Here is a 72089-nt window from a genome sequence, read left to right on the forward strand (position 1 = left end):
TTCACTGGCACAAGGCAACAAGATCCGGCAGGGGAGTGCAGGGGCAGTGAGCAGATATAGTCTGGGAGCAGGTGGGAGCCAATTAAGCTAATTGGGCCAGGCACCAATCATTGGTGCACTGGCCCTTTAAGTCTCAGAGAGCTGGCGCGCGCGCGCGCGCCCTAGAGAGCGGAGCCGCGCGCGCCAGCACATGACAGCAGGGAACCGGGACGGGTAAGTGACCTGGGATGCGATTCGCGAGCGGGCGCGTCCCGCTGTGCGAATCGCATCCCCGACGGCCATGACAGTGCAGCGCTCCCGGTCAGCGGGACCGACCGGGGCGCTGCGGGGAGAGAGACGCCGTGAGCGCTCCGGGGAGGAGCGGGGACCCGGAGCGCTAGGCGTAACAGTACCCCCCCCCCTTAGGTCTCCCCTTTTCTTTGTCCGGTAACTGCCTCCCCTGGGATGAGGACACCGGGAAAGAATGGAGGGTTTCCTCAACGGCAGGCAGTACAGCAGGAGTGGGAATGGGGAGGGAGGGCAGAGGGCGAAGCCTGGCACGGGGCAGTGTGACACCAGGACGGGGGCCATGAGGAGGCACTGAGGCTTGCCTGACGGGACTGGGAGGGGGGGAGAGGCACTTCCTATGGCAGGCAGAGTCCCAGTTCTTGATCTCCCCGGTGGTCCAATCAAGGGTGGGAGAATGAAGCCGGAGCCATGGCAGACCGAGGAGGACCTCAGAGGTACAGTTGGGAAGGACGAATAACTCAATCCTTTCGTGGTGGGGTCCAATAGACATCAGGAGGGGTTCTGTGCGGTAACGCACGGTGCAATCCAGTCTGACTCCATTGACCGCGGAAATGTAGAGCGGCTTGACGAGACGGGTCACCGGGATGCTGAATTTATTCACAAACGACTCCAAAATAAAATTCCCAGAGGCACCAGAGTCCAAGCAGGCCACGGCTGAGAGGGAGGAGTTGGCTGAAGGAGAAATCCGCACGGGCACAGTGAGACGTGGAGAAGCAGACTTAGAACCAAGAGACGCCACACCCACGTGAGCTGGGTGCGTGCGTTTCCCAGACGTGGAGGACGGATAGGGCAATCCACCAAGAAATGCTCGGTACTGGCACAGTAAAGACAGAGATTTTCTTCCCTACGGCGATTCCTCTCTTCCTGGGTCAGGCGAGACCGATCCACTTGCATGGCCTCCTCGGCGGGAGGCCCAGGCGTAGATTGCAACGGATACTGTGGGAGAGGTGCCCAGAGATCTAAGTCTTTTTCCTGGCGGAGCTCTTGGTGTCGCTCAGAAAAACGCATGTCAATGCGGGTAGCCAAATGGATGAGTTCTTGCAGGTTGGCAGGAATCTCTCGTGCGGCCAGCACATCCTTGATGCGACTGGATAGGCCTTTTTTAAAGGTCGCGCAGAGAGCCTCGTTATTCCATGATAACTCGGAAGCAAGAGTACGAAATTGGATGGCGTACTCGCCCACTGAAGAATTACCCTGGACCAGGTTCAACAGGGCAGTCTCGGCAGAAGAAGCTCGGGCTGGCTCCTCGAAGACACTCCGGACTTCAGCGAAGAAGGACTGGACTGTGGCTGTGGCAGGATCATTGCGGTCCCAGAGCGGTGTGGCCCAAGACAAGGCCTTTCCTGAAAGAAGGCTCACTACGAACGCCACCTTAGACCGTTCTGTAGGAAACAAGTCCGACAACATCTCCATATGCAGGGAACACTGAGACAAAAATTCACGGCAGAGTTTAGAGTCCCCATCAAATTTGTCCGGCAGGGACAAGCGGAGGCTAGGAGCGGCCACTCGCTGCGGAGGAGGTGCAGGAGCTGGCGGAGGAGATGGTTGCTGCTGTAGCAGAGGCAGAAGTTGCTGTAACGTGGCGGTCAACTGCGACAGCTGCTGTCCTTGTTGGGCAATTTGCTGCGATTGCTGAGCGACCACCGTGGTAAGGTCAGCGAGACTTGGCAGCGGCACCTCAGCGGGATCCATGGCCGGATCTACTGTCACGATTCGGCTTCCAGGTAGTGGATCCTCTGTGTCAGCGAGGGATTGGCGTGGACCGTGCTAGTGGACCGGTTCTAAGAGGCTACTGGTGTTCACCAGAGCCCGCCGCAAAGCGGGATGGTCTTGCTGCGGCAGTAGCAACCAGGTCGTATCCACTAGCAACGGCTCAACCTCGCTGACTGCTGAGAAGGCGTGGGACAGAAGGACTAAGCAGAGGCAAGGTCAGACGTAGCAGAAGGTCGGGGGCAGGCGGCAAGGTTCGTAGTCAAGATGGATAGCAAGGGTTCAGGTAACACAGGCTTTGGACACACTAAACGCTTTCACTGGCACAAGGCAACAAGATCCGGCAGGGGAGTGCAGGGGCAGTGATCAGATATAGTCTGGGAGCAGGTGGGAGCCAATTAAGCTAATTGGGCCAGGCACCAATCATTGGTGCACTGGCCCTTTAAGTCTCAGAGAGCTGGCGCGCGCGCCCTAGAGAGCGGAGCCGCGCGCGCCAGCACATGACAGCAGGGAACCGGGACGGGTAAGTGACCTGGGATGCGATTCGCGAGCGGGCGCGTCCCGCTGTGCGAATCGCATCCACGACGGCCATGACAGTGCAGCGCTCCCGGTCAGCGGGACCGACCGGGGCGCTGCGGGGAGAGAGACGCCGTGAGCGCTCCGGGGAGGAGCGGGGACCCGGAGCGCTAGGCGTAACAACAAGAATATAACTACTATAATACTGCTCCTATATACAAGAATATAACTACTATAATACTGCTCCTATATACAAGAATATAACTACTATAATACTGCTCCTATATACAAGAATATAACTACTATAATACTGCTCCTATATACAAGAATATATCTACTATAATACTGCTCCTATATACAAGAATATTACTACTATAATACTGCTCCTATATACAAGAATATATCTACTATAATACTGCTCCTATATACAAGAATATAACTACTATAATACTGCTCCTATATACAAGAATATAACTACTATAATACTGCTCCTATATACAAGAATATAACTAATATAATACTGCTCCTATATACAAGAATATAACTACTATAATACTGCTCCTATATACAAGAATATAACTACTATAATACTGTTCCTATATACAAGAATATAACTACTATAATACTGCCTCCTATATACAAGAATATAACTACTATAATACTGCTCCTATATACAAGAATATAACTACTATAATACTGCACCCTATATACAAGAATATAACTACTATAATACTGCACCCTATATACAAGAAGATAACTACTATAATACTGCTCCTATATACAAGAATATAACTACTATAATACTGCTCCTATATACAAGAATATATCTACTATAATACTGCTTCTATATACAAGAATATAACTACTATAATACTGCTCCTATATACAAGAATATAACTACTATAATACTGCTCCTATATACAAGAATATAACTACTATAATACTGCTCCTATATACAAGAATATAACTACTATAATACTGCTCCTATATACAAGAATATAACTACTATAATACTGCTCCTATATACAAGAATATAACTACTATAATACTGCTCCTATATACAAGAATATAACTACTATAATACTGCTCCTATATACAAGAATATAACTACTATAATACTGCTCCTATATACATGAATATAAGTACTATAATAGTTGATGCCCTTATCACTATGCTGCCATCATGCTGTATACATATATATATATATATGGATGTAGTGTGAGGAGGTGGAGCAGGGGTAGCAGAGCTCATCATGTCGCCGGCTCCTCACAGCCCCGGTGGTGTACGGCTCAGGAGGAGGGGACGGTGACTCTGGAGAGGAGGAGGAGGGAGCCGGGGAGGAGGGAGCCCGGAGTCATGAATTATTGATAATAATGCTGATGTCTCTTTAACTGGAGCAGTGTGTGACACCCTGTGTGTGAGTGTGCACTCAGGAGGGGAGGGCGGCATCCTGGGCTTTTCATGGCAGCTTTCTGCCCGTCTCCCCGCTGACAATAGGAGGATTTGCTGTAGGATTGGGGTTTTTCCCTTCTTCCCTCTTGTGTCTCTGCACCTGCAGGTGTCTTCTTCCCCGGCCGTCCCCCCCCCCCCCGATCCTCCAGGGTGAATGGCGCCCCCGGACTGAGGAGGATCCCTGTGGATTTGGCTGTTCCGGCTGTCATCCTGCTGGATACAAGATGCTGAGTGACCTATATTGGATGATGCTTTAGTGTGGACCCTGGATTGTGGAGAAGACATTGGAGACCCCCGGCCCCCTCCTCCCCGGGCTCGGGGCAGCTGTCACCTGTCTGGACCATAATAATCGTGGAGGCAGTGATGCCATGAGCAGCGGAGGCAGCGCCGACGGTAAGACACTATACACAGGGCACTGTATACTACATGATGGAGGCTGCTGAGCATCCGCACCACACAGGGAGGGGGACATGGTCCTAATATACAGGGAGCAGGCCAGAGACTAACTGTATCCTTATACACAGCACACCTACCTGTTCTTCATATAGAGGCCTCATACTGTATCCTTATACACAGCACACCTACCTGTTCTTCATATAGAGGCCTCATACTGTATCCTTATACACAGCACACCTACCTGTTCTCCATATAGAGGCCTCATACTGTATCCTTATACACAACACACCTACCTGTTCTTCATATAGAGGCCTCATACTGTATCCTTATACACAGCACACCTACCTGTTCTCCATATAGAGACCTCATACTGTATCTTTATACACAACACACCTACCTGTTCTCCATATAGAGGCCTCATACTGTATCCTTATACACAGCACACCTACCTGTTCTCCATATAGAGACCTCATACTGTATCTTTATACACAACACACCTACCTGTTCTTCATAGAGACGCCTAATACTGTATCCTTATACACAGCACACCTACCTGTTCTCCATATAGAGACCTCATACTGTATCTTTATACACAACACACCTACCTGTTCTCCATATAGAGGCCTCATACTGTATCCTTATACACAGCACACCTACCTGTTCTCCATATAGAGACCTCATACTGTATCTTTATACACAACACACCTACCTGTTCTTCATAGAGACGCCTAATACTGTATCCTTATACACAGCACACCTACCTGTTCTCCATATAGAGGCCTCATACTGTATCCTTATACACAGCACACCTACCTGTTCTTCATATAGAGGCCTCATACTGTATCCTTATACACAGCACACCTACCTGTTCTTCCTATAGAGACCTCATTCTGTATCCTTATACACAGCACACCTACCTGTTCTCCATATAGAGGCCTCATACTGTATCCTTATACACAGCACACCTACCTGTTCTCCATATAGAGGCCTCATACAGTATCCTTATACACAGCACACCTACCTGTTCTTCATATAGAGGCCTCATACTGTATCCTTATACACAGCACACTTACCTGTTCTTCATATAGAGGCCTCATACTGTATCCTTATACACAGCACACCTACCTGTTCTCCATATAGAGGCCTCATACTGTATCCTTATACACAGCACACCTACCTGTTCTCCATAAAGAGGCCTCATACTGTATCCTTATACACAGCACACCTACCTGTTCTTCATATAGAGGCCTCATACTGTATCCTTATACACAACACACCTACCTGTTCTTCCTATAGAGGCCTCATACTGTATCCTTATACACAGCACACCTACCTGTTCTCCATATAGAGGCCTTGCACTGAATCCTTATACACAGCACACCTACCTGTTCTTCATATAGAGGCTTCATACTGTATCCTTATACACAGCACACCTACCTGTTCTCCATATAGAGGCCTCGTTCTGTATCCTTATACACAGCACACCTACATGTTCTCCATATAGAGGCCTCATTCTGTATCCTTATACACAGCACATCTACCTGTTCTTCATATAAAGGCCTCATACTGTATCCTTATACACAGCACACCTACCTGTTCTCCATATAGAGGCCTCATACTGTATCCTTATACACAGCACACCTACCTGTTCTCCATATAGAGGCCTCATACTGTATCCTTATACACAGCACACCTACCTGTTCTTCATATTGAGGCCTCATACTGTATCCTTATACACAGCACACCTACCTGTTCTTCATATAGAGGCCTCATACTGTATCCTTATACACAGCACACCTACCTGTTCTCCATATAGAGGCCTCGTTCTGTATCCTTATACACAGCACACCTACCTGTTCTCCATATAGAGGCCTCATACTTTGTCCTTATACACAGCAAACCTACCTGTTCTTCATACTGAGGCCTCATACTGTATCCTTATACACAGCACACCTACCTGTTCTTCATATAGAGGCCTCATACTGTATCCTTATACACAGCACACCTACCTGTTCTTCATATAGAGACCTCATACTGTATCCTTATACACAGCACACCTACCTGTTCTTCATATAGAGGCCTCATACTGTATCCTTATACACAGCACACCTACCTGTTCTCCATATAGAGGCCTCGTACTGTATCGTTATACACAGCACACCTACCTGTTCTTCATATAGAGGCCTCATACTGTATCCTTATACATAGCACACCTACCTGTTCTCCATATAGAGGCCTCATACTGTATAGTTTAACACAGCACACCTACCTGTTCTTCCTATAGAGGCCTCATACTGTATCCTTATACACAACACACCTACCTGTTCTTCCTATAGAGGCCTCATACTGTATCCTTATACACAAGACACCTACCTGTTCCTCACATAGAGGCCTCATACTGTATCCTTATACACAGCACACCTACCTGTTCTCCATATAGAGGCCTCATACTGTATCCTTATACACAACACACCTACCTGTTCTCCATATAGAGGCCTCATACTGTATCCTTATACACAGCACACCTACCTGTTCTCCATATAGAGGCCTCATACTGTATCCTTATACACAGCACACCTACCTGTTCTCCATATAGAGGCCTCATACTGTATCCTTATACACAGCACACCTACCTGTTCTCCATATAGAGGCCTCATACTGTATCCTTATACACAGCACACCTACCTGTTCTCCATATAGAGGCCTTATACTGTATCCTTATACACAACACACCTACCTGTTCTCCATATAGAGGCCTTAAACTGTATCCTTATACACAGCACACCTACCTGTTCTATATATAGAGGCTTCATACTGTATCCTTATACACAGCACACCTACCTGTTCTCCATATAGAGGCCTCGTTCTGTATCCTTATACACAACACACCTACCTGTTCTTCATATAGAGGCCTCATACTTTGTCCTTATACACAGCAAACCTACCTGTTCTCCATATAGAGGCCTCATACTGTATCCTTATACACAGCACACCTACCTGTTCTCCATATAGAGACCTCATTCTGTATCCTTATACACAACACACCTACCTGTTCTTCATATAGAGGCCTCATACTTTGTCCTTATACACAGCAAACCTACCTGTTCTCCATATAGAGGCCTCATACTGTATCCTTATACACAGCACACCTACCTGTTCTCCATATAGAGGCCTCGTTCTGTATCCTTATACACAACACACCTACCTGTTCTCCATATAGAGGCCTCATACTTTGTCCTTATACACAGCAAACCTACCTGTTCTTCATACTGAGGCCTCATACTGTATCCTTATACACAGCACACCTACCTGTTCTCCATATAGAGGCCTCATACTGTATCCTTATACACAGCACACCTACCTGTTCTCCATATAGAGGCCTCATACTGTATCCTTATACACAGCACACCTACCTGTTCTTCATATAGAGGCCTCATACTGTATCCTTATACACAGCACACCTACCTGTTCTTCATATAGAGACCTCATACTGTATCCTTATACACAGCACACCTACCTGTTCTTCATATAGAGGCCTCATACTGTATCCTTATACACAACACACCTACCTGTTCTCCATATAGAGGCCTCATACTGTATCCTTAAACACAGCACACCTACCTGTTCTCCATATAGAGGCCTCATACTGTATCCTTATACACAGCACACCTACCTGTTCTCCATATAGAGGCCTCATACTGTATCCTTATACACAGCACACCTACCTGTTCTCCATATAGAGGCCTCATACTGTATCCTTATACACAACACACCTACCTGTTCTCCATATAGAGGCCTTAAACTGTATCCTTATACACAGCACACCTACCTGTTCTTCATATAGAGGCTTCATACTGTATCCTTATACACAGCACACCTACGTGTTCTCCATATAGAGGCCTCGTTCTGTATCCTTATACACAACACACCTACCTGTTCTTCATATAGAGGCCTCATACTTTGTCCTTATACACAGCAAACCTACCTGTTCTCCATATAGAGGCCTCATACTGTATCCTTATACACAGCACACCTACCTGTTCTTCACATAGAGGCCTCATACTGTATCCTTATATACAGCACACCTACCTGTTCTTCATATAGAGGCCTCATACTGTATCCTTATACACAGCACACCTACCTGTTCTCCATATAGAGGCCTCGTACTGTATCTTTATACACAGCACACCTAACTGTTCTCCATATAGAGGCCTCATACTGTATCCTTATACACAGCACACCTACCTGTTCTTCCTATAGAGGCCTCATACTGTATCCTTATACACAGCACACCTACCTGTTCTCCATATAGAGGCCTCGTTCTGTATCCTTATACACAGCACACCTACCTGTTCTCCATATAGAGGCCTCATACTTTGTCCTTATACACAGCAAACCTACCTGTTCTTCATACTGAGGCCTCATACTGTATCCTTATACACAGCACACCTACCTGTTCTCCATATAGAGGCCTCATACTGTATCCTTATACACAGCACACCTACCTGTTCTCCATATAGAGGCCTCATACTGTATCCTTATACACAGCACACCTACCTGTTCTTCATATAGAGGCCTCATACTGTATCCTTATACACAGCACACCTACCTGTTCTTCATATAGAGACCTCATACTGTATCCTTATACACAGCACACCTACCTGTTCTTCATATAGAGGCCTCATACTGTATCCTTATACACAACACACCTACCTGTTCTCCATATAGAGGCCTCATACTGTATCCTTAAACACAGCACACCTACCTGTTCTCCATATAGAGGCCTCATACTGTATCCTTATACACAGCACACCTACCTGTTCTCCATATAGAGGCCTCATACTGTATCCTTATACACAGCACACCTACCTGTTCTCCATATAGAGGCCTCATACTGTATCCTTATACACAACACACCTACCTGTTCTCCATATAGAGGCCTTAAACTGTATCCTTATACACAGCACACCTACCTGTTCTTCATATAGAGGCTTCATACTGTATCCTTATACACAGCACACCTACCTGTTCTCCATATAGAGGCCTCGTTCTGTATCCTTATACACAACACACCTACCTGTTCTTCATATAGAGGCCTCATACTTTGTCCTTATACACAGCAAACCTACCTGTTCTCCATATAGAGGCCTCATACTGTATCCTTATACACAGCACACCTACCTGTTCTTCACATAGAGGCCTCATACTGTATCCTTATATACAGCACACCTACCTGTTCTTCATATAGAGGCCTCATACTGTATCCTTATACACAGCACACCTACCTATTCTTTACATAGAGGCCTCATACTGTATCCTTATACACAGCACACCTACCTGTTCTCATATAGAGGCCTCATACTGTATCCTTATACACAACACACCTACCTGTTCTTCATATAGAGGCCTCATACTGTATCCTTATACACAGCACACCTACCTGTTCTTCCTATAGAGGCCTCATACTGTATCCTTATACACAGCACACCTACCTGTTCTTCATATAGAGACCTCATACTGTATCTTTATACACAGCACACCTACCTGTTCTCCAGAGGCCTTATACTGTATCCTTATACACAACACACCTACCTGTTCTCATATAGAGGCCTCATACTGTATCCTTATACACAACACACCTACCTGTTCTCATATAGAGACCTCATACTGTATCCTTATACACAACACACCTACCTATTCTTTACATAGAGGCCTCATACTGTATCCTTATACACAGCACACCTACCTGTTCTCATATAGAGGCCTCATACTGTATCCTTATACACAACACACCTACCTGTTCTTCATATAGAGGCCTCATACTGTATCCTTATACACAGCACACCTACCTGTTCTTCCTATAGAGGCCTCATACTGTATCCTTATACACAGCACACCTACCTGTTCTTCATACAGAGGCCTCATACTGTATCCTTATACACAGCACACCTACCTGTTCTCCATATAGAGGCCTCATACTGTATCCTTATACACAGCACACCTACCTGTTCTCCATATAGAGGCCTCATACTGTATCCTTATACACAGCACACCTACCTGTTCTCCATATAGAGGCCTCGTACTGTATCCTTATACACAGCACACCTACCTGTTCTCCATATAGAGGCCTCGTACTGTATCCTTATACACAGCACACCTACCTGTTCTTCATATAGAGGCCTCATACTTTGTCCTTATACACAGCAAACCTACCTGTTCTTCATATAGAGGCCTCATACTGTATCCTTATATACAACACACCTACCTGTTCTTCATATAGAGGCCTAATACTGTATCCTTATACACAACACACCTACCTGTTCTTCATACTGAGGCCTCATACTGTATCCTTATACACAGCACACCTATCAGTTCTTCATATAGAGGCCTCATACTGTATCCTTATACACAGCACACCTACCTGTTCTCCATATAGAGGCCTCATACTGTATCCTTATACACAGCACACCTACCTGTTCTCCATATAGAGGCCTCGTACTGTATCCTCATACACAGCACACCTACCTGTTCTCCATATAGAGGCCTCGTACTGTATCCTTATACACAGCACACCTACCTGTTCTTCATATAGAGGCCTCATACTGTATCCTTATATACAACACACCTACCTGTTCTTCATATAGAGGCCTAATACTGTATCCTTATACACAACACACCTACCTGTTCTTCATACTGAGGCCTCATACTGTATCCTTATACACAACACACCTACCTGTTCTCCATATAGAGGCTTCGAACTGTATCCTTATACACAGCACACCTACCTGTTCTTCATATAGAGGCCTCATACTTTGTCCTTATACACAGCACACCTACCTGTTCTTCCTATAGAGGCCTCATACTGTATCCTTATACACAGCACACCTACCTGTTCTTCATATAGAGGCCTAATACTGTATCCTTATACACAACACACCTACCTGTTCTTCATACTGAGGCCTCATACTGTATCCTTATACACAGCACACCTACCTGTTCTCCATATAGAGGCTTCGTACTGTATCCTTATACACAGCACACCTACCTGTTCTCCATATAGAGGCCTCATACTGTATCCTTATACACAGCACACCTACCTGTTCTCCATATAGAGGCTTCATACTGTATCCTTATACACAGCACACCTACCTGTTCTCCATATAGAGGCCTCATACTGTATCCTTATATACAGCACACCTACCTGTTCTTCATAGAGACGCCTAATACTGTATCCTTATACACAGCACACCTACCTGTTCTCCATATAGAGGCCTCGTTCTGTATCCTTATATACAGCACACCTACCTGTTCTTCATAGAGACGCCTAATACTGTATCCTTATACACAGCACACCTACCTGTTCTGCATATAGAGGCCTCATACTGTATCCTTATACACAGCACACCTACCTGTTCTTCATATAGAGGCCTCATACTGTATCCTTATATACAGCACACCTACCTGTTCTCCATATAAAGGCCTCGTACTGTATCCTTATACACAGCACACCTACCTGTTCTTCCTATACAGACCTCATTCTGTATCCTTATACACAGCACACCTACCTGTTCTCCATATAGAGGCCTCGTTCTGTATCCTTATACACAGCACACCTACCTGTTCTCCATATAGAGACCTCATTCTGTATCCTTATACACAACACACCTACCTGTTCTTCACATAGAGGCCTCATACTGTATCCTTATACACAGCACACCTACCTGTTCTCATATAGAGGCCTCATACTGTATCCTTATACACAGCACACCTACCTGTTCTCATATAGAGGCTTCATACTGTATCCTTATACACAGCACACCTACCTGTTCTTCATATAGAGGCCTCATACTGTATCCTTATACACAGCACACCTACCTGTTCTCCATATAGAGGCCTCATACTGTATCCTTATATACAGCACACCTACCTGTTCTCCATATAGAGGCCTCATACTGTATCCTTATACACAGCACACCTACCTGTTCTCCATATAGAGGCCTCATACTGTATCCTTATACACAGCACACCTACCTGTTCTTCATATAGAGGCCTCATACTGTATCCTTATACACAGCACACCTACCTGTTCTCCATATAGAGGCCTCCTACTGTATCTTTATACACAGCACACCTACCTGTTCTCCATATAGAGGCTTCATACTGTATCCTTATATACAGCACACCTACCTGTTCTTCCTATAGAGGGCTCATACTGTATCCTTATACACAGCACACCTACCTGTTCTCCATATAGAGGCCTTATACTGTATCCTTATACACAGCACACCTACCTGTTCTCCATATAGAGGCCTCATACTGTATCCTTATACACAGCACACCTACCTGTTCTCCATATAGAGGCCTCATACTGTATCTTTATACACAGCACACCTACCTGTTCTCCATATAGAGGCCTCATACTGTATCCTTATACACAGCACACCTACCTGTTCTCCATATAGAGGCCTCATACTGTATCCTTATACACAGCACACCTACCTGTTCTCCATATAGAGGCCTCATACTGTATCCTTATACACAGCACACCTACCTGTTCTCATATAGAGGCCTCATACTGTATCCTTATACACAACACACCTAACTGTTCTCATATAGAGGCCTCGTACTGTATCCTTTTACACAGCACACCTACCTGTTCTCCATATAGAGGCCTCATACTGTATCCTTATACACAGCACACCTACCTGTTCTCATATAGAGGCCTCATACTGTATCCTTATACACAACACACCTACCTGTTCTTCATATAGAGGCCTCATACTTTGTCCTTATACACAGCACACCTAACTGTTCTCATATAGAGGCCTCGTACTGTATCCTTATACACAGCACACCTACCTGTTCTCCATATAGAGGCCTCATACTGTATCCTTATACACAGCACACCTACCTGTTCTTCATATAGAGGCCTCATACTGTATCCTTATACACAGCACACCTACCTGTTCTCCATATAGAGGCCTCATACTGTATCCTTATACACAGCACACCTACCTGTTCTTCCTATAGAGGCCTCATACTGTATCCTTATACACAGCACACCTACCTGTTCTCCATATAGAGGCCTCATACTGTATCCTTATACACAGCACACCTACCTGTTCTTCATATAGAGGCCTCATACTGTATCCTTATACACAGCACACCTACCTGTTCTCCATATAGAGGCCTCATACTGTATCCTTTTACACAGCACACCTACCTGTTCTCCATATAGAGGCCTCGTACTGTATCCTTATACACAGCACACCTACCTGTTCTCCATATAGAGGCCTTATACTGTATCCTTATACACAGCACACTTACCTGTTCTCCATATAGAGGCCTCATACTGTATCCTTATACACAGCACACCTACCTGTTCTCCATATAGAGGCCTCGTACTGAATCCTTATACACAGCACACCTACCTGTTCTTCATATAGAGGCCTCATACTGTATCCTTATACACAGCACACCTACCTCTTCTCCATATAGAGGCCTCATACTGTATCCTTATACACAGCACACCTACCTGTTCTCTATATAGAGGCCTCATACTGTATCCTTATACACAGCACACCTACCTGTTATTCATATAGAGGCCTCATACTGTATCCTTATACACAGCACACCTACCTGTTCTCCATATAGAGGCCTCATACTGTATCCTTATACACAGCACACCTACCTGTTCTCCATATAGAGGCCTCATACTGTATCCTTATACACAGCACACCTACCTGTTCTTCATATAGAGGCCTCATACTGTATCCTTATATACAGCACACCTACCTGTTCTCCATATAGAGGCCTCATACTGTATCCTTATACACAACACACCTACCTGTTCTCCATATAGAGGCCTCATACTGTATCCTTATACACAGCACACCTACCTGTTCTCCATATAGAGGCCTCATACTGTATCCTTATACACAGCACACCTACCTGTTCTCCATATAGAGGCCTCATACTGTATCCTTATACACAGCACACCTACCTGTTCTCCATATAGAGGCCTCATACTGTATCCTTATATACAGCACACCTACCTGTTCTTCATATAGAGGCCTCATACTGTATCTTTATACACAGCAAACCTACCTGTTCTCCATATAGAGGCCTCATACTGTATCCTTATACACAGCACACCTACCTGTTCTTCATATAGAGGCCTCATACTGTATCTTTATACACAGCAAACCTACCTGTTCTCCATATAGAGGCCTCATACTGTATCTTTATACACAGCACACCTACCTGTTCTCCATATAGAGGCCTCATACTGTATCCTTATACACAGCACACCTACCTGTTCTTCATATAGAGGCCTCATACTGTATCCTTATATACAGCACACCTACCTGTTCTCCATATAGAGGCCTCATACTGTATCCTTATACACAACACACCTACCTGTTCTTCATATAGAGGCCTCATACTTTGTCCTTATACACAGCAAACCTACCTGTTCTCCATATAGAGGCCTCATACTGTATCCTTATACACAGCAAACCTACCTGTTCTCCATATAGAGGCCTCATACTGTATCCTTATACACAGCACACTTACCTGTTCTCCATATAGAGGCCTCATACTGTATCCTTATACACAGCACACCTACTGGTTCTCCATATAGAGGCCTCATACTGTATCTTTATACACAGCACACCTACCTGTTCTCCATATAGAGGCCTCATACTTTGTCCTTATACACAGCACACCTACCTGTTCTTCATATAGAGGCCTCATACTGTATCCTTATACACAGCACACCTACCTGTTCTCCATATAGAGGCCTCATACTGTATCCTTATACACAGCACACCTACCTGTTCTCCATATAGAGGCCTTATACTGTATCCTTATACACAACACACCTACCTGTTCTTCATATAGAGGCCTCATACTGTATCCTTATATACAGCACACCTACCTGTTCTCCATATAGAGGCCTCATACTGTATCCTTATACACAGCACACCAACCTGTTCTCCATTTAGAGGCCTCATACTGTATCCTTATACACAACACACCTACCTGTTCTTCCTATAGAGGCCTCATACTGTATCCTTATACACAGCACACCTACCTGTTCTCCATATAGAGGCCTCATACTGTATCCTTATACACAGCACACCTACCTGTTCTCCATATAGAGGCCTCATACTGTATCCTTATACACAGCACACCTACCTGTTCTCCATATAGAGGCCTCATACTGTATCCTTATACACAGCACACCTACCTGTTCTCCATATAGAGGCCTCATACTGTATCCTTATACACAGCACACCTACCTGTTCTCATATAGAGGCTTCATACTGTATCCTTATACACAGCAAACCTACCTGTTCTTCATATAGAGGCCTCATACTGTATCCTTATACACAGCAAACCTACCTGTTCTTCATATAGAGGCCTCATACTGTATCCTTATACACAGCACACCTACCTGTTCTCATATAGAGGCTTCATACTGTATCCTTATACACAGCACACCTACCTGTTCTCCATATAGAGGCCTCATACTGTATCCTCATACACAGCACACCTACCTGTTCTCATATAGAGGCCTCATACTGTATCCTTATACACAGCACACCTACCTGTTCTCCATATAGAGTCTTTATACTGTATCCTTATACACAGCACACCTACCTGTTCTTCCTATAGAGGCCTCATACTGTATCCTTATACACAGCACACCTACCTGTTCTCATATAGAGGCCTCATACTGTATCCTTATACACAGCACACCTACCTGTTCTCTATATAGAGGCCTCATACTGTATCCTTATACACAGCACACCTACCTGTTTTCAATAAATCATACTTACAGAAATCGTACCTGCTCCTTATACACAGACCTCTTACCTTACTGTAATATACAGATCTCTCATTTACTTTGAATACAAATATAGTTTTCCCTACTGTAATATAAAGGACACTCACCACCTGCTAATACACAGATATCAGGACACTGACCTCTCCTCCTAATACACAGATATCAGGTCACTGACCTCTCCTCCTAATACACAGATATCAGGACACTGACCTCTCCTCCTAATACACAGATATCAGGACACTGACCTCTCCTTCTCCTAATACACAGATATCAGGACAGTGATCTCTCCTCCTCCTTATACACAGATATCAGGACACTGACCTCTCCTCCTAATACACAGATATCAGGACACTGACCTCTCCTCCTAATACACAGATATCAGGACACTGACCTCTCCTCCTCCTAATACACAGATATCAGGACACTGACCTCTCCTTCTCCTAATACACAGATATTAGGACACTGACCTCTCCTCCTAATACACAGATATCAGGTCACTGACCTCTCCTCCTAATACACAGATATCAGGACACTGACCTCTCCTCCTAATACACAGATATCAGGTCACTGACCTCTCCTCCTAATACACAGATATCAGGTCACTGACCTCTCCTCCTAATATACAGATATCAGGACACTGACCTCTTCTAATACACAGATATCAGGACACTGACCTCTCCTCCTCCTAATACACAGATATCAGGACACTGACCTCTCCTCCTAATACACAGATATCAGGACACTGACCTCTCCTCCTAATACACAGATATCAGGACACTGACCTCTCCTCCTAATACACAGATATCAGGACACTGACCTCTCCTCCTAATACACAGATATCAGGACACTGACCTCTCCTCCTCCTAATACACAGATATCAGGACACTGACCTCTCCTGCTTCTAATACACAGATATCAGGACACTGACTTCTCCCCCTAATACACAGATATCAGGACACTGACCTCTCTTCCTCCTAATACACAGATATCAGGTCACTGACTTCTCCTCCTCCTAATACACAGATATAAGGACACTGACCTCTCCTCCTCCTAATACACAGATATCAGGTCACTGACCTCTCCTCCTAATACACAGATATCAGGACACTGACCTCTCCTCCTAATACACAGATATCAGGACACTGACCTCTCCTCCTCCTAATACACAGATATCAGGACACTGACCTCTCCTCCTCCTAATACACAGATATCAGGTCACTGACCTCTCCTCCTAATACACAGATATCAGGACACTGACCTCTCCTCCTAATACACAGATATCAGGACACTGACCTCTCCTCCTCCTAATACACAGATATCAGGACACTGACCTCTCCTCCTCCTAATACACAGATATCAGGACACTGACCTCTCTTCCTCCTAATACACAGATATCAGGTCACTGACTTCTCCTCCTCCTAATACACAGATATAAGGACACTGACCTCTCCTCCTCCTAATACACAGATATCAGGTCACTGACCTCTCCTCCTAATACACAGATATCAGGACACTGACCTCTCCTCCTAATACACAGATATCAGGACACTGACCTCTCCTCCTAATACACAGATATCAGGTCACTGACCTCTCCTCCTCCTAATTCACAGATATCAGGACACTGACCTCTCCTCCTCCTACTACACAGATATCAGGACACTGACCTCTCCTCCTCCTAATACACAGATATCAGGTCACTGACCTCTCCTCCTCCTAATACACAGATATCAGGACACTGACCTCTCCTCCTAATACACAGACATCAGGACACTGACCTCTCCTCCTAATACACAGATATCAGGTCACTGACCTCTACTCCTAATACACAGATATCAGGACACTGACCTCTCCTCCTAATACACAGATATTAGGACACTGACCTCTCCTCCTAATACACAGATATCAGGACACTGACCTCTCCTCCTAATACACAGATATCAGGACACTGACCTCTCCTCCTAATACACAGATATCAGGACACTGACCTCTCCTCCTCCTAATACACAGATATCAGGTCACTGACCTCTCCTCCTAATACACAGATATCAGGACATTGACCTCTCCTCCTAATACACAGATATCAGGACATTGACCTCTCCTCCTAATACACAGATATCAGGTCACTGACCTCTCCTCCTAATACACAGATATCAGGACACTGACCTCTCCTCCTAATACACAGATATCAGGACACTGACCTCTCCTCCTAATACACAGATATCAGGACACTGACCTCTCCTCCTAATACACAGACATCAGGACACTGACCTCTCCTCCTAATACACAGATATCAGGACACTGACCTCTCCTCCTAATACACAGATATCAGGACACTGACCTCTCCTCCTAATACACAGATATCAGGTCACTGACCTCTCCTCCTAATACACAGATATCAGGACATTGACCTCTCCTCCTAATACACAGATATCAGGTCACTGACCTCTCCTACTCCTAATACACAGATATCAGGACACTGACCTACTGACCTCTCCTCCTAATACACAGATATCAGGTCACTGACCTCTCATCCTCCTAATACACAGATATCAAGTCACTGACCTCTCCTCCTCCTAATACACAGATATCAGGACACTGACCTCTCCTCCTTCTAATACACAGATATCAGGACACTGACCTCTCCTCCTCCTAATACACAGATATCAAGTCACTGACCTCTCCTCCTCCTAATACACAGATATCAAGTCACTGACCTCACCTCCTCCTAATACACAGATATCAGGACACTGACCTCTCCTTCTCCTAATACACAGATATCAGGACACTGACCTCTCCTCCTAATACACAGATATCAAGTCACTGACCTCTCCTCCTAATACACAGATAGCAGGTCACTGACCTCTCCTCCTCCTAATACACAGATATCAGGACACTGACCTCTCCTCCTAATACACAGATATCAGGACACTGACCTCTCCTCCTAATACACAGATATCAGGATACTGACCTCTCCTCCTCCTAATACACAGATATCAGATCACTGACCTCTCCTCCTCCTAATACACCGATATCAGGTCAATGACCTCTCCTCCTAATACACAGATATCAGGACACTGACCTCTCCTCCTAATACACAGACATCAGGACACTGACCTCTCCTCCTAATACACAGACATCAGGACACTGACCTCTCCTCCTAATACACAGATATCAGGTCACTGACCTCTCCTCCTAATACACAGATATCAGGTCACTGACCTCTCCTCCTAATACACAGATATCAGGACACTGACCTCTCCTCCTAATATACAGATATCAGGACACTGACCTCTCCTCCTCCTAATACACAGATATCAGGACACTGACCTCTCCTCCTAATATACAGATATCAGGACACTGACCTCTCCTCCTAATACACAGATATCAGGACACTGACCTCTCCTTCTCCTAATACACAGATATCAGGACACTGACCTCTCCTCCTAATACACAGATATCAGGACACTGACCTCTCCTCCTAATATACAGATATCAGGACACTGACCTCTCCTCCTAATACACAGATATCAGGACACTCACCTCTCCTCCTCCTAATACACAGATATCAGGACACTGACCTCTCCTCCTCCTAATACACAGATATCAGGACACTGACTTCTCATCCTAATACACAGATATCAGGACACTGACCTCTCCTCCTAATATACAGATATCAGGACACTGACCTCTCCTCCTAATACACAGATATCAGGACACTGACCACTCCTCCTCCTAATACACAGATATCAGGACACTGACCTCTCATCCTAATACACAGATATCAGGACACTGAACTCTCCTCCTCCTAATACACAGATATCAGGTCACTGACCTCTCCTCCTCCTAATACACAGATATCAGGACACTGACCTCTCCTCCTAATACACAGATATCAGGACACCGACCTCTCCTCCTAATACACAGATATCAGGAAACTGACCTCTCCTCCTAATACACAGATATCAGGACACTGACCTCTCCTCCTAATATACAGATATCAGGACACTGACCTCTCCTCCTCCTAATACACAGATATCAGGACACTGACCTCTCCTCCTAATACACAGATATCAGGACACTGACCTCTCCTCCTCCTAATACACAGATATCAGGACACTGACCTCTCCTTCTCCTAATACACAGATATCAGGACACTGACCTCTCCTTCTCCTAATACACAGATATCAGGACACTGACCTCTCCTTCTCCTAATACACAGATATCAGGACACTGACCTCTCCTCCTCCTAATACACAGTGATCAGGACACTGACCTCTCCTCCTCCTAATACACAGATATCAGGACACTGACCTCTCCTCCTAATACAAAGATATCAGGACACTGACCTCTCCTCCTCCTAATACACAGTGATCAGGACACTGACCTCTCCTCCTCCTAATACACAGATATCAGGACACTGACCGCTCCTCCTAATACAAAGATATCAGGACACTGACCTCTCCTCCTAATACACAGATATCCGGTCACTGACCTCTCCTTCTCCTAATACACAGATATCAGATCACTGACCTCTCCTCCTCCTAATACACAGATATCAGGACACTGACCTACTGACCTCTCCTCCTAATACACAGATATCAGGACACTGACCTCTCCTCCTCCTAATACACAGATATCAGGTCACTGACCTCTCCTCCTAATACACAGATATCAGGTCACTGACCTCTCCTCCTCCTAATACACAGATATCAGGACACTGACCTCTCCTCCTCCTAATACACAGATATCAGGACACTGACCTCTCCTCCTAATACACAGATATCAGGACACTGACCTCTCCTTCTCCTAATACACAGATATCAGGACACTGACCTCTCCTTCTCCTAATACACAGATATCAGGACACTGACCTCTCCTCCTAATACACAGATATCAGGACACTGACCTCTTCTCCTAATACACAGATATCAGGACACTGACCTCTCCTCCTAATACACAGATATCAGGACACTGACCTCTCCTCATAATACACAGATATCAGATCACTGACCTCTCCTCCTAATACACAGATATCAGGATACTGACTTCTCCTCCTAATACACAGATATCCGGTCACTGACCTCTCCTCCTCCTAATACACAGATATCAGATCACTGACCTCTCCTCCTCCTAATACACCGATATCAGGTCAATGACCTCTCCTCCTAATACACAGATATCAGGACACTGACCTCTCCTCCTAATACACAGACATCAGGACACTGACCTCTCCTCCTAATACACAGACATCAGGACACTGACCTCTCCTCCTAATACACAGATATCAGGTCACTGACCTCTCCTCCTAATACACAGATATCAGGTCACTGACCTCTCCTCCTAATACACAGATATCAGGTCACTGACCTCTCCTCCTAATACACAGATATCAGGACACTGACCTCTCCTCCTAATATACAGATATCAGGACACTGACCTCTCCTCCTCCTAATACACAGATATCAGGACACTGACCTCTCCTCCTAATATACAGATATCAGGACACTGACCTCTCCTCCTAATACACAGATATCAGGACACTGACCACTCCTCCTCCTAATACACAGATATCAGGACACTGACTTCTCATCCTAATACACAGATATCAGGACACTGACCTCTCCTCCTAATATACAGATATCAGGACACTGACCTCTCCTCCTAATACACAGATATCAGGACACTGACCACTCCTCCTCCTAATACACAGATATCAGGACACTGACCTCTCATCCTAATACACAGATATCAGGACACTGAACTCTCCTCCTCCTAATACACAGATATCAGGTCACTGACCTCTCCTCCTCCTAATACACAGATATCAGGACACTGACCTCTCCTCCTAATACACAGATATCAGGACACCGACCTCTCCTCCTAATACACAGATATCAGGAAACTGACCTCTCCTCCTAATACACAGATATCAGGACACTGACCTCTCCTCCTCCTAATACACAGATATCAGGACACTGACCTCTCCTCCTAATACACAGATATCAGGACACTGACCTCTCCTCCTCCTAATACACAGATATCAGGACACTGACCTCTCCTTCTCCTAATACACAGATATCAGGACACTGACCTCTCCTTCTCCTAATACACAGATATCAGGACACTGACCTCTCCTTCTCCTAATACACAGATATCAGGACACTGACCTCTCCTCCTCCTAATACACAGTGATCAGGACACTGACCTCTCCTCCTCCTAATACACAGATATCAGGACACTGACCTCTCCTCCTAATACAAAGATATCAGGACACTGACCTCTCCTCCTCCTAATACACAGTGATCAGGACACTGACCTCTCCTCCTCCTAATACACAGATATCAGGACACTGACCTCTCCTCCTAATACAAAGATATCAGGACACTGACCTCTCCTCCTAATACACAGATATCCGGTCACTGACCTCTCCTTCTCCTAATACACAGATATCAGATCACTGACCTCTCCTCCTCCTAATACACAGATATCAGGACACTGACCTACTGACCTCTCCTCCTAATACACAGATATCAGGACACTGACCTCTCCTCCTCCTAATACACAGATATCAGGTCACTGACCTCTCCTCCTAATACACAGATATCAGGTCACTGACCTCTCCTCCTCCTAATACACAGATATCAGGACACTGACCTCTCCTCCTCCTAATACACAGATATCAGGACACTGACCTCTCCTCCTAATACACAGATATCAGGACACTGACCTCTCCTCCTAATACACAGATATCAGGACACTGACCTCTCCTCCTAATACACAGATATCAGGACACTGACCTCTCCTCCTAATACACAGATATCAGGACACTGACCTCTCCTCCTAATACACAGATATCAGGACACTGACCTCTCCTCCTAATACACAGATATCAGGACACTGACCTCTCCTCCTAATACACAGATATCAGGACACTGACCTCTCCTCCTAATACACAGATATCAGGACACTGACCTCTCCTCCTCCTAATACACAGATATCAGGACACTGACCTCTCCTCCTCCTAATACACAGATATCAGGTCACTGACCTCTCCTCCTCCTAATTCACAGATATCAGGACACTGACCTCTCCTCCTCCTACTACACAGATATCAGGACACTGACCTCTCCTCCTCCTAATACACAGATATCAGGTCACTGACCTCTCCTCCTCCTAATACACAGATATCAGGACACTGACCTCTCCTCCTAATACACAGATATCAGGACACTGACCTCTCCTCCTAATACACAGATATCAGATCACTGACCTCGCCTCCTAATACACAGATATCAGGACACTGACCTCTCCTCCTAATACACAGATATCAGGACACTGACCACTCCTAATACACAGATATCAGGACACTGACCTCTCCTCCTCCTAATACACAGATATCAGGACACTGACCTCTCCTCCTCCTAATACACAGATATCAGGACACTGACCTCTCCTCCTCCTAATACACAGATATCAGGACACTGACCTCTCCTCCTAATACACAGATATCAGGACACTGACCTCTTCTCCTAATACACAGATATCAGGTCACTGACCTCTCTTCCTAATACACAGATATCAGGACACTGACCTCTCCTCATAATACACAGATATCAGATCACTGACCTCTCCTCCTAATACACAGATATCAGGACACTGACCTCTCCTCCTCCTAATACACAGATATCAGGACACTGACCTCTCCTCCTAATACACAGATATCAGGACACTGACCTCTCCTCCTAATACACAGATATCAGGACACTGACCTCTCCTCCTAATACACAGATATCAGGACACTGACCTCTCCTCCTAATACACAGATATCAGGACACTGACCTCTCCTTCTCCTAATACACAGATATCAGGACACTGACCTCTCCTCCTAATACACAGATATCAGGTCACTGACCTCTCCTCCTCCTAATACACAGATATCAGGACACTGACCTCTCCTCCTAATAGACAGATATCAGGACACTGACCTCTCCTCCTCCTAATAAACAGATATCAGGACACTGACCTCTCCTCCTCCTAATACACAGATATCAGGACACTGACCTCTCCTCCTCCTAATACACAGATATCAGGACACTGACCTCTCCTCCTAATACACAGATATCAGGACACTGACCTCTCCTCCTCCTAATACACAGATATCAGGACACTGACCTCTCCTCCTCCTAATACACAGATATCAGGTCACTGACCTCTCCTCCTCCTAATACACAGATATCAGGTCACTGACCTCTCCTCCTCCTAATACACAGATATCAGGTCACTGACCTCTCCTCCTAATACACAGATATCAGGACACTGACCTCTCCTCCTAATACACAGATATCAGGTCACTGACCTCTCCTCCTAATACACAGACATCAGGACACTGACCTCTCCTCCTAATACACAGATATCAGGTCACTGACCTCTACTCCTAATACACAGATATCAGGACACTGACCTCTCCTCCTAATACACAGATATTAGGACACTGACCTCTCCTCCTAATACACAGATATCAGGACACTGACCTCTCCTCCTAATACACAGATATCAGGACACTGACCTCTCCTCCCAATACACAGATATCAGGACACTGACCTCTCCTCCTCCTAATACACAGATATCAGGTCACTGACCTCTCCTCCTAATACACAGATATCAGGACATTGACCTCTCCTCCTAATACACAGATATCAGGACATTGACCTCTCCTCCTAATACACAGATATCAGGTCACTGACCTCTCCTCCTCCTAATACACAGATATCAGGACACTGACCTACTGACCTCTCCTCCTAATACACAGATATCAGGTCACTGACCTCTCCTAATACACAGATATCAGGACATTGACCTCTCCTCCTAATACACAGATATCAGGTCACTGACCTCTCCTACTCCTAATACACAGATATCAGGACACTGACCTACTGACCTCTCCTCCTAATACACAGATATCAGGTCACTGACCTCTCATCCTCCTAATACACAGATATCAAGTCACTGACCTCTCCTCCTCCTAATACACAGATATCAGGACACTGACCTCTCCTCCTCCTAATACACAGATATCAGGACACTGACCTCTCCTCCTCCTAATACACAGATATCAGGACACTGACCTCTCCTCCTCCTAATACACAGATATCAGGACACTGACCTCTCCTCCTAATACACAGATATCAGGACACTGACCTCTCCTTCTCCTAATACACAGATATCAGGACACTGACCTCTCCTTCTCCTAATACACAGATATCAGGACACTGACCTCTCCTCCTAATACACAGATATCAGGACACTGACCTCTTCTCCTAATACACACTGACCTCTCCTCCTAATACACAGATATCAGGACACTGACCTCTCCTCCTAATACACAGCTATCAGGACACTGACCTCTCCTCCTAATACACAGATATCAGGACACTGACCTCTCCTCCTAATACACAGCTATCAGGACACTGACCTCTCCTTCTCCTAATACACAGATATCAGGACACTGACCTCTCCTTCTCCTAATACACACTGACCTCTCCTCCTAATACACAGATATCAGGACACTGACCTCTCCTCCTCCTAATACACAGATATCAGGACACTGACCTCTCCTCCTAATACACAGATATCAGGACACTGACCTCTCCTCTACTTACTATACAGGGATACTATAAATTCTTCTGAAAAATAACCTTATTTTCCTGTTAAGCATGTTCTAAAAGTGCCATGATGGTACATTCCAGTGATGGTACATTCCAGTGATGGTGCATTCCAGTGATGGTACATTCCAGTGATGGTACATTCCAGTGATGGTACATTCCGGGCTGTCAGTCATACATGCCCCTGTCTGTATCCTGGAGCTCATCTATTTTGATGACATCATCATCCAGCCACACACTACCCTGCTACATAACCTGTGACCTGACCACTCCCATTAGAATATTGTTATGGACACCTGATTTCATCATCCAATCACAGACTGACCAATCACAGACTGACCAATCAGGACTGACCAATCAGGACCCATCACTTACCTTCTCATCTGATCACCCCAATACATAGAACCAGTAGAGAGTTATCACACATTGCACTGACTGCAGCATGATTTTGTGTGATTCCCCCTTTACAGGAAGTTGTGTTGTCCTCACATTGTCAGCGTGGTTTTGTCTCAGCAGCTCCCATTTGCTTCCTCTCACCTGACAGGAAGTTGTGTTGTCCTCTCATAGTCAGCGTGGTGTTGTCTCAGCTGATCCCGTTTCCTTCCTCTCACCTGACAGGAAGTTATGTAGCCCTTTCATTATCATTGTGGTGTTGCCTCAGCTACCTCCATTTCCTTCCTCTCACCTGACAGGAAGTTATATAGTTCTCTCATTATGAGTGTGGTGTTGTCACAGCAGCTCCCGTTTCCTTCCTCTCACCTGACAGGAAGTTATTTAGTCCTCTCATTATCAGTGTGGTGTTGTCTCAGCAGCTCCTTGTTTGTCCCTCTCTTCTGACAGGAAGTTGTGTAGTCCTCTCATTGTCACTGTGGCGTTGTCTTTGCAGCTCCCCCCTCCTCCCTCTCTCTTGAACCACTACATCATCCTCCGTGTGTCATGAAGAGTGTCTGGATCTTGTTTCTGAGCTCTAGCCCCGCCCCTGAGTGATGTCATCACCCCTGATCAGCCCTTACAGCTATATCATCATCTCCCTGTCTTACACAAATATACATCTTTATTCTGACATTTAGGGAAGAATGAGGTGTAATTAGAACATGCAGCCTTGTGCTGAACATTGTCACAGACAGAGGAGCAGACAAGGAGTGCATAGCAGGTGCTGCAGTCTCACTGATTGTGCCATAGTCTGCTGTAAAATGGGATGTTTTGCAACAGCTCTGGAAAGAGGGCTATGGCAGGGGAGTAGGCAGAAGACTGTGATGAAGAGCTGAGGGTAAGCAATGCATGCTGGGAATTTTAGCACCGAACAACTGTTCATCCAGCAAGTAGTCTTGGGATTGACAACAACCAAATGAAGAAGCAGAATACCCCCACACTTTGGGGGCGCTGTTCTACCAAACCGAGACACGAAAGTCCCCTCAGACCAAAATTCTGTATTTTCCTGTAACGGATTTTGGCTCCCTCACGTGGATCCTTCATCAGGTGTCCAGGAAGTAGTGAGAGGACATTGTAGAGGAGCGGATTGCATACCCTCTGGAGCAGGGACAGGTAAACAGTCCTATATGCTCTGTCGCATTTATATTGTGTTTACCTGGGGACGTATCACATACCGTCATCCTGTCATTTCTCTCTGAATCGATCTCATCGACTTACAGCTGTTGCAAAACTACAACTCCCAGCATGCCCGGACAGCCGACGGCTGTCCGGGCATGCTGGAAGTTGTAGTTTTGCAACAGATGAGGTTCACAGTTTGGTGACCATTGCCATAGCGTGGACATTTAGGGCAGCCACTTCCATAGGTTTTCCCCCAATCTTATCCTCGCACCCTACAGCCATGATTGACCCTGATGAAGAGCTATCTCAGCTTGAAACCCGTCAGAGTTTCTTTTCCTGTTTACAGACATGTCTAAGGAGGTTCCCTTTTATTTTAACCATGATATCTTTAAAAAAGAACTCCAGGCAAAATTTACTTATCCCGTATCCACAGGTGCACAGGGACCCCCGCAATCTCCAGAATGGGACCCCGACTGTCAATGAGGAGCACGTGTTGTCCACCGGTGCTGTACTCGGGTCTCTTCGGCACTACCATAGACATGGCACGCACGTTCTCCTCACTGAGAGCCACGTCTCGTTCTGGAGATCGCGGGGGTCCAACTGCTGGATAGGGGATATACGTCTTGGCTGGAGTTCTCCTTTAAAGTCTTTCTTTTTAAATTGTCCGGGGAGCTGGATCACGCATTTTGGGATTTTTTTTGCTTCATAGCGAATATAGCCGTCCCCTTCTCATAAATTTGGATTCTAAGTAACAAACAGGACAGAAACGGGAGCAGTGTATGCACTCGACGGGTTTTGCGCTCAGTTGCACTTCGTCATGGGCACACCATGATTAAACTATACTGAGCGTTAAATGGACCTTGGAGCCGGACAGCTGTATGTCTGTATGTGCTTGTTTGAAGCTGGGGGGTGGGGGGGGGGGATGGGTTGCCGCTTATCTCTTGAGAAATAGAGAAGACATCTTGCCGCCTTGCAAGAAATAACCAAGTGTTGAACGTTAAAGGGGTACTCCCCTGGAAAAACATTTTTTTTTTAAATCAACTGGTGCCAGAAAGTTAAACAGATTTGAAAATGACTTCTATTTAAAAAAAAATCTTAATCCTTCCTGTACTTATCAGCTGCTGTATGCTCCACAGGAAGTTCTCTTCTTTTTGAATTTCCTTTCTGTCTGACCACAGTGCTCTCTGCTGACACCTCTGTCCATTTTAGGAACTGTCCAGAGCAGGAGAGGTTTGCTATGAGGATTTGCTCCTGCTCTGGACAGTTTCTAAAATGGACAGAGGTGTCAGCAGAGAGCACTGTGGTCAGACAGAAAGGAAATTCAAAAAGAAGAGCACTTCCTGTGGAGCATCCAGCAGCTGATAAGTACTGGAAGGATTAAGATTTTTTAATAGAAGTCATTTACAAATCTGTTTAACTTTCTGGCACCAGTTGATTTATAAAAGAAAAAAAAAATGTTTTCCAGGGGAGTACCCCTTTAAGCCTCGGCAGTATTGAGTCCCCTGGCGGAGGAAGGGGGGGGGGGGGGGAGGTTGGAAACAGCAGCGAGGCGCCACTATGGCATCATGGGAGATTGGATTCGGCTCCGCTCTGACCTCATGTCCCCTTTTCATTCATGGCTTTGTCTCCATTGAGCCCTGAGCGCAGGAAGAGTGTCTTTACCATAAAACGCGCCGGCTGTCAGCTCTTCCTCATTTGCAATGACTAAGTACGCGGCCGCCTCGCTCGGCGCTCTCCTGGGGACATATTCACATACCGCCATCCTGTCATTTCTCTCCGAATCGATCTCATCGACTTACAGCTGTTGCAAAACTACAACTCCCAGCATGCCCGGACAGCCAACGGCTGTCCGGGCATGCTGGGAGTTGTAGTTTTGCAACAGATGAGGTTCACAGTTTGGTGACCATTGCCATAGCGTGGACCTTTTAGGGCAGCCACTTCCATTCTCTGATTTTAGGGGGCGCTCTCTCCCCCCCCCCATTCTTTTTAGGACATTGTAGATAGCCTCCTCTTGCTTCAGTGATGCTGGGAGTTGTAGTATTGCAACCGCAATTGGAGAACCACTGCTTTAGCGAAACCCTTCCCCTATTGAAGGCAGTAGACATGGAAGATGCCCAAGTTTTGAGGGAGCCACTCCCATCCTCTGATTTGAAGAGGTGTCAAAGGCTTTTTGGGCATGCTGGGATTGTAGTTCTGCAACAGCTGAAGGTCCACAGTTTGGAGACCACTGCTATAGCGTAACTTTTCCCCTATAAAAGGCTGTAGACAGGGAATATGCCCATTGAGGTGCCCAGGCTTTGGGGTAGCCACTTCGATCCTTAGATATAAGCTGGCTCCAAAGGCTTTTTGGGCATGCTGGGAGTTCTAGTTCTACAACAGCTGAAGGTGCACAGTTTGTAGACCACAGCTATAGTGTAACTCTTCCCCTATAGAAGCCTGTGGACATGTAAGGTGCCCACTGACTTGCCCAGGATTTGGGGGAAACTACTTCTGTCCTCTGATTTAAGGGGGCGCTCTTTGCTCCCACTCTTTTTTAGGAGGCAGTGTTGTTTTAGGACACTGTATGTAGCATCCTCCTAATCCAGTTATGCTGGAAGTTACCGTTTTGCAACAGCTGGAGGGCCACAGTTTGTAGACCACAGCTTTAAAGGGGCACTTTAAAGAGGAAATTATTTTCTTTTTGGAACACAGAGCTCTCTGTTGACATCATGACCACAGTGCTCTCTGCTGACACTATTGTCCATTTTAGGAACTGTCCAGAGCAGCATATGTTTGCTATGGGGATTTTCTCCTACTCTGGACAGTTCCTAAAATGAGGTCAGGAGGGAGCACTGTGCTCATTATGTCAGCAGAGAGCTCTGTGTTCATGATGTCAGCAGAGAGCTCTGTGTTCATGATGTCAGCAGAGAGCTCTGTGTTCCAAAAATAAAATAATTTCCTCTGTAGTATTCAGCAGCTAATAAGTACTGGAAGGATTAAGATTTTTTAATAGAAATAATTTACAAATCTGTTTAACTTTCTGCCACCAGTTGATTTAAAAAAAATAAATAATGTTATTTAATTTCCCCCCTATGGCTTTTAATGTCTTAAATAATCATAATATTTCCTTCTAGTGGATTCTAATACATCCCTAAGGCTTCTTGATTAAATCCTGTACAAAACAAATAAAAATAATAATAATAGTAATAAAGATTTATAAATATACTGTAGCTGCCACTTTAAGAGATGTGACACGGTATGGAAGACACGCCCACATTACTCCCAACCATAATGCAGTGTTCTACTGCAAAGCATCATGGTCCTAGATTTATACGGATCTTATTTAATTTGAAATAGAATCTCATATACTTTGTTGCTGTTTCCATCCATGTAGTAATGTAGCGAGAGTTAACGTGTCCTTTGAGGGTCATTGGTGAATGTATACAGCTTTCTATCCATTATGTCCGTATTCACATTATAAGGAATATTCTAAGTATATGAGGCCTTGTCACCAGCTGCAGTCATAAGGGCTGTAACCCAGGTGTGGACCGATGTCTGCGGTGACTACAGCCTCATAACAAAGGCAGAAACGCTCAATAAAAGAGCAATAAATACTGCACAGAGGCTTTAGTATTGGTCATAAATATCTCATGGTTATTTAATGAGCAAAGAGACAAATACAACAAATATTGTCCGACCCATCATCCCTTACATCTAATTCTCATCTAGAAATCCTAACTACATTAATACTATGTACAAGAATATAACTACTATAATACTGCCTCCTATGTACAAGAATATAACTACTATAATACTGCTCCTATATACAAGAATATATCTACTATAATACTGCTCCTATATACAAGAATATAACTACTATAATACTGCTCCTATATACAAGAATATAACTACTATAATACTGCTCCTATATACAAGAATATAACTACTATAATACTGCTCCTATATACAAGAATACAACTACTATAATACTGCTCCTATATACAAGAATATAACTACTATAATACTGCCTCCTATATACAAGAATATAACTACTATAATACTGCTCCTATATACAAGAATATAACTACTATAATACTGCCTCCTATATACAAGAATATATCTACTATAATACTGCTCCTATATACAAGAATATAACTACTATAATACTGCTCCTATATACAAGAATATATCTACTATAATACTGCTCCTATATACAAGAATATAACTACTATAATACTGCCCCCTATGTACAAGAATATAACTACTATAATACTGCTCCTATATACAAGAATATAACTACTATAATACTGCTCCTATATACAAGAATATATCTACTATAATACTGCTCCTATATACAAGAATATAACTACTATAATACTGCCTCCTATGTACAAGAATATAACTACTATAATACTGCCTCCTATGTACAAGAATATAACTACTATAATACTGCTCCTATATACAAGAATATAACTACTATAATACTACCCCTATATACAAGAATATAACTACTATAATACTGCTCCTATATACAAGAATATAACTACTATAATACTGCTCCTATATACAAGAATAAAACTACTATAATACTGCTCCTATATACAAGAATATAACTACTATAATACTGCTCCTATATACAAGAATATAACTACTATAATACTTCTCCTATATACAAGAATATAACTACTATAATACTGCCTCCTATATACAAGAATATAACTAATATAATACTGCTCCTATATACAAGAATATAACTACTATAATACTGCCCCTATATACAAGAATATAACTACTATAATACTGTCTCCTATATACAAGAATATAACTACTATAATACTGCTCCTATATACAAGAATATAACTACTAGAATACTGCTCCTATATACAAGAATATAACTACTATAATACTGCTCCTATATACAAGAATATGACTACTATAATACTCCTCCTATATACAAGAATATAACTACTATAATACTGCCTCCTATATACAAGAATATAACTACTATAATACTGCTCCTATATACAAGAATATAACTACTTTAATATTGCCTCCTATATACAAGAATATAACTACTATAATACTGCTCCCTATATATAAGAATATAACTACTATAATACTTCTCCTATATACAAGAATATAACTACTATAATACTGCTCCTATATACAAGAATATAACTACTATAATACTGCTCCTATATACAAGAATATAACTACTAGAATACTGCTCCTTTATACAAGAATATAACTACTATAATACTGCCCCTATAAACAAGAATATAACTACTATAATACTGCTCCTATATACAAGAATATAACTACTATAATACTGCTTCTATATACAAGAATATAACTACTATAATACTGCTCCTTTATACAAGAATATAACTACTATAATACTGCTCCTATATACAAGAATATAACTGCTATAATACTGCTCCTATATACAAGAATATAACTACTATAATACTGCTCCTATATACAAGAATATAACTATTATAATACTGCTCCTATATACAAGAATATAACTACTATAATACTGCTCCTATATACAAGAATATAACTACTATAATACTGCTCCTATATACAAGAATATAACTACTATAATACTGCTCCTATATACAAGAATATAACTACTATAATACTGCTCCTATATACAAGAATATAACTACTATAATACTGCCTCCTATATACTAGAATATAACTACTATAATACTGCTCCTATATACAAGAATATGACTACTATAATACTGCTCCTATATACAAGAATATAACTACTATAATACTGCTCCTATATACAAGAATATATCTACTATAATACTGCCTTAGAGTAGAAGTAATCCATAAACTTGTAGGAGGAGAGTATCGGCTGCTGACGTGGTTCCTGTGTGTCGCTCCGTACAGCTGCCGATCCCTGTGATGCTCGTGTAGGTGCCGATAATTTTGCAGCCATTGAGAACATTTTAATAGCGATCACTTATGGTAGGAAGAAAGTCACAATGCGATGGAAGCGCCCGTCCCCCCCTCCACCATCGCTCTAAGTGGTTTCATCCTACTGACAAAAATGTATGACAGCACGGTGCTAATGGAGGACAGGGGGGGGTGGGGCAACGAGGATGTTTATAGCAGTTGCTAGGCAACCACCGCCTAAATTATAGGCCCCCAGATGCTGTCCGTGGAGGCCGCTCGACATCTTGGTCAGAAGAAAAGATGATAAAAATTTCTTCCCTTGCTTTTTTTTTTTTTTATTGACTTTTTTATTGGCGTTATCGCTGACACATTGCGACGAGCTCTTCACCTGAAGCTGGACATGACCAGGATTAGATATACTGTATGAGGAAAGTTTCCATTCACTGACAGCAAGCAGCCAGGAATTCAAACTGATTATAATAAGAATGTTGGGGAAGTTTTCATTGTCGCAATATTTGCCTCTAAGATAGTGTTTCCAATCCAGGGTGTCTCCAGCTGTTGCAAAACTACAACTCCTGGCAGCCAGTGGCTGTCCGGGCATGCTGGGAGTTGTAGTTTTGCAATTGAGTTTTGGGAAGCACAACTCTTCCCCTATAGGAGGCAGTGCACATGTAAGATGCCCATAGAGGTGCCCAGACTTTTCTTTTTTTACATATATTGGAGTAGTGTTTCCTATCTAGGGTGCCTCCAGCTGTTGAAAACTACAACTCCATTATGATATAGGAAGGTGGACAGTATCACACATGATTAGCTTAGATACAGAGGCTATGACAGTATCAGTGTCTAGAGCAGTGTTTCCCAACCAGGGGGCCTCCAGCTGTTGCAAAACTACAACTCCCAGCATGCCCGGACAGCCAAAGGCTGTCCGGGCATGCTGGGAATTGTAGTTTTGCAACAGCTGGAGGCACCCTGGATGGGAAACACTACTCCAATATATGGAGAGAAAAAAAAATGCTCAATTCTTCATTAAAAATTAATGTGGACTGAGCCTAAAGTATTGGCCCCCAGGAAATGGGAACAATTAAAGGGTGACCTTTAACCCTTTACTGACAAAGTGACAAACAAGCACGTGACCCTCTAGGAGACATTGTAAATGTGGGAACTCTTCCACTCAAGAGCTGGTCCTGCAGGACTCCTGCTAATGGGAATGGTGTTTCTGCGGTGAAAAAAAGTGCAGGAACTCAGTTCCCACACGTTCCTGCAGGACTTAAAGGGGTATTCCAGGCCAAAACTTTGTTTTTTTATATATATTAACTGGCTCCGGAAAGTTAAACAGATTTGTAAATTACTTCTATTAAAAAAAACTTAATCCTTCCAATAGTTATTAGCTTCTGAAGTTGAGTTGCTGTTTTCTGTCTAACTGCTTTCTGATGACTCACGTCCCGGGAGCTGTGCAGCTCCTATGGGGATATTTTCCCATCATGCACAGCTCCCTGGACATAACATCATCATTGAGCAGTTAACTTCAGAAGCTAATAACTATTGGAAGGATTAAGATTTTTTAACAGAAGTAATTTACAAATCTGTTTATCTTTCCGGAGCCAGTTCATATATATATATATATATATATATATATATATATATATATATATATATATATAAAAGTCTTTGCCTGGAATACCCCTTTAAGCTCTGGTTGTGTCCCTTATGAGATTAGAAATTCTAGTTGAAAATATAGGGGGAAAATACATGCAGTACCAGTTATGGCCACATGTTAGTTGGCGCTGTAGAGTTCTGCCTAGTAAATTTGACATAACTGTGCGGTGTAAATTGTGGGCAGTATCGGTATATACTTGTATTTTTTGCCAAGATAGGCAAACGATGGCTCATTATGTTAATAAATATAGTGAAGTGCATTTCCTCTGGACTTTTCCCCCCAAAATGTACAGGGGAACCCAATAGTAAATATTGTTAATTGTTAATATCTGTAAAGGAATTTATTTTTAATTTGGGGTAAGATGTCTAGCAGCGGAGTACCCCTTTAAGAATAGTAAGATCTTACTAGGATTTAGAAAACACAAAAAATTGCCCATTGATAGAGGAAGGGTGCTACAAAATACCCCAACTGATGCGCCCAAAGGGCTCTGTTACCCCTATTGTCCCCTATCCACTAAAACAGCGGTCTTCAAACTGTGGCCCTCCAGCTGTTGCAAAAACTACAACTCCCAGCATGCCCGGACAGCCTTCGGCTGTCCGGGCATGCTGGGAATTGTAGTTTTGCAACAGCTGGAGGGCCACAGTTTGAAGACCGCTGCACTAAAACATTAGTGCCCCGAATTCATTAGGTGCCCCAAGAATACAGTCATAAGGCACCTAATGAATTCGAATATATGCACAGTGTCGGCTGCCCGGGCATGCTGGGAGCTGTAGTTATGCAACATCTGGAGGTCCACTGTTTGGAGACCACTTCTCCAGAGGTCCATGACGTCGAGGGCCATCCTTATAGCTTGAAAGAATGTCACCGCCTCTCGGGATTTCGGGACCAGAGATAAGTCTTTATGAAATTGTCAATATGAGATAACTACTAGCCCGTTCCCTGCCAAGTGCCCTTCCTGGGACCTAGAGGGTTCAATACGGAACTAATCTCATTGCGACCATTACCCAGAGTTCATTGTCACCGACCCAACAGATCAGGTCGAATGACAAAATAAAGGCATTGGACGTAAATAGCAAAATAGGGCTGGTACCTGGCACTGCTGCTCAGTTCTATGAGTGGGGTTGAACTGCAATACCCCCGTACAACCAGGAGACAGATGGGGCGCTGTTTTTGGAAGGAAGCAGCTGTGTTTTTCTAATCTTGCAGTGCCAATAAGTTAGTGCCTCAGTATAAGGGTATGATCACCATTGACGGCTATGCAGTACTCACAGACTTCCACGCAAAGAATGAACATGTTCTTTCTTTGCGCGGAACAATTTCAGCTGCGGAATTGTCCGCCGCTGAAATTCCGCAGTGTGAACGGGTCTCACGGAAGACTTATTCTCACTGATGCTATTGCTAACGTTCACTGTTCGGAAGAATTCCACTCACGGAATTCTGCTAGAATTCCGCAGTGTGAACATACCCTAAGACACAAAGCTATGGGAGCAGACTCCATCTTTACCTCGGGTGCAGGAATGTCTACTTATGGCCCATACGACCAGGAGCCAGACGTGGCAGTGTTTAAAAAAAATAAATAAAAAGCAGCAATTTATTTCTAATCTTTCCGTAGCAGTTCAAAGTGGAGGGGCATGTTCATGGTGGGGTTGCCCACAAGCCAGTGCCCCAGTATTTAGATACAGGACCAGGGGAGCAGACCGAATCTTTACCCTGAGTGTAAGAACTGCTATCTATGGCCCAGACAACCAGGAGCCAGGCTTGTCACTGATTTTGAAAGAAAGCAGCCATGTTTTTCTAATCTTTCCAGAGCAGTTTAGGTGAAGGGGGATGTTCATGGATTGGTACCAATAAGCCAGTGCCCTATTACTTAGACACAGGGCTAAGGGAACAGCTTGAATTGCAGGAACGTCTAGCTATGGCCCATACGACCAGGAGACAGACGTAGCAGTGTTTTTTTTTGTTTTTTTTTTAAAGCAGCCATGTTTTTCTAATCTTTCCAGAGCAGTTCTAGCTGGAGAGGCATATTCCTGGAGGGGTGCCCAAAATCCAGTGCCCCAGGGCTGGGGGAACAGACTGAATTGTAGGAAGACAGAAAAGGAGAGGGCACACTAAAAGGTGTCTTCACCTGTATGGGATGTGCAGCGTGGTCTCGGCGACCTATTCCAATGCACATACAATAGATAAAGTATCGGTAAATCAAATGAAAAAGAGCACGTATGTGCGCTCACCGCTCGGCAGAGGTAGACGTGTACTGGGGTCCGGTTCACGAGACGCTGGATCTCAGCATCGGCGCAGTAGTGGATGGCGCTCGGAGGCAATGCCGGCAGTTTCGCACGTAGGTGCGTGCTTCTTCCGGCCTCCTACGTGCGAAACTGCCGGCGTTGCCTCCGAACACCATCCACCTGCGCCGATGCTGAGATCCAGCGTCTCGTGAACCGGACCCCAGTACACGTCTACCTCTGCCGAGCGGTGAGCGCACATACGTGCTCTTTTTCATTTGAATTGTAGGATTGATTATCTATGGCCCATACGACCAGGAGCCAGACGTTGCAGTGTTTTTTTTTTTTTTTTTAAAGCAGCCATGTTTTTCTAATCTTTCCAGAGAAGTTCTAGCTGGAGAGGCATATTCCTGGAGGGGTGCCCAAAATTCAGTGCCCCAGTATTTAGATACAGGGCTGGGGGAACAGACTGAATTGTAGGATTGCCTATCTATGGCCCATACGACCAGGAGCCAGGCTCGTCACTGTTTATGAAAGAAAGCAGCCATGTTCCAGAGTAGTTAAAGCCGGCGGGGCATGTTCATGGAGGGGTGCCCACATGCCAGTGGCCTAATATTTAGATACAGGGCTAGGGGAGCAGACTAAATCTTTACCCCAGGTGAAGGAACGCCGATCTATGACCCGCTGTGTAGGACGTGGTCCTGCCTACACCTTCCTATCATCTGGTCCAGTACTGAGTGAACGGTGTGAATGATAATGGAGCCCGGCGCGTGACATATGTAAAGACGGCAGCAAGCGTTACGCTGGGAAACATTTCTCAGAATAGGATGGAGCGGTGCCAGCTACCCCCAACCCTCCTGAGGAGAAGGCACCATCTCCACCCGGGCATCGCTCTTGCATCATCCGTCCTATTCTGGTCTCCTATTCCCACATGGTGTTTTCACTGCCACATTCATCTCTGCCTTCCTGCTCTCCTCCCACCTCTTCCTCTCCGCTGACAGTCCACCATCTTCTCTCGGAAGAGACGCCCCCACACATTCATGCTCCTGGTGCAGGGTGGGCGACGCTGCCGTGAATAATGGCTCAGCAGGGAACCGGCCGCTACTACTGCGATGACAGAATCCATAACCTATGATATAGGGAGGTGGACAGTATCACACATGATGGGCTTAGATACAGCGGCTACGACTGCAATGACAGAATCCATACACTATATTATAGGGAGGTGGACAGTATCACACATGATGGTCTTAGATACAGCGGCTACGACTGCTGTGACAGAATGCATACACTATAATATAGGGAGGTGGACAGTATCACACATGATGAGCTTAGATACAGCCACTACGACTGCAATGACAGAATCCATAACCTATGATATAGGGAGGTGGACAGTATCACACATGATGGGCTTAGATACAGCGGCTACGACTGCTGTGACAGAATCCATACACTATATTATAGGGAGGTGGACAGTATCACACATGATGGTCTTAGATACAGCGGCTACGACTGCGATGACAGAATCCATACACTATAATATAGGGAGGTGGACAGTATCACACATGATGGGCTTAGATACAGCGGCTACGACTGCTGTGACAGAATCCATACACTATAATATAGGGAGGTGGACAGTATCACACATGATGGGCTTAGATACAGCGGCTACGACTGCGATGACAGAATCCATACACTATAATATAGGGAGGTGGACAGTATCACACATGATGGTCTTAGATACAGCAGCTACGACTGCGATGACAGAATCCATACACTATAATATAGGGAGGTGGACAGTATCACACATGATGGGCTTAGATACAGCGGCTACGACTGCTGTGACAGAATCCATACACTATAATATAGGGAGGTGGACAGTATCACACATGATGGGCTTAGATACAGCGGCTACGACTGCGATGACAGAATCCATACACTATAATATAGGGAGGTGGACAGTATCACACATGATGGTCTTAGATACAGCGGCTACGACTGCGATGACAGAATCCATACACTATAATATAGGGAGGTGGACAGTATCACACATGATGGGCTTAGATACAGCCACTACGACTGCTATGACAGAATCCATACACTATAATATAGGGAGGTGGACAGTATCACACATGATGGGCTTAGATACAGTGGCTACGACTGCTGTGACAGAATCCATACACTATAATATAGGGAGGTGGACAGTATCACACATGATGGGCTTAGATACAGCGGCTATGACTGCGATGACAGTGTCAGAGAGGCTGAGACCAAACACTATGATATAGGGAGGTGGACAGTATCACACATGATGGGCTTAGATACAGCGGCTACGACTGCGATGACTATATCAGAGAGGCTGAGACCAAACACTATGATACAGGGATATGGACAGTATCACACATGATGGGCTTAGATACAGCGACTACGATGACAATGTCAGAGAGGCTGAGAGCAAACATTATGATATAGGGAGATGGACAGTATCACACATGATGTGCTTAGATACAGCCACATAAGAGATAGTATCACACAGGAGAGACTTAGATACATTGGTCATTGCAGGTAGTGTCACACATGATGGGCTTAGATAAAGCGGCTTAGCATGTGGTATTATACATGATGGGCTTAGATACAACGGCTTAGCATGTGGTATTATACACGATGGGCTTATATACAGCAGCTTAGCATGTGGTATTATACATGATTAGCTTAGATACAATGATTTAGCATGTAGTATTATATATGACAGGCTTAGATACAGGTGCTTAGCATGTGGTATTATACATGAAAGACTTAGATACAGCGGCTTAGCATGTGGTATTATACATGATGGGCTTAGATACAGCGGCTTAGAATGTGGTATTATACATGAAAGGCTTAGATACAGCGGCTTAGCATGTGGTATTATACATGATGGGCTTAGATACAGCAGTTTAGCAGGCAAGGAACCAATGATATGAGGCTTCACCTCCTAGGCCCCAGGATAGGCAGATGTGTCGGCTGAGAGTGCCGTATGGTAAACTGTAGTGATGAGAGGGTTAACCCAGAACATCTGCTTTACGGCCCTTTATGAATAGCGCTCACACGTCTGTATTAGAGCGTGTAAATAATATAACCTGTCTGGAGGTAGCGGTATCGATCCGCCATCTCGCTGCTCCATGACTGACTGAAAATAGCCGCCATCCTCACGGCGCAGTCATCTTTTTATTTTTTACGACCACTTTTAAAAATGGCCGCTCCCCTTTCAGTCAATGTATTTATATCATTGTCTTGTTTTGGTTTTATGATAGGCTTAGATACTGCATCTTAGCATATAGTATCAAGCATGATAGGCTTAGATACAGCGGCTTGGCATATGGTGTCACACATGATAAGCTGAGATACAGTGGTTTTAGCAGAGAGTATCACACGTGATAGGCTTAGATACAGCAGCTTAGCAGATAGTATCATATGCTTAGATACAGCGGTTTAGCAAGTGGTGTCACACACGATAGGCTTAGAAGCAGCAGCTTAAAGGGTTACTCCGCTACCCAGCGTCCGGAACATTGAGTTCCGAACGCTGTGTGTGGGCTTCCGTGTTAACACCCGCCCCCTCGTGACATCACGGCCTGCCCCCTCAATGAAAGTCTATGGGAAGAGGGCGCGACGGCCATCACACCCCCTCCCATAGACTTGCATTAAGTGGGCGGGACGTGACGTCACATGACGGGGCATGACGTCACGAGGGGGCGGGCGTGAACACGGAAGCCCGCACATAGCGTTCAGAACTCAATGTTCCAGATGCTGTGTAGCGGAGTAACCCTTTAAGAGACAGTATCACAAGTGAGTGCTTAGATACAGCAGCTAAGCAAAGGGTATCACACATCATAGGCTTAGCTACAGTGGCTTAGTTGACAGTAGCACACGTGATTGCCTAGATACAGTGGCTCAGATGACAGTATCACACGTGACAGGTTCGGATACAGCAGCTTAGAGACAGTAACAGACATGCTAGGCTTAGATACAGCAGCTCAGCAGATAGTACCATGCATAAAAGGCTTAGCTACTGCAGCCCAGCAGGCAAAATTATATATGATTGCTTAGATACAGCAGACAGTATGACACATGATAGGAGTAGATACAACAGTTTAACAGGCAGTATCTCAGATTACAGGCTTAGATACACTGGCTCAACAGACAATATCGCCTATTTTAGTTACTGTCAGTATTACACATAATAATCTTAGATACACTGGCCCAGCAGATAATATCACACATGATGGGCTTAGATACAGCAGCTCAGCAGACAGTACCACACACAATAAGCTTAGATACACCAGCTTAAGGGTGCATTCACACCATGTTTTTGCTATACAGTTCCCGTATATGGTTTCAAGTTAAAAACCGTATGGAACCGTATAGCAAACCGTATGCATTGACTTAACATTGTAAACCGTATGTCAAACGCATCATCCGGTTTAGTCCGTTTTGCCTCTTATACAGTTTTGTCAGTTTTTTTTACCCGTACCCAAAACCGTAGTCTACCACGTTTTTTGGTCCAGGTGAAAAACCGTATTAAACAGTATATGTTTTATTTTAACATGGGAGTCAATGGGAACCATAGAGAACTGTATGTGCGTATGCTTCCATCCGGTTTTCACCATGCGGGTTTTGACTTTGCACAGTTTTTTTTTCTTAGAATTCAATCAAACAAGTGAAACTTTATTCAAAATGGAGTGAAAAGTTAAAAACGTATAGGTTTTTTTCTTAAAGAACGGATGCAACCGGACATCATTTTTCAAACCGTATACGGGTTAAAATCTGTACACATGTTTTCGTACAGTTTAGTCCGGTTTTGAGGAATCAGTTTTTCATCAAAAACCTGATACGGGAACTGTACTGCAAAAACGTGGTGTGAACCCGGCGTTACAGACAGTCTGTCAGATAACAGACTTAGGCTGGGTTCACACTACGATTTGTAACTACGGTTCCCGTATATGGCTGGGAGGAGGGGGGCGGGGCATAATCGCGGCGCCCGCACTCATCGTGGTTGACCACGTTTTTGCCTGCGGTCGGGAAACCGCATACGGCCGAAAAAGCAGCCGACCGGAGGCTGCGGTTCACTCCGGTCGGCTCATAGACATACATTAAATACGGTTCCCCTATACGGCCGCGATTAAGCCCCACCCACCCCTCCTCCCAGCCGTATACGGGAACCGTAGTTACAAATCGTAGTGTGAACCCAGCCTTAGATACATGGTACCAATAAAACTACAGATCACAGTGCAAAAAATGAGCCCTTATACGGTTCTGTATATGGAAAAAAGAGTCACAGGGGTCAGAATAGGAACATTTTAAGCAAAAAATTAAAATAAAATTTTTAAAAGTAGTCAAATAAAACAAAACCTATATAAATTGGGTCTCTTTATAATCGTATGGACCTACAGAATAATGATAAGTGGGGACATTTATCCAGAGGAAAAGCTGACCAGTTGCCCATAGCAACCAATCAGATCGCTACTTTCATTTTTCAGAGGCCTTTTTGAAAATGAAAGAAGCGATCTCATTGGTTGCTATGGGCAACAGGTCGACTTTTCCTTTTCACAGGTTTTAATAAACCTCCCCCGATGTGTCATATGTACCAATATATATATATTTTATTATTATTATAATTATATTTTTGTTTTGTTTTGTTTCACTGTAGATTTGGTGGTACAAATGGTGGCGCAAAACACAAGCTCGTATAGGTCTATAGGTGGAAAATGAAAAGTGTTATGGCTATAAGAAGACGAGGAGGAAAAAACAAAAGCAAAAATTTTAAAAATGGGCGTGGTTAGATAGGATTCCTTAATACTCAGTACTCCTGTGGAAAACTTTAAATCAACAGAAAGTTAAACAGATTTGTAAATTACTTCTATTAAAAAAAATCTTAATCCTTCCAGTACTTTTTAGGGGCTGTATACTACAGAGGAAATGCTTTTCTTTTTTGATTTCTCTTCTGTCATGACCACAATGCTCTCTGCTGACCGCTGCTGTCCATTTTAGGAACTGTCCAAAGCAGCATATGTTTGCTATGGGGATTTTCTCCTGCTCTGGACAGTTCCAAAAATGGACAGAGGTGTCAGCAGAGAGCACTGTGGTCGTGACAGAAGAGAAATTCAAAAAGAAAATAATTTTCTCTGTAGTATACAGCCGCTAAGAAGTACTGGAAGGATTAAGATTTTTTTAATAGAAGTAATTTACAAATCTGTTTAACTTTCTGCCACCAGTTGATTTAAAAAAAAAAAAAAAGTTTTCCACCGGAGTACCCCTTTAATGACCAATTGAAGCAATACTAGGGGGCGCAAGTGCGCATGCTAAATCTGTCCCCAAAGTCAGGCAACAAGGAGAGCTGAGCTGGTTCCTTTGGCTCCATAGCAACAGCGCTCCTCCTGTTTCCTTGGAGTCAGGGCTGCAGGGTCACGTGACACATATTGGCTCTGCTGATTGGCTGAGATGTGTTACAGATAGGAAGGGACGTATGTGACCACATGTGTATATAATATATATATATATATATATATATATATATATATATATATATATAAAGGTTGGATTAGTAATAACTACCTGTGACTACAACTCCCAGCATGCTCGGAGTACGGTCATGGATCCACAGGCTGCAGAATATTTCCCTGAACATTACGGTAAGTCAGTGTTTCCCAACCAGGGTGCCTCCAGCTGTTGCAAAACTACAACTCCCAGCATGCCCGGACAGCCGTTGGCTGTCCGGGCATGCTGGGAGTTGTAATTTTGCAACAGCTGGAGGCACCCTGGTTAAGAAGCACTGCAGTAAGCAGCCGTGTGTATATGAAGCGGCATTTCAGCACCATGGAGAGTGAACATCTGGTCGCAGGCTTCTCCCAGCTTTCTGCATCTGTCTGTGTCCCTGCTATACACTTCGGTGGTGGTCTCCAAACTGTGGCCCCCCAGATGTTGCAAAAACTACAACTCCCAGCATGCCGGGACAGCCAATAGCTGTCCGGGCATGCTGGGAGTTGTAGTTTTGCGGCATCTAGCCATTCACAATTTGAAAACCCCTGCTCTAGCATTATAGGGGTTCTTCTGGGATTTTAAAGGGCCACTCCAGCCATGGCCGATATTAATACGACTGACGTCGGGGATCATTCTTGAGTCATGTGGTTATGATATTTGAGAAATTTGGTTTTACGAAATTCATATTTGATTGTTCTAAAACACAGATTTCATATTCTCTTTACTGTGGGAGGAGCTTAGTTCTGTGCTCTTCATCGCCCCCTATTGTCTCAGACACAGATTTCCTATTTATACTGTGGGAGGAGCTTAGTTCTGTGCTCTTCACCGCCACCTGCTGTCTCAGACACAGATTTTATATATTCTTTCCTGTGGGAGGAGCTTAGTTCTGTGCTCTTCATCGCCCCCTGCTGTCTCAGACACAGATTTCCTATTTTCTTTACTGTGGGAGGAGCTTAATTCTGTGCTCTTCATCGCCCCCTGCTGTCTCAGACACAGATTTCATATCTTTTCTGTGGGAGGAGCTTAGTTCTGTGCTCTTCATCGCCCCCTGCAGTCTCAGACACAGATTTCATATATGTTTTCCTGTGGGAGGAGCTTAGTTCTGTGCTCTTCACTGCCCCCTGCTGTCTCAGACACAGATTTCATATTTTTACTGTGGGAGGAGCTTAGCTCTGTGCTCTTCATCACCCCCTGTTGTCTCAGACACAGATTTCATATTTATACTGTGGGAGGAGCTTAGTTCTGTGCTCTTCACCGCCACCTGCTGTCTCAGACACAGATTTCATATCTTTTCTGTGGGAGGAGCTTAGTTCTGTGCTCTTCATCGCCCCCTGCAGTCTCAGACACAGATTTCATATATTTTTTCCTGTGGGAGGAGCTTAGTTCTGTGCTCTTCATCGCCCCCTGCAGTCTCAGACACAGATTTAATATTTTTACTGTGGGAGGAGCTTAGTTCTGTGCTCTTCACCACCCCCTGCTGTCTCAGACACAGATTTCATATTTTTACTGTGGGAGGAGCTTAGTTCTGTGCTCTTCATCGCCCCCTGCTGTTTCAGACACAGATTTCATATGTTCTTTCCTGTGGGAGGAGCTTAGTTCTGTGCTCTTCATCGCCCCCTGCTGTCTCAGACACAGATTTCATATTTTCTTTCCTGTGGGAGGAGCTTAGTTCTGTGCTCTTCACTGCCCCCTGCTGTCTCAGACACAGATTTCATATGTTCTTTCCTGTGGGAGGAGCTTAGTTCTGTGCTCTTCATCGCCCCCTGCTGTGTAATGCACTCAATTATATTGCGATTTTATTGGTATTGTCTTGAATCTGACCAGTTTCTTCTGTTTCTTTTCCTTGTAGCGAGTTGAAATCATGTCGAATACAACAAACGGAGACACCAAGGCCCAATGCTTGCCGAGGAACGGGCTAGTGAAGATCCCTGGTCCCACCAATGGACTGGGCTCCGCCAGCATAACCAAAGGGACACCGGCCGTCAAGAACCGTATCTGCCAGCCGCCCTCCGTGCCATCCATACTAAGTCAAGCCTTCCCCAAGCACCAAGAGCATGTCCCCCCTTCAGTGTTACCGATCCTGCCGCCTCCCCCCACCCACAATATCCCCCTGGGCCATAGCCCTGGAGAAGACAACCCACCCGTACCCTGTGGGCCCTCGCTGGACAGAGTGCAGGGTCAGGGGATGGATTGTCACCTGGCCCTGGAGGAGAAGATCCTGAACCGGCTTTTCTGTTATTTCTCGGCTTGTGAGAAGTGTGTTCTTGCGCAGGTCTGCAAGACGTGGAGGAGGGTCCTGTACCAACCAAGGTTCTGGGTGAGCCTGATGCCGGTCCTACATGCCAAGGAACTGTACAATATCCTGCCCACCGGGGACAAGGAGTTTGTCAATCTGCAGGGATTCGCTGTGCGCGGTTTCGATTCCTTCTGTTTGGTTGGAGTATCGGATCTGGATATCTGTGAATTTATTGACAACTACCCCTTGTCTAAGAAGGGGGTGAAGTCTGTGAGCCTGAAGAGGTCAACAATCACAGATGCTGGCTTAGAGGTAAGGAAGAATACTGCCCCCTATGTACAAGAATACAGTGGGGCAGAAAAGCATTTAGTCAGCCACCAATTGTACAAGTTCTCCCCCTTATAAAGATGAGAGGCTGTAATTATCATCATCGTCATAACCTCAACTATGAGACAGAATGAGAAAAAAATCCATAAAATCACATTGTCTGATTTTTAAAGAATTTATTTGCAACTTATGGTGGAAAATAATTATTTGGTCAATAAGAAAAGTTCATCTCAATACTTTGTTATATCCCCTTTGTTGGCAATGACAGAGGTCACATGTTTTCTGTCTTCACAAGGTTTTCACACACTGTTGCTGGTATTTTGGCCTATTCCTCCATGCAGATCTCCTCTAGAGCAGTGATGTTTTGGGGCTGTCGCTGGGCAATATGGACTTCCACCTTCCTCCAAAGGTTTTCTATGGGGTTGAGATCTGGAGACTGGCTAGGCCACTCCAGGACCTTGAAATGCTTCTTGAAGCCACTCCTTCATTGCCTGGGCGGTGTGTTTGAGATCATTGTCATGCTGAAAGCCACGTTTTATCTTCAATGCTCTTGCTGATGGAAGGAGGTTTTCACTCAAAATATCACGATACAATCTTTCCTTTACACAGATCAGTTGTCCTGGTCCCTTGGCAGAAAACAGCCCCAAAACATGATGTTCCCACCCCCCATGCTTCACAGTAGGTATGGTGTTCTTTGGATGCAACTCAGCATTCTTTCTCCTCCAAACACGACGAGTTAAGTTTTTACCAAAAAGTTCTACTTTGGTTTCATCTGACCATATGACATTCTCCCAATCATCTTCTGGATCATCCAAATGCTCTCTAGCAAACTTCAGACGGGCCAAGACATGTACTGGCTTAAGCAGAGGGGAACACGTCTGGCACTGCATGATTTGAGCCCCTGGTGGCGTAGTGTGTTACTGATGGTTGCCTTTGTTACTTTGGTCCCAGCTCTCTGCAGGTCATTCACTAGATCCCCCTGTGTGGTTTTGGGATTTTTGCTCACCGTACTCATGATCATTTTGACACCAATGGGTGAGATCTTGCATGGAGCCCCAGATCGAGTGAGATTATCAGTGCTCTTGTAGGTCTTCCATTTTCTAATAATTGCCCCCACAGTTGATTACTTCCCACCAAGCTGCTTGCCTATTGCAGATTCAGTCTCCCCAGCCTGGTGCAGGTCTACAATTTTGTTTCTGGTGTCCTTCGACAGCTCTTTGGTCTTGGCGATAGTGGAGTTTGGAGTGTGACTGTTTGAGGTTGTGGACAGGTGTCTTTTATACTGATAACAAGTTCAGACAGGAGCCATTAATACAGGTAACGAGTGGAAGACAGAGGAGACTCTTAAAGAAGAAGTTACAGGTCTGTGAGAGACAGAAATCTTGTTTGTTTGTAGGTGACCAAATACTTATTTTCCACCATAATTTGCAAATAAATTCTTTAAAAATCAGACAATGTGATTTTATGGATTTTTTTTCTCATTCTGTCTCTCATAGTTGAGGTTATAACCTATGATGAAAATTACAGCCTCTCTCATCTTTATAATTGGGAGAACTTGCACAATTGGTGGCTGACTAAATACTTTTTTGCCTCGTCTGTATAACTTCTATAATGCTTCTCAGTAACATTAAACTAAGAGGTGGTTAGTGTACTTGATGATCATGAAGTGCAAGCCTGCTAGCCACAGCCACCTGTAAGTAGCTGGTCCCTAATATCCCTAGCATAAAATGGCGCTGCACAGAGTGGCGACCACCATTGCCCCAACACCAGTGCCCACAGGGGGAACGACCCACTGGCAGAGCAGCCCCAGTGCCACCCGAACCAGACCCTGGGCTTCGCCTCCCCACAGACATGGCGCCACAGCAGCAATGGCCGCAGCAAAGCATAGCACTATTGTGACAATACCAGTAACTACTAACTACTATAATACTGCTCCTATATACAAGAATATATCTACTATAATACTGCTCCTATATACAAGAATATAACTAATATAATACTGCTCCTATATACAAGAATATAACTACTATAATACTGCTCCTATATACAAGAATATAACTACTATAATACTGCTCCTATATACAAGAATATAACTACTATAATACTGCCTCCTATATACAAGAATATAACTACTATAATACTGCCTCCTATATACAAGAATATAACTACTATAATACTGCTCCTATATACAAGAATATAACTACTATAATACTGCCCCTATATACAAGAATATAACTACTATAATATTGCTCCTATATACAAGAATATAACTACTATAATACTGCTCCGATATACAAGAATATAACTACTATAATACTGCCCCTGTATTCAAGAATATAACTACTATAATACTGCTCCTATATACAAGAATATAACTACTATAATATCGCTCCTATATACAAGAATATAACTACTATAATACTGCTCCTATATACAAGAATATAACTACTATAATACTGCTCCTATATACAAGAATATAACTACTATTATACTGCTCCTATACACAAGAATATAACTACTATAATACTGCCTACTATATACAAGAATATAACTACTATAATACTGTTCATAAATACAAGAATATGACTACTATAATACTGCCCCCTATATACAAGAATATAACTACTATAATACTGCTCCTATATACAAGAATATAACTACTATAATACTGTTCCTATATACAAGAATATAACTACTATAATATCGCTCCTATATACAAGAATATAACTACTATAATATCGCTCCTATATACAAGAATATAACTACTAATAATGAAGATATAGGGGGCGCCCTTCACTGTTGACATTATTTTAAATAGTACAGGTGATGCTGACCACTATATATAGTGCATGGAAGTTTTTATCGCCACCCGGTGGTAAATGAAGGTACTGCAGTAACATTATGTTTGTTTTTCTCAGCACCTCTGTAGAGATGATCACATCTGTCCCTGTCCCCCTGGGGCTCAGTATAATACTCACACACACAAGGATCTATTTCACAGGTAGCCAATTAGTCTGATTCTGATACATTGTAACAAAGCATCAGACTGCTGACATGATTGGCTTACAGAGGATTGTCCACACTGATACATTGTAAAAAAAAACATCAGACTTCATACATGATTGGCTTACAGAGGATTGTCCACATAAGTGTTTCCCAACCAGGGTGCCTCCTGCTGTTGCAAAACTACAACTCCCAGCATGCCCGGACAGCGAAAGGCTGTCCGGGCATGCTGGGAGTTGTAGTTTTGCAACAGCTGGAGGCATCCTGGTTGGGAAACACTGGTCCACACTGATACATTGTAACAAAGCATCAGACTGCTGACATGTTTGGCTTACAGAGGATTGTCCGCACTGATACATTGTAACAAAGCATCAGACTGCTGACATGTTTGGCTTACAGAGGATTGTCCGCACTGATACATTGTAACAAAGCATCAGACTGCTGACATGATTGGCTTACAGAGGATTGTCCGCACTGATACATTGTAACAAACTGTATGATGTCTGGTGCCCCCCGCAGGTGATGCTGGAGCAGATGCAGGGGGTGGTCCGCCTGGAGCTGTCGGGGTGTAATGACTTCACGGAGGCCGGCCTTTGGTCCAGCTTACACGGACGCATCACTTCTCTGAGTGTCAGTGACTGTATCAATGTGGCGGATGACGCCGTGGCCGCCATCTCCCAGCTCCTCCCCAACCTGGGCGAGCTGAACCTACAGGCCTACCACGTAACGGACACGGCGCTGGCATACTTCACTGCCAAACAGGGCCGCGCCACACATACGCTGCGCCTCCACTCCTGCTGGGAGATCACCAACCACGGGGTGGTCAATGTGGTCCACAGCCTGCCCAACCTGACTGTCCTCAGCCTCTCGGGGTGCTCGAAAGTCACAGATGACGGGGTGGAGCTGGTGGCTGAGAACCTGCGGAGACTGCGAGGCCTGGACCTGTCCTGGTGCCCCCGACTCACAGACACCGCCCTGGAGTACATCGCGTGTGACCTGCACAAGCTGGAGGAGCTGGTCCTGGACAGGTGGGTGCTGGGGCGGATCAAGTAGTCATTCTCAAACCAACCTCAACCATGTAAGTTGTCTTGATTTACTGGAGAAGCCCCCTTTATCAGCCTTACTCTGTGACTTGCAGTACCACTTTACACCACTGCGATTAACTAAAGGGGTATTCCGGTGCCGTGTATTTAAATAAAATCACCCTAAGATATTTACAGTAACTTACTAATATAATGTTATGGCAAAGTTTACTGGCTTCAGTGTGCTTTAGTGTCATTTACCCCTGACAGGAAGTTGTGTAGTCCTCTCAATGTCAGTGTGGTGTTGTCCTGGCAGCTTCCACAGCTCCTCCCTCTCTCCTGACAGAAAGTTGTGTAATCCCCTCATTGTCAGTGTTGTGTTGTCTTAGCAGCCCCCCAACTTCTCCCTCTCTCTTTACAGGAAGTTGTGTAGTCCTCTTATTGTCAATGTGTTATTGTTTCAGCAGCTTCCTGACTTCTGCCTCTCTCCTGACAGGAAGTTGTGTTGTCTTCTCAATATCAGTGTGGTGTTGTCTCAGTAGCTCCCCTGCTCCTCCTTCTGTCCTGACAGGAAGTTGTGTTGTCCTCTCATTATCACTGTGGTGTTGTTCCAGCAGCTCCCCAACTTCTCCCTCTCTCCTGACAGGAAGCTGTGTTGTCCTCTCATTGTCAGTGTGGTGTTGTCTCAGCAGCTCTTCCCCTTCTCCCTCTCTCCATACAGAAAGTTGTGTAGTCCTCTCATTATCAGTGTGATGTTGTCACAGCTGATCCCTGGCTCCTCCTTCTCTCCTGACAGGAGGTTGTGTTGTCCTCTCATTGTCGGTGTGGCGTTGTCTCAGCAGCTTCCTTGCTCTTCCTCTCCTGACAGGAAATTGTGTATCCTTCTCATTGTCAGTGTGGTGTTGTCTCAGCAGCTCTTCAACTTCTCCCTCTTTCCATACAGAAAGTTGTGTAGTCCTATCATTATCAGTGTGGTGTTCTCTCAGCAGTTCCCAGCTTATTGGGACATTTAAAAAAAGATTGAGGTGTGGTTACAGCATGCTACCTTGTGCTGAACAATGTCACAGGCAGAGGAGCAGACAGGGAATGCATAGCAGGTGTTGCAACTTCCCTAATTGGGCCATAGTCTGCTGTGAAATAAGATATTCTGCAATCGCTCTGGGCGGGGAACTGGCAGGAGTGCTGTGGGAGGGGAGTAGGCAGGGTAGGAGGACAGTGATTAAGAGAGAAAGCAATGCATTCTGGGAATTGTAGTACTGAGCAACTGCCCAACTAGGAACAAGACTAAGAACTGGGGCGGACAGGTTAGCAATTCTCTATACTGCAGCATTTTTTTATGGTATATTTTTATCTGTGTACCCCTTTAAAGGGGTACTCCAGTGGAAAACATTTTTTTTTAGGTCTTTATAAGTCAACTGGTGCCAGAAAGTTATACAGATTTGTAAATGACTTCTATTAAAAAAATCTTTACTCTTCCTGTACTTATTAGCAGCTGTATGCTACAGAGGAAATTCTGTTCTTTTTGAATTTCTTTTTTTGTCTTGTCCACAGTGCTCTCTGCTGACACCTGATGCCCATATCAGGAACTGTCTAGAGCAGGAGAAAATCCCAATTGCAAACCTCTCCTGCTCTGGACAGTTCCTGGCACGGACAGAGGTGTCAGCAGAGAGCACTGTGGACAAGACAAAAAAAAAGAAATTAAAAAATCAAAGAATTTCCTCTGTAGCATACAGCTGCTAAAAAGTACTGGAAGGGTAACTTTTTTTTTTTTTTTTTTTTAATCAACTGGTGCCAGAAAGTTAAACAGATTTGTACATTTCTTCTATTTAAAAATCTTAATCCTTTCAGTACTTATTAGCAGCTGTATGCTACAGAGGAAATTCTTTGCTTTTTGAATTTCTTTTTTGTCTTGTCCACTGTGCTCTCTGCTGACACCTCTGTCCATGTCAGGAACTGTCCAGAGCAGCATAGGTTTGCTATGAGGATTTTCCTCCTGCTCTGGACAGTTCCTGATACGGGCATCAGGTGACAGCAGAGAGCACTGTGGACAAGACAGAAAAGAAATTCAAAAAGAAAAGAATTTCCTCTATAGCATACAGCTGCTAATAAGTACTGGAAGGGTAAAGATTTTTTTTTAATAGAAGTCATTTACAAATCTGTTTAACTTTCTGGCACCAGGTGACTTATAAAGACCTAAAAAAAAATTAATACAGGGTTTCCCAACCAGGGTGCCTCCAGCTATTGCAAAACTACAACTCCCAGCATGCCCGGACAGCCAGAGGCTGTCCGGGCATGCTGGGAGTTGTAGTTTTGCAGCAGCAGGAGGCACCCAGGTTGGGAAACACTGCACTAATCTATATAATACAATGTTTTAATGAGAAGACTGACTGTAAATGAATCCTGGGGTTACTGGCAGCGGCACCCTGCTCGCACACAATGAAGGGGATATAATGGGTATTGGTGTTTCTCTCCTCAGGTGTGTGCGGATCACAGACACCGGACTTAGCTACCTGTCCACAATGTCCTCACTCCGCACCCTGTACCTCCGCTGGTGCTGCCAGGTAAAACCACCGCTACACTGTAGCCTCCATATCCAATGTAGTACATCATTCACACCACGTTTTTGCAATACAGTTCCCGTATCAGGTTTTTGATGAAAAACAGATTCCTCAAAACCCGACTAAACTGTATCAAAACGTGTGTACAAATTTTAACCCATATACAGTAAAAGAAAACGAAAAAACAAAACAAATACGGTTTGAAAAATGATGTCCGGTTGCATCTGTTTTTTAAGAAAAAAAAACTGATACATTTTTTACTTTTCACTCCATTATTAATAAAGTTTCACTTGTTTGATTGAAATTCCCAAAAAAAAAAAACTGTGCAAAGTCAAAAACCGTATGGTGAAAACCGGATGGAACCGTATGCACATAGTTCTGTACGGTTCCCATTGACTCCTATGTTAAAAAAAAAAAAACGTATATGGTTTAAGGGTACGTTCACACGGGCGGATTTATTTGCAGGTTTCCCGCTGCGTATTTGAAAGGGGGCGAGCTCTTCTCGGCTGTCCGCAGCAGATTTTCCGCGGCGGAATTTACGCAGTGGAAAATCCGTCGCAGACCCTACTGACTTTAGTGGGGCTTGCGGCGGATTTTCCGCAGCGGACGGCCGAGAAGAGCCCGCTCCCAAATACGCAGCGGGAAACACGCAAATAAATCCGCCAGTGTGAACGTACCCTAATACTGTTTTTCACCCGGACCAAAAACCGTGGTAGGCTACGGTTTTGGGTATGGGAAAAAAAGGGACAAGACGCAAAATGGATGCATGGTTTGGCGTACGGTTTTCACATTGAAAACATATATGGGAACTATAATGCAAAAGCGTGGTGTGAATGCAGCCTAATTCTACCATTTTACACTATCATGTGTGATACTGTCTGCTGAGCTACTGTATCTAATCCTTTCATTTATGTATAGACTCATCTATTGAGCCAGGATATTTTAGCCTTGCGATATTGTATCTAATCCTATTATGAATGTTTTTTGTCTGCTGAGCTCAATGTATTAAAACAGATTGTCCAGCACTAGCGTTGCTTTCTTCTATAAAAAAATAAATAAAAAAAAACAGTGCCACCCCTGTCCTCAGGTTGTGTATGGTATTACAGCTCAGCTTCATTCATTTCAATGGAACTGAGCTGCAATACCTTACGCAACCTGAGGACAAGAGTGGCGCTGTTCATGGAAGAAAGCAGCTATGTTTTTCTATTCCTGGACAACCCCTTTAAAGGTAAAGGTATGTATCGAAATTATTTATATATATTCTATAAAATTTTATTTAAAATTTTACAAGTCACTTTTCATCAATTATAAAAGGAAAACGTCTTTAACCCCTTAAAGGGGTGCTCCGGTGGAAAACATTTTCTTTTAAATCTACTGGTGCCAGAAAGTTGAACAGATTTGTAAATGACTTCTATTAAAAAAAAATCTTTACCCTTCCAGTACTTATTAGCAGCTGTATGCTACAGAGGAAATTCTTTTCTTTTTGAATTTCTTTTTTATCCTGTCAACAATGCTATCTGCTGACACCTGATGTCCGTATCAGGAACTGTCCAGAGCAGGAGAGAATCCCCATAGCAAACCTCTCCTGCTCTGGACAGTTCCTGATACGGACAGAGGTGTCAGCAGAGAGCACTGTGGACAAGAAAAAAAACTAAATAAAAAAATAATAGAATTTCCTCTGTAGCATACAGTACAGCTGCTAATAAGTACTTAAAGGATTAACATTTTTAAATAGAAGTAATTTACAAATCTGTTTAACTTTCTGGCACCAGTTCATTTAAAAAAAAAAAAAGTTTTCCACCGCAGTACTCCTTTAAGCCTGTCATGTGTGATACCTTTTGCTGGGCTGGTGTATCTAAGCCTCTCTTGTGTGACACTGTTCTGTTGTAAGAAATAAGTAAGTGACCCCCATTGGAATTTCCTGGATTTCTGTATTAGTTACAATTAAAGTTGAAATGCCCGGGCTGCAAAAACTACAAAACTATCTTTAACTCACCTTCCTACATTCCCCGTTGCAGCGGTATCGGCGTCCCGTTCCTCCGGCACTGCTCGGGTCCATGCTTCTTATCCTCGGAACGTCGCACGCACTGCAGTCATTATATTGCCGGCCGCAGCGATGTCCGACCTCGGCCCGTAATAGGTTGAGCGCACAGTCATGTAAGGAGCACGGGCAGCAGGGAGAAGGAGGGGCCCAGGCTGAGGCGATGCCGATACCGCCGCAACGGGGGAATGTAGTTTTTGCAGCCCGGGCACAGGGGAAGGGAAAAGTTTTCCGCCACATTCATCCTTTAAAATCTGGTCACAAACATCTATAGACGACACACAACCAGTTGTCTACGTGCTCGTTCACACCGCCGATGGGCTCCGTCCTGTTCAGGAAGCAGAATACTCCCTAATGTTTACTCACTAAAAGACATCATTAGTACAACTGTGGGTTCAGAGCTTAGTTACACTGTGTGTGTCCATAATTGTGTCTTAGAGAACATTCAAACCAGAATTAGAAACCCAGGAGGACATCCCAAAGGGTTCATTTACTTTTTCTCCCTGCACTGTGAATGTTTACTCACAAAAAATAGTAAATAGTACAACTGTGTGCTCAGAGTGTAGTTATACTATGTGTGTCTATGATTGTGACTTAGAGAACAATCAAGCCAGAATCAGAACCCTCAATTGGACATCCCAAAGGGTTCACTTACTTTTTCTCCCTGCACTGTTGATATTTACTCACTAAAATTAGTAAATAGTACAACTGTGTGTTCAGAGTGTAGTTACACTATGTGTGTCTATGATTGTGACTTAGAGAACAATCAAACCAGACTCAGAACCCCCAGGAGGACATCCCAAAGGGTTCACTTACTTTTTCTCCCTGCACTGTGATTGTTTATTTACTAAAAATAGTAAATAGTACAACTGTGTGTTCAGAGTGGGGTTATACTATGTATGTCCATGATTGTGACTTAGAGAACAATCAAACCAGAATCAAAACCCCAGGAGGACATCCCAAAGGGTTCACTTACTTTTTCTCCCTGCACTGTGAATGTTTACTCACTAAAAATAGTAAATAGTACAACTGTGTGCTCAGAGTGTAGTTATACTATGTGTGTCTATGATTGTGACTTAGAGAACAATCAGACCAGAATCAAAACCCCAGGAGGACATCCCAAAGGGTCCACTTACTTTTTCTCCCTGCACTGTGAATGTTTACTCACTAAAAATGTGTGATTCTGTGCTGCTACATCTATGCCTATCATGTGTGATACTCTAAATCAGTGTTTCCAAACCAGGGTGCCTCCAGCAGTTGCAAAACTACATCTCCCAGCATGCCCGGACAGCCAAAGGCTGTCCGGGCATGCTGAGAGTTGTAGTTTTGCAACAGCTGGAGGCACCTGGTTGGGAAACACTGCTCTAAATCCTAGATGAATCTGGTCATTGAAGCATCGTCTTGTGTTTTAGGTACAGGATTTTGGTCTGAAGCATCTCCTGGGTATGAAAAGTTTACGTCTCTTATCTCTGGCCGGTAAGTGGAGGATCTTGGCTCCGTTTATATGATGGTGGTTGTAGTACTGTGTGCCGGATGTTGCGGTTCTGAAGATACTCATCATTCTTGGTGTCTCCCCACAGGTTGTCCTCTTCTCACCACCACCGGCCTTTCGGGTCTCGTTCAGCTTCAGGACCTAGAAGAACTGGAATTGACCAACTGTCCTGGTGCCACTCCGGAGCTTTTCAAGTACTACTCCCAGCACCTGCCTCGCTGCGTGGTGATCGAGTAACCAGCCGGAGCCGAGATGTTCAACAATATTCGAGCCGTCTCCTCCGAAACCATTCCCAGCACCGACCGGAGACTTTGGCTGCGGGGGGTTCTGACACCCGAGTCATTGATTTGCTGACAAAGCAAAAAGGGAGCAAGATCCTGGGAGATGTTTGACGCTCCGGTTTGTGAAGACCTCATTCCATGTCCCGAAGTCAGGGTTGTATTATTTCCCACGCCTCATCTCTTGTCTTCTCTGTCGTGGATTGATACTCACAACAAGTAGAGCCGGCTCCCATCCGAAACCCCATCGACGTTCTCTCTGCAAGGATTCTATGGTGTGAGGTGGAGTGCTGCCCATTGTGGAGTGTTGCTTCCAGTTCCAGTGGTGGTCCTCCATAGTCTGGTTCCTAATGCTTTCGAAGATGATTCTTTTTCGGTTGTTTACTTCTGGATGGTCATTGATTCTGGATTTATTTTTAAATATATCCCAAAAATTGGAAACATCAAAGAATACAGTACCAACGGTATGAAGAAGAAGAAGAAGAAGAGTTTCAGCTGGATTATGGGGTTTCTTCTCGATACGGAAAGTTCTTTAGAAAGGTTTCGATTGGTTGTTGTAAAGTCCGAACTCCACCTTATGGCTCCAGTTCAGATGGAGTAGTTGGAAAGTTCCATTCTGTACCACAATCTCATGCCGCCTTTCTTTTTTTTTAACACTTTGTCGACCTCTGGTCTCTATATATAGTGTAGACATCTCCAACATCTGCCTGTTGCTACTTCTTGCTCAACGTTTCGATATCTTGTCCTAGAGGAACCACCTTCACAATGGTTTTGGTGACCTGAGTGTCCTGAAGAAGTTGCGGTAGTGGTGGCACATAAGTGAAAACTTCAATTTGGCCAAGACATTAGACCTGAAATAATGGAGGACCACCAAAGGTCTGTTAGGTTGAGTCGATTTCCTGCAACTTTCTACCTACAAGAAGATCTTGGTTGGCATTGGGTTGTCGTTGTGCCGTATCTTGATTGATGTTGATGCCACCAGACGTGTAGGGTAGACTGTACCATGTGGTGTAGACTCTGACCAGAGGGACATAAGGCAGGAGATACCTTGTATAAACCTTTTTGCTTGGATCGGGAGAGGTTCCGTCCCTTGTACATCTTCCCGGCTTGCCCTAGTGCCTGTACATTGATGCTGTTGCTCGATTCACTGCTTTCATCAAGATGGAGGACATTCCTGTTCATCTCTCCCCTCCATCACCGGCCACCCCAGAAGACCAGGGACAAGCAGTGTGTTTTTTTTTTGTTCTTACAACATTTGTGATTTTTGACACCTTTGTTCTGAGTTCACGAGAACCGTGAGACGTCACATGACGTGATAGTAAAAAGGAAGCTTCAGGGGTTCACATACAATCAGACATTCCTTTCTGTTCTCTGTCCATGGATGATTCCTTCTCTCTAGGTATCGCCCCTCTCATCCTCTCTCTCTCTCATCTTCCCATATACCACGGTCTGTCTCTATGTATGCGTGTCCCATGTTCTGGCCCATTCCCAGCATGTTTCTCTCCTCCTGTCTCTTCTTCGGACTCCTCTCAGTTCTGGAGAGCACTGTCTATGGAACAATCTTGTGCTGTTTTTTCACCATGCTTTAAATATATTAAAATATATAAGAATTCCGAGTTTTCATGCAGAGGAACATGGCTGCCTGTCTCTGTCTCATCTATCTGCTCGTGTCTCCTACTACGTTTGCAAGTAGCGAGTGCAAGAGATCAGCCCTCACATCACTTACAGCACTTATTCTGCATTTTACTGTTATTTTGGCACTGTATGGTGCTTTTATTTGTAATACAGTTATATTATTTGAGCACTGTATGACATTGGTCACTTTGCAGTAGTATAATTTGAGCGCTGTATGACATTGACCACCTTGCAGCAGTATTATTGGAGCACTGTATGACATTGGACACTTTGCAGTAGTATTATTTGAGCACTGTATGGCATTGGACACTTTGCAGCGGTATTATTTGAGCACTATATGACATTGGACACTTTGCAGTAGTATTATTTGAGCACTGTATGACATTGGACACTTTGCAGTAGTATTATTTGAGCACTGTATGACATTGGACACTTTGCAGTAGTATTACTTGAGAGCTGTATGACATTGGCCACTTTGCAGTAGTATTATTTGAGCACTGTATCACAGTGGACACTTTTCAGTAGTATTATATGAGCACTGTATGACATTGTACACTTTTCAGTAGTATTACTTGAGCTCTGTATGGCATTGGCCACTTTGCAGTAGTATTATTTGAGCACTATATGACATTGACCACTTTGCAGTAGTATTATTTGAGCACTGTATGACATTGGACACTTTGCAGTAGTATCATTTGAGCACTGTATGGCACTGGACACTTTGCAGTAGTATTATTTGAGCGCAGTATGACGTTGGACACTTTGTAGCAGTATTATTTGAGCACTGTATGGCACTGGACACTTTGCAGTAGTATTATTTGAGCGCTGTATAACATTGGAAACTTTGCAGTAGTATCATTTGAGCACTGTATGGCACTGGACACTTTTCAGTAGCATTATTTGAGTACTGTATGACATTGGACACTTTGCCGTGTTATTATTTGAGCACTGTATGACATTAGACACTTTGCAGTAGTATTATTTGAGCACTATATGACATTGGACACTTTGCAGTAGTATTATTTGAGCACTGTATGACATTGGACACTTTGCAGCTGTATTATTTGAGTTCTGTATGACATTGGACACGTTGCAGTGGTATTATTTGAGCACTGTATGACATTGGACACTTTGCAGTGGTATTACTTGAGCACTGTATGGCATTGGACACTTTGCAGTAGTATTATTTGAGTTCTGTATGGCATTGGACACTTTGCAGTAGTATTATTTGAGCACTGTATGACATTGGACACTTTGCAGTAGTATTATTTGAGCACTGTATGACATTGGACATTTTGCAGTTATATTATTTGAGCACTGTATGACATTGGACACTTTTAAGTAGTATTATTTGAGCACTATATGACATTGGACACTTTGCAGTAGTATTATTTGAGCACTGTATGACGTTGGACACTTTTCACCGGTATTATTTGAGCACTGTATAACATTGGCCACTTTTCAGTAGTATTATTTGAGCACTGTATGACATTGGCCAGTTTGCAGTAGTATTATTTGAGCACTGTATAAAATTGGACACTTTTCAGTAGTATTATTTGAGCACTGTATGACATTGGCCACTTTGCAGTAGTATTACTTGAGCACGGTATGACATTGGCCAGTTTGCAGTAGTATTATTTGAGCACTGTATGGCATTGGACACTTTGCAGCGGTATTATTTGAGCACTATATGACATTGGACACTTTGCAGTAGTATTATTTGAGCACTGTATGACATTGGACACTTTGCAGTAGTATTATTTGAGCACTGTATGACATTGGACATTATGCAGTTATATTATTTGAGCACTGTATGACATCGGACACTTTTAAGTAGTATTATTTGAGCACTATATGACATTGGACACTTTGCAGTAGTATTATTTGAGCACTATATGACATTGGACACTTTGCAGTAGTATTATTTGAGCACTGTATGACATTGGACACTTTTAAGTAGTATTATTTGAGCACTATATGACATTGGACACTTTGCAGTAGTATTATTTGAGCACTGTATGACGTTGGACACTTTTCACCGGTATTATTTGAGCACTGTATAACATTGGCCACTTTTCAGTAGTATTATTTGAGCACTGTATGACATTGGCCACTTTTCAGTAGTATTATTTGAGCACTGTATAACATTGGCCACTTTGCAGTAGTATTACTTGAGCACTGTATGACATTGGCCAGTTTGCAGTAGTATTATTTGAGCACTGTATAACATTGGACACTTTTCAGTAGTATTATTTGAGCACTGTATGACATTGGCCACTTTGCAGTAGTATTACTTTAGCACTGTATGACATTGGCCAGTTTGCAGTAGTATTATTTGAGCACTGTATGGCATTGGACACTTTGCAGCGGTATTATTTGAGCACTATATGACTTTGGACACTTTGCAGTAGTATTATTTGAGCACTGTATGGCATTGGACACTTTGCAGTAGTATTATTTGAGCACTATATGACATTGGACACTTTGCAGTAGTATTATTTGAGCACTGTATGGCATTGGACACTTTGCAGTAGTATTATTTGAGCACTATATGACATTGGACACTTTGCAGTAGTATTATTTGAGCACTATATGACATTGGACACTTTGCAGTAGTATTATTTGAGCACTATATGACATTGGACACTTTGCACTAGTATTATTTGAGCGCTGTATGACGTTGGACACTTTTCAGCAGTATTATTTGAGCACTGTATGACGTTGACCACTTTGCAGTAGTATTATTTGAGCACTGTATGACATTGACCACTTTGCAGTAGTATTATTTGAGCACTGTATGACATTGACCACTTTGCAGTAGTATTATTTGAGCACTGTATGACATTGACCACTTTGCAGTAGTATTATTTGAGCACTGTATGACATTGGACACTTTGCAGTGTTATTATTTGAGCACTGTATGACATTGGACACTTTGCAGCGGTATTACACCCTTCCCTTCAATTCCCTGGTTGAATTTGATGGACGTATGTCTTTTTTCAACCGTACTAACTATGTAACTATGTAACTTGAGTACTGTATGGCATTGGACACTGTGCAGTTGTATTATTTGAGCACTGTATGACATTGGCCACTTTGCAGTAGTATTACTTGAGCACTGTATGACATTGGCCACTTTGCAGCGGTATTACTTGAGCACTGTATGACATTGGCCACTTTGCAGCGGTATTACTTGAGCATAGTATGACATTGGACACTTTGCAGTAGTATTATTTGAGCACTGTATGACATTGGCCACTTTGCAGCGGTATTAGTTGAGTACTGTATGGCATTGGACACTTTGCAGTAGTATTATTTGAGCACTATATGACATTGGACACTTTGCAGCGGTATTACTTGAGCACTGTATGGCATTGAACACTTTGCAGTGTTATTATTTGAGTACTGTATGGCATTGGACACTTTGCGGTAGTATTATATGAGCACTGTATGGCATTGGACACTTTGCAGTAGTATTATTTGAGCACTGTATGACATTGGCCACTTTGCAGTGTTATTATTTGAGTACTGTATGGCATTGGACACTTTGCGGTAGTATTATATGAGCACTGTATGGCATTGGACACTTTGCAGTAGTATTATTTGAGCACTGTATGACATTGGCCACTTTGCAGTGTTATTATTTGAGTACTGTATGGCATTGGACACTTTGCAGTAGTATTATATGAGCACTGTATGACATTGGACACTTTGCAGTAGTATTATTTGAGCACTGTAGGGCATTGGCCTCTATGCAGCTGTATTACATGAGCACTGTATGGCATTGGACACTTCGCATTATTATTATTTGAGCGCTGTATGACATTGGACACTTTGCAGCAGTATTACTTGAGCACTGTATGGCATTGGACCCTTTGCAGCGGTATTATTTGAGCACTGTATGGCATTGGACATTTTGCAGTGTTATTATTTGAGTTCTGTATGACATTGGCCTCTATGCAGCGGTATTATTTGAGCACTGTATGGCATTGGACATTTTGCAGTGTTATTATTTGAGCACTGTATGGCATTGGACGCTTTGCAGTGTTATTATTTAAGTACTGTATGACATTGGACACTTCGCATTATTATTATTTGAGCGCTGTATGACATTGGACACTTTGCAGCAGTATTACTTGAGCACTGTATGGCATTGGACCCTTTGCAGCGGTATTATTTGAGCACTGTATGGCATTGGGCATTTTGCAGTGTTATTATTTAAGTACTGTATGACATTGGACACTTTTTACACTATTTTTTGTGAAATTATTTGGAATTGCATGAGGACTATATGGCAGTATAAGAATTCAGGACTGTATGCCAGATACTACTACTGGTGCACCACATAACACATATTTAGGCAGTGTATATCAGTATTACTGGTGGACTGTATGCTGCAATTATATGGAGATTAAATGGTTTGCTGAAGTTAGGGAAGTGAATAGCAGTCAATAGACACTATTATATGGAGATGGAATGGTTTGTTTATATTATTTAGGCAGTGAATGGCAGCATTACTTGAGGGTTGTACAGAAGTTTTGGAGTGGTATTATTTAGCTTAGTGTTTTCCAACCAGGGTGCCTCCAGCTGTTTTAAAACTACAACTCCCAGCATGCCCGGACAACCTTTTATGTTTGCGACAGATGGAGGCGCAGTGAATTAGGTGAAATTCATTATTATGGTGTTTTTTTGTGCACTGCATGGGTCTACAATAGGCACTGTTTAGCTGTATTATATTATTTTAGATTGATATGCAATAGAAACTGAATGGACATGTTACCTAGGAACTAACTAGCCCTCTGTTCACACTGGCATTGTATTCTCACGGTTTAGGTTCTGAATAGACGCTATATCAGGGTCTGTATTGGACTTTCTTATTTGGAGGTTGTATGGCACTGTTATAATATATATATATATATATATATATATATATATATATATATTTTATATATATTATTGACTATATGGTGCTGAGATATATATATACAGTACAGACCAAAAGTTTGGACACCTTCTCATTCAAAGAGTTTTCTTTATTTTCATGACTATGAAGATTATAGATTCACACTGAAGGCATCAAAACTATGAATGATCACATATGGAATTATAGACATAACAAAAAAGTGTGAAAATCTGTCATATTCTAGGTTCTAGCTCCTTTTGCTTTGATTCCTGCTTTGCACTCTTGGATTCTCTTGATGAGCTTCGTAGTCACCTGAAATGGTCTCCAACAGTCTTGAAGGAGTTCCCTGAGATTCTTAGCACTTGTTGGCCCTTTTGCCTTCATTGGGTTCAGGTCCGGTGACTGTGGAGGTCAGGTCATCTGGCGCAGCCCCCCCATCACTCTCCTCCTTGGTCAAATAGCCCTTACACAGCCTGGAGGTGTTTGGGGTCATTGTTCTGTTGAAAAATAAATGATGGTCCAACTAAACGCAAACCGGATGGAATAGCAGCCGCTGCAAGATGCTGTGGTAGCCATGCTGGGTCAGTATGCCTTCAATTTTGAATAAATCCCAAACAGTGTCACCAGCAAAGCCCCCCCCCCCCCCCCCCCCCCACACCATCACACTTCCTCCTCCATGCTTTACGGTGGGAACCAGGCTTGTAGAGTCCATCCGTTCACCTTTTCTGCGTCGCACAAAGACACGGTGGTTGGAACCAAAGATCTCACATTTGGACCAAAGCGCAGATTTCCATTGGTCTAATGTCCATTCCTTGTGTTCTTTAGCCCAAACAAGTCTCTTCTGCTTGTTGCCTGTCCTTAGCAGTGGTTTCCTAGCAGATATTCTACCATGAAGGCCTCACACAGTCTCCTCTGTTGTTCTAGAGATGTGTCTGCTGATAGGACTCTGTGCGGCATTGACCTCGTCTCTAATCTGAGCTGCTGTTAACCTGCGATTTCTGAGGCTGGTGACTCGGATGAACTTATCCTCCGCAGCAGAGGTGACTCTTGGTCGTCCTTTCCTGGGGCTCCGCATGTCAGCCAGTTTCTTTGTAGCTCTTGATGGTTTTTGTGACTGCACTTGGGGACACTTTCCACCTAGAATATGACAGATTTTGAGTTGTTTCACACTTTTTTGTTAGAAAACTCTTTGAATGAGAAGGCGTGTCCAAACTTTTGGTCTGTACTGTATGTATATATATATATATATATATATATATATATATATATATATATATATATATAGTGTGTGTGTCTGTATGTATATATATATATATATATACACACATTATTGACTGTATGGCACGGCACTGTGTATATATTATTGACTGTATGGTACTGTTACATATGGACGGTCTGGTATATATATATATATATATATATATATATATAACAGTGCCATACAGTAAATAATATCTAAAAAAAAAAATATATATATGCTGGGAGTTGTAGTTTTGCAACAGCTGGAGGCACTCTGGTTGGGAAACACACACACACACACACACATATATATATATATATATATATATATATATCACACATTATTGACTGTATGGCACTGTTATATATAGGTATATATATATATACAGTGACCCCCTGACTTATGATGGCCCCGACATATGATCATTTCAACATATGATGGCCTCTCAGAGCCCATCGTATGTTGAAGGCAGCCTCGACATATGATGCTGCTGTGTGTCGGGCCATTGCACAAACAGCTATCTGACAGCACTGACAACTTCAGCAACTGACAGATAGTTGTATAATGTGCCCCGTGTGCCCCGTTCTGCCTCCTGTTACTCACATGCTGTCCTGCTAACTCATGGAGGCTTCCACTGTGATCTCCATGTAAGCCCCGCCCCCCAGTGCAGCCATAGCCAATAGCCTGGAGCATCTTGCTGCAGGCATCCAATGAGCTGCTGGCTGCCCTCCCCTTCCTATCCTATAGAGCTGTAGTCGGCAGGATGGTAATGGACATTCTGTCCCCCCTGAAGGTATTTAAAGAACTGTACAGTACTGTATGCGACGTCACACATCACATACAATACATATACACACTATACACCCCATACATCAATGTTTCCCTATCAGTGTGCCTCCAGCTGTTGCAAAACTATAACTCCCAGCATGCCCAGACAGTCAGTGGCTGTACATGCATGCTGGGAGTTGTAGTTGTGCAACAGCTGGAGGCACCCTGGTTTGTTAAACACTCCCCATACACTCCACATACAATGGTCATCCCAGAACCAATTAGCAGTTTCCCATAGAGATATGTATTCAACATACAATGGTTCCAAGGCCCCAGAACCAATTACCATTTTTACATAGACATATGTACTCGACATATGATGGTTTCAACATATGATGGTTCTCCTGGAACCAATTAATATCATATGTTGAGGGACCACTGTATATATATATATATATATATATATATATGTGTGTGTGTGTGTGTGTGTGTGTATATTATTGACTGTATGGCACTGTTATATATGTGTGTGTACATATATTATTGACTGTATGGCATTATAGTATATATATATATATATATATATATATATATATATAATGTGTGTGTGTGTGTGTATATATATATTATTGACTGTATGGCGCTGTTATATATGTGTGTGTATATATATATTATTGACTGTATGGCGCTGTTATATATGTGTGTGTATATATATATTATTGACTGTATGGCACTGTTATATATGTGTGTGTACATATATTATTGACTGTATGGCATTATAGTATATATATAATGTGTGTGTGTGTATATATATATTATTGACTGTATGGCGCTGTTACATGTGGACGGTCTGGCATTATTATTTGTGGACTGTCTGGCATGTAGTTCCCAGCGGTGTCCAGCAGAGGTCGCCTGAGTCCACCGCTCCCCTCCTCCTGGCGCCCCCTCAGCAGCCTGCTGTGCTCAGCTGTTCCCCGTCTGCTGTGCTGAGGAGCAGAACACACGATTACAGGACGGATTTTACACTGTGAGATGCTGGGAAAAGATGATGGTGGGAAACGCTCAGGAATGGAATCCATGCCAAGAAGGAGACCTGGTTAACCCCTCGAGCACCGCGCCGGAGGTGTCAGCGCGAAGACGATTCACCCTACACATGGAGTCGTATCTGCAGCCATATGGGATTTAGGACTGGAGGGGTGAAGGATTGGGGGGAGCATATTTAGGGGAAAAGTGAAAGTCACAATTATTCACACATAGGGGGAGATTTATCAAAACCTGTCTAGAGGAAAAGTTGCTGAGTTGCCCATAGCAACCAATCAGATCACTTCTGACATATCCCCCATATACTATATACATACACAATAAACTATATACACACGTATACAATATACATACGTAAACAAATAAAACTATATATTCTATACATACATACTGTATACACCCAGTCATACATACAATGCATTCGGAAAGTCTTCAGACCCTTTCACTTTTCTCACATTTAGTTATGTTGCTAAGGCCTCGTTCACACTGCTGTCGGACTCCACTATTCGGAGCTCTGTCTGCAATCCGTCCAGAAGAGCAGAATCACTATTTTTTCTCAGCTTAATTCCTGTAAAATTACCGGATCACCGAAAGACCCCATGCCAGTGAATGGTGTCCATCGGGACTCGGTAGTAGCTGTTTGCATTTGACCGGCTCAAAAAAAAGAGCAGATTGGACCCTTAAAGGGTCAGATCCGAACAGCAATGGGAACCTAGCCTAAAATAAAAAAATTCTCCCCCATCATTCTGAACTCAGTACCCCATAATGATAAAGTGACATCACAATTGTAAAAATTTGTACTAATTTATCGAAAAGGAGAAAATAAAATCTTGCAGTGACATAAGTATTCATACCCTGTACTCGGGACTTAGTTGAAGCTCCTTTGTCAGCGATTACAGCCCCCACCATGATCACTGTAGGGATGGTATTGGGCAGGTGATGGGCAGTACCTGGTTTCCCCCAGACATGATGCTGCCCCCACCATGATCACTGTAGAGATGGTATTGGGCAGGTGACGGACAGTACCTGGTTTCCTCCAGATAAGATGCTCCCCCACCATGATCACTGTAGGGATGGTATTGGGCAGTGCCTGGTTTCCTCCGGACATGATGCTCCCCCACCATGATCACTGTAGGGATGGTATTGGGCAGTGCCTGGTTTCCCCCAGACATGATGCTGCCCCCACCATGATCACTGTAGGGATGGTATTGGGCAGTGCCTGGTTTCCCCCAGACATGATGCTCCCCCACCATGATCACTGTAGGGATGGTATTGGGCAGGTGATGGACAGTACCTGGTTTCCCCCAGATAAGATGCTGCCCCCACCATAATCACTGTAGAGATGGTATTGGGCAGGTGATGGGCAGTACCTGGTTTCCCCCAGACATGATGCTGCCCCCACCATGATCACTGTAGGGATGTATTGGGCAGGTGATGGGCAGTGCCCGTTTTCCCCCAGACATGATGCTGCCCCCACCATGATCACTGTAGGGATGGGATTAGGCAGGTGATGGGCAGTGCCTGGTTTCCTCCAGACATGATGCTGCCCCCACCATGATCACTGTAGGGATGGTATTGGGCAGGTGATGGGCAGTACCTGGTTTCCCCCAGACATGGTGCTGCCCCCACCATGATCACTGTAGGGATGGTATTGGGCAGGTGATGGGCAGTGCCTGGTTTCCTCCAGACATGATGCTGCCTCCACCATGATCACTGTAGGGATGGTATTGGGCAGGTGATGGGCAGTGCCTGGTTTCCCCCAGACATGATGCTGCCCCCACCATGATCACTGTAGGGATGGTATTGGGCAGGTGATGGGCAGTGCCTGGTTTCCCCCAGACATGATGCTGCCCCCACCATGATCACTGTAGGGATGGTATTGGGCAGGTGATGGGCAGTACCTGGTTTCCTCCAGACATGATGCTGCCCCCACCATGATCACTGTAGGGATGGTATTGGGCAGGTGATGGGCAGTACCTGGTTTCCTCCAGATATGATGCTGCCCCCACCATGATCACTGTAGGGATGGTATTGGGCAGGTGATGGGCAGTACCTGGTTTCCCCCAGACATGATGCTGCCCCCACCATGATCACTGTAGGGATGGTATTAGGCAGGTGATGGGCAGTGCCTGGTTTCCTCCAGACATGATGCTGCCCCCACCATGATCACTGTAGGGATGGTATTGGGCAGGTGATGGGCAGTGCCTGGTTTCCTCCAGACATGATGCTTAGAATTGAGTCCAAAAACTTCAATCTTGAAGAATCATGTTTTATATAATCTGAGTCCTTTAGGTTTTTTGTGAACTCCAGGGGACTTGTTTGTGTCTATTATTAAGGAGAAGTTTCTTTTTGCCATAAAGCCCAGATTGTGGAGGCTTCAGTGATGGTTTTGGACCTTCTTGAGATTTCTCCCATCTTCACACAGGATCTTTGGGGCTCAGCCAGAATGACCATTGGGCTCTTGGTCACCTCTCTTACCAAGACCCTTCTCCCCTGATTACTTAGTTTGGTGGTGGCGGCAGCTCTAGGAAGAGTCCTGGTTGTTCCTTCTTCTTCCATATAAGAATTATGGAGGTCACTGAGCACTTAGGAACTTTCAGTGCAGCAGTAATTTTTGCCCCTTCTCCAGATCTATGCCTCCACACAATCCTGTCTCTGAGCTCTACAGGCAGTTCTTTTCCCCCTCACGACTTGGTGTTTGCTCTGATATACATTGTCCGCTGTGAGGCCTGACAAACACAGGGCGGTGTCTTTCCATATCTTGTCCAATCAGTTGAATTTACCTCAGGTGACTCCAATCCAGATGGAGAAACATCTCAGAGAGGATCAAGAGAAATGGGAGGAGCCAAAGGAGCTAAATGTCACATGTCATAGCAAAGGGTCTGAATACTTATGTCCACGCCAAATTTTAGTTTTTCCTTTTTCAATATATTTACATAAAATTTCTAAAATTCTGATATCACGTTCACATTATGGGGTATTGGGTCCAGAATGAAGGGGGATCTTGATTTTTGGTAGCACAAGGAGCAATATGTAAAGGGTCTGAAAACTTTTCATATGCATTGTATACAGGTGAACACATCCATATAAACACATACACCAGTGGTCTTCAACCTGCGGACCTCCAGATGTTGCAAAACTATAACTCCCAGCATGCCCGGACAGCCGTTGGCTGTCCGGGCATGCTGGGAGTTGTAGTTTTGCAACATCTGGTGGTCCGCAGGTTGGAGACCACTGATATACACAATATATACCGTTCCTGAGCCCCGCAGGGTCACGTCTGGCCGTTGACATCTCGCCGTCCTGTGTGCGCACATTTCTTCCATTCACCACCTGTAGTTGGACAGAGAAGGGGTATGTGGGGGTTAATTACACTAAATTATAATGGTGCCTAGACCCCGGCAGTGCTATACGTCCACCATGACAAGATGTCTATTAATCACATGACCATGGAGCTATTATGCTACAACTACATCCGTACTTGGCTATAATGTGGGGGGGATTCATCAAGGCCTGTGCTGAGGAAAAATTGACCAGTTGCCCATAGCAACCAATCAGATCACTGCTTTCATTTTGCAGAGGCCTTGTTAAAAATGAAAGCAGTGATCCGATTGGTTGCTATGGGCAACTGGTCGACTTTTCCTCAGCACAGGCCTTGTCGACTTTTCCTCAGCACAGGTTTCCATGAATCTCCCCCCCCCCCCCCCCCCCCATCCCCAGGTGAGGAATAAAGTGCAGGCCGCCGAACTTCGCAGGTCCGTGTTTTTCGGAAAAAATGTCATGTACAATACAATAAAATACTGTATGATGATTACAATATAATACCGTACGATATATACGAGAATCCCATAAAAGATGGCGTCATCACATATGACACCAGATTGGGTGAGTTGCGCCCCCAGTAAGGTGCGGAATTTCTGCAGGATCAGCAGGTTGTCATGGCGTTGTCTTCTCTCGGTCGGAGATAGTAGCATTAGGCCAAGATTCGCTTCTATCCCCTGTGACAAAACCCCCTTATTTCGTAGATGGTCATTATCCACATTCCTCCCCTCCCCCCCCCTCTCAGCCACAGCTGTGTTTGGCCGTCCCCGGGTCAGTGCAGCGGCTGTGGAGAGGCCGGAGGGGCCCCAGCTGCAGTGACCAGTCAGCCATCTTGTCCAGTCTGGTATTGTGTGTCACCACAGCAACCGCTGCCAACACCAGGATGATGGGATGCAATCCTAAATGAAGTTTAACCTCTGACCTCTCTGCACTGACCCCTGTGCAGACTCTTAAATTACCTTCATGACCAGCAGCAAAGTAGTTAATGCATCCTGATTGTTAAAGGGAAAATCAATATCTGGGGGAGAGCGAGTAGCGGCGCCAAATCCTGGCAGATTAAAGGATGTCCGCAATATAGGATCACTTATTGTTAGGGGTGGAGGATTGTGATATGGTAACGTTTCTTTATCTGATAGTTCCGGACCTCCAAGAGATGCGAAACTACAACTCCCAGCATGCACGGACAGCCGCTGGCTGTCCGTGCATGCTGGGAGTTGTAGTTTGACAGCATCTGGAAGTCCACAGTTTGGAGACCACCGCTATACAGTAGACACATAAATCAGTTCTCGGCAGTCCTTTGCAAATGACTGTCTAAGACGACCATCTCAGAGCTATGGTGTACAGGTGACCATCTTAGAGTAACTATCTCATCACGACCGTCTCAGAGCAACCATCTTAAAGTATCCGACTCATATTGACAGTGTGGTGGCCCAGTACGGGCAGTGTTACCCCGTGCTCCTCCTGTCCTGTCAGGCAGCCTCCTTTGGTGTCCCCAAGGCCCCCTGCACTTGTTTCCCTATTGTAAATATGTTTTACCAGGTAAAGTGTTATAAAATGTAATGTTGCTTTAAGAGTTATACCATGTGATATGTCATGTGATTGTTACCCAGGAGGTACCAGTGACCAGGTGACCCCAAGAGTGACCTATGGGCTCCCTGCTAGTCTCCCCCATATAAGCCCTGGGTGGAGCTTCTCTCTTGGAGCTTCTCTCTCTTCTTGCTGAGGTCCAGTGCAGTCTTGTCTAGTGTGTGTGTCCAGAGTGTTGGAGACCTCAAAGTCCAGTCCTGCAGCCTCCATCAAGTCAAGTAAGATAAAGTCACAGCTTTATGAGTCAAGTCAAGTCAGTCCCTGTTATGTCAAGTCAGTGTGGTCTGCATTCAATTATCCAGTCCTACTACAAGTCCCAGCAAGGCCTTAAGGTTCGAGTCTTTATTGCCCCCGTGTCTAGCCCATGATCCAGCAGTATACCTTTGGGTGGTTTAAGGCTAAACCACGCCCTGGCGTCACGAATACAAGGGGTCAATGCCATCTGCCCCTAGCGTAACAACATCTGCCCTCATCACATCCCGCTACCACAACTGTGACCCTCTTAGAGAAACCATCTTGAAGTGACTGCCTCGGAATAAACATCTGGAGGTTTACAGTTTGAAGACCACTGCTATATACAGTAGACACATAAATCCGATCTCGGCAGTCTAAGACGACCATCTCAGAGCTATGGTGTACAGGTGACCATCTCAGAGTGAAACCATCTTAGAGTAACTATCTCATTGTGACCGTCTCAGAGCAACCATCTTAGAGTAACTATCTCATCACGACCGTCTCAGAGCAACCATCTTAAAGTATCCAACTCATATTGAGTGTATCCGAGTGACTCTCTTAGATAAACCACCTTGAAGTGACTGCCTCAGAATAAACATCTGGAAGTTCACAGTTTGGAGACCACTGCTATATACAGTAGACACTACTTTGCAAATGACTGTCTAAGGTCGACCATCTCAGAGCTACTGTCTACAA

At 44.0% G+C, this 72089-nt stretch overlaps 1 protein-coding gene across 2 annotated transcripts; it reads left to right on the forward strand.

The window, feature by feature from the left end:
* The first annotated feature begins 3822 nt into the window (after positions 1-3822).
* FBXL16 (F-box and leucine rich repeat protein 16) lies at positions 3823-58297 on the forward strand. 2 transcript variants are annotated; one of them, XM_056534900.1, is made up of 6 exons: positions 3823-4359; positions 45557-46255; positions 49793-50301; positions 52772-52856; positions 56307-56370; positions 56475-58297. In XM_056534900.1, exons 2-6 carry the CDS (start codon positions 45569-45571, stop codon positions 56621-56623), a joined length of 1494 nt encoding a protein of 497 aa, XP_056390875.1. In that variant the 5' UTR covers positions 3823-4359; positions 45557-45568; the 3' UTR covers positions 56624-58297. The 2 variants fall into 2 exon arrangements, with proteins under 2 accessions (XP_056390875.1, XP_056390876.1); XM_056534901.1 differs by lacking the exon at positions 3823-4359 and adding an exon at positions 26708-27420.
* The last annotated feature ends 13792 nt before the right edge of the window (positions 58298-72089 follow it).

Source organism: Hyla sarda, chromosome 8 (assembly GCF_029499605.1).
Source record: "Hyla sarda isolate aHylSar1 chromosome 8, aHylSar1.hap1, whole genome shotgun sequence".
Classification (NCBI taxonomy): domain Eukaryota; kingdom Metazoa; phylum Chordata; class Amphibia; order Anura; family Hylidae; genus Hyla; species Hyla sarda.

Coding starts and splice junctions, on each gene's coding strand:
- FBXL16 (XM_056534900.1), top strand. CDS start 45,569: ATGTCGAATACAACAAACGGAGACACCAAGGCCCAATGCTTGCCGAGG. Junction 50,302..52,771: donor GAGGAGCTGGTCCTGGACAG/GTGGGTGCTGGG, acceptor TTCTCTCCTCAG/GTGTGTGCGGATCACAGACA. Junction 56,371..56,474: donor ACGTCTCTTATCTCTGGCCG/GTAAGTGGAGGA, acceptor GTCTCCCCACAG/GTTGTCCTCTTCTCACCACC.